The 72,089-nt window shown below is 39.9% G+C and overlaps 1 long non-coding RNA gene across 2 annotated transcripts; it reads right to left on the bottom strand.

Moving 5' to 3' along the window:
• Positions 1-42,446: 42,446 nt before the first annotated feature.
• Positions 42,447-60,479, bottom strand: LOC115505371. 2 transcript variants are annotated; one of them, XR_004343106.1, is made up of 4 exons: positions 60,432-60,479; positions 55,669-55,740; positions 43,300-43,384; positions 42,447-43,137 (listed from the first exon to the last, which is right to left on the bottom strand). It is a non-coding gene; the product is annotated as an uncharacterized LOC115505371 (long non-coding RNA). The 2 variants fall into 2 exon arrangements; XR_003966001.1 differs by having other exon boundaries at positions 42,447-43,384.
• Positions 60,480-72,089: the final 11,610 nt, after the last annotated feature.

Below are 72,089 nucleotides of genomic sequence, written 5' to 3'. Positions count from 1 at the left end.
GAATATAGGGGAGTAAAATAGTAGAAGATAATGGTTTTTATCAGTAACTTTTGTTTGCAGACCCATGTCAGTGCTGACTTTCCTTCTTCTTCATGGCCATAGAACTCCCCCAGAAAACTTCTCTTTATAGCAATCCTCATTTCCCTGAAGTTTCTGCCTTCCGTTAGATAGGGAAGGCTATGAGAAGGCTTCTTTCTATAACTATTGATTCTCATTTGCCTCCAGCTCTAAATCATTCTTATGCCAAATGGCATATTTTGGGATGGCATATTCTAATCCTTTACAGGAGCATTTACTCATATCACTGGTAGTACCCTCTCCCACCCCCCCCACCCCCGCCCCAAGATCTAATGTGGTTTAGAAAAACCAAAATGGATGAGATGATAGAATTTTGGGGCTCAAAGAAATAAAACTTATGCACATGTCCCAAGGAATCCAGATATCTGGTGCTTTATTGTGTGTGACTATGTCTCTGAGTGCCATATAACTAAATAATTAAATATAAAACCTCATTTTATTTATTTATTTATTTATTTATTTATTTATTTTTTAATGTTTATTTTTGAAGGAGAGAGAGAGACAGTGTGAGTGGGGGAGGAGCAGAGAGAGAGAGAGAGAGAGAGAGAGAGAGAGAGAGGCACAGAATCTGAAGCAGGCTCCAGGCTCTGAGCTGTCAGCACAGAGCCCAATGCGGGGCTAGAACTCACAAACCATGAGATCATGACCTGAGCCGAAGTCGACGTCGGACGCTTAACTGACTGAGCCACCCAGGCGCCCCTAAAACGTCATTTTAAAAAAACGAAAAGGCACAAAATACCGAGCACATAAAAATACTGGACAATGAGAGAATCATAAAGAAATGTGCTTTCCAACAACTCAAGGTTTTTTTAGTTATCAGAAAAAAAATTGTGAAAGATTTTGAAATGGATCAAAAAATTGCTGGATGTCTTCAATGGAAATCTATGCATTGTATACAGTGCACCATTCTAAATTACCTGGTTCTATGGGGATTTTCACTTTCCATCATCTTTGAGCTATTTTACAATACTGTAAGTTGTTGATAACATAGCAATGCAAATAATTCTGTTTTATACACCTGCAAAATGAATCCTGTATACTCAGGAAAAAGACAACTGATTTCTTTCCCTTCACACTCTTCACCAAACAACAACAACTAATTTTGCAACTATTTGTAGATTGATTTTATGACTACATATATGTATTGTCTTTGAATTCTCTTTTGAACTGGTTGAAACATCTTACTTATTCCCTCATTAATGAGTCAAATATCTTCGATGTGTTCATTTTATATCTGTATGGGCATCATATCATGATCTTTTTTTTTTTTTTTAAATTACACGTTCACACGAATATTCCACAAAACTTCAGTGGAACACTTGCTGGGCATCAGCCTCTGATGCCATACATTCTTGCAAACATATGTTATAAGACAATATTTTGAATACATGATTTTTTCCTTGACTCATATCTTGTTTGACCCAAATATGTTCTGGGACAGTGGGACCACTGTCTTTTGTAGGATTGTGGATGGAAACCCAGGAGACAAGGCATGCTGGAGGAGGAGGAAGAGGCAGACGTGTAGAGGGCCCACAGCCTTGGTTCCTGGCTGCTGCCTGCTTCCTGACTCTTTCAGCAACTTTTGATTTCTAAAAATTATCCAGAATTCCTCCAATAAATTCCCTTTTTTGATTTACCTCATATGAGCAGACAACTTTAATCAAAAGAAAGTGACGTCAAGAAGGAGAGTGTAGGGGCACCTGGGTGGTTCAGTTGGTTAAGTGTTTATTTAAGTCTTGATCTTGGTTCAGGTCACGATCTCATGGTTCATGGATCAAGCCCCATGACAGGCTTGGGATTCTCTTTCTCTTTCTCTCTCTGCCCCTCCCTGATTCGTGCTGTCTCTTTCACTCTTTCAAAATAAAGAAATTAACTTCAAAACAAAAATAGAGGGGTGCCTGTGTGGCTCAATTGGTTGAGCGTCCGACTTTGGCTCAGGTCATGATCTTACGGTTCATGAGTTCGAGCCCCGTGTCAGGCTCTGTGCTGACAGCTCAGAGCCTGGAGCCTGCTTCATATTCTGGGTCTCCCCCCGCCCCCGCCCTCTCCTGCTCATGCTGTCTCTCAAAAATAAATAAACATTAAACATTTTTAAAAATATTCCTAGACATATTATTAAAAAAACAAAACCAAAAAAATAAAAAAAGAAGGAGAGCATAAAACCATTACCCTGGTTAAATCCAAGTCTCTGTCTATCCTGTCTAGAGAAAAACACCCAGCCTCACTGACCTGTTCTCACTTTAAGTTTGTGATGGTCATTCTCTGAGTTTTCATGCTGCCCAGCATTCATCCTTTATCTCCCTCCTCTGCTCCTTCTCCCGGTCTCTCTTCTGTCCTCATACCCCTGCCCATACCTCCTCCCACATCCTCACCCTGGCAATAAACCTGGCTTTCTCCTCACTGAGAAAACTGAAACTGTTATAAGAAAACTACAGATTCTCACGACTCCCACCCAAACAGCTTCCAGGGTGCCATGAAGTCTTTGTTTCCTTTCAACCTCACATATTCCTCCTTCCCCATCACCTTTGCCAGACACTCTCTTCTAGACCACTCCATCTGTGTTATCCAACACATCAGCAGCTAGCCTCAGGTGGCCATAGCATACTAGAAATGTGGCGAGCCTGAATTGAAATGTGTTCAACACATACAAGGTTTCAAAGACTTACGAGGAAAAAAGGAATATAAAATATTTCGTTAATAATTTTTATAGCGATTGCATGTTGAAATGATAACATTTTGGATATCTTAGGTTAAATAAAATGTTGTTTCAAATTAATTTCACCTATTTCTTTTTTGTCTCTTTTTTTTAATGTGGCTATAACTTAAAATTAATGTGGCTCACATGATATTCCCTTTTTGTTTAAGTTTATTTTTGAGAGAGAGAGAGAGAGAGAGAGAATGGGCAGGGGAGGGGCAATGAGAAAGGGGGACAGAGGATCTGAAGCGGGCTCTGTGCTGACAGCAGAGAGCCTGATGTGGGGCTCGAACTCACAAACGTGAGATCATGACCTGAGTGGAAGTCTGGCTTAACTGACTGAGCCACTTAGGTGCCCCAAGACACATGATATTTTTTTTTTAATTTTTTTTTAATGTTTATTTATTTTTGAGACAGAGAGAGACAGAGCATGAACGGGGGAGGGTCAGAGAGAGAGGGAGACACAGAATCTGAAACAGGCTCCAGGCTCTGAGCTGTCAGCACAGAGCCCGACACGGGGCTTGAACTCACGGACTGTGAGATCATGACCTGAGCCGAAGTCGGACGCTTAACCGACTGAGCCACCCAGGCACCCCTCACATGATATTTCTATTGTCAGCACTACTCTAAATGTTGGAGTGCCCTAGAGCTCAGCCTTTGATGGTCTTTTTTTTTTTTTTTTAATTTTTTTTTTTTCAACGTTTATTTATTTTTGGGACAGAGAGAGACAGAGCATGAACGGGGGAGGGGCAGAGAGAGAGGGAGACACAGAATCGGAAACAGGCTCCAGGCTCTGAGCCGTCAGCCCAGAGCCTGACGCGGGGCTCGAACTCACGGACCGCGAGATCGTGACCTGGCTGAAGTCGGACGCTTAACCGACTGCGCCACCCAGGCGCCCCAATGGTCTTTTTTTTTTAAGATTTTATTTTTTTTAAGTTTATTTATTTATCTTTGGCTGTCAGCACAGAGCCTGATGCATGGATCAAACTCACAAACTATGAGATCATAACCTGAGCCGAAGTCATGTGTTTAACTGACTAACCCATCCAGGCACCCCTAAAGATTTTATTTTTTAGCAGTCTCTACACCCAACATGGGGTTCGAACTTACAACCCTGAGGTTGAATCGCAGGGTCCACCAACTGAGCCAGCCAGGCATTCCATCGTTTATTCTTTCTCTACTCTCACTCTCTCATTCAGTTTTACAACTTTAAATACTTTATACAAGCCAGCAACTCACAGACCTGTGTATCCAACTGTCTGCTCACATTCCCCACTTAGAAGTCTGATACACATCTCAAGCTCCCTCCACCCCTGGCCTTCCCCATCTCAGTGGATGGCAACTCTATTGTTCAGGAGAAAATCTTGGAGTCATCTTTACTCTTTTCTTTCAAATGACATAGCCATTTCTTCCTGTGGGCTTATATTCAAAGTATATCAGGAATCTATTTTTCACTATAATGGGGTTCAGGACATGCTATCCTAAAATATGCTCCTTGGCATACTGAATATTTCAAGCTGAAGGAGTCTAAGGAAACGGCAGAAGGAGGAAGATTATTGACCTTCCCCCTGCCCTCTTGCTTTTAGCAGGTCATAAGACCCTCATGTGAGAGGTGCCCTCCCTATAACCAGAGGAAAAGAATAACCTCATCTCCAACCAAATTAACAAGCCTTGCTGTTTCCCCCACTTTACTATTTTTAGTTCATACTCTTTCTCCTATTGTATCTTTCCATGACTTTCCACCGCATCAAACCTAGCACTAAAAACACTCGGGTTTAACCATTTTGGGGGTGTCTTCATTTCCTTATGAAGGGTCTTGTGTCACGTAAAATAAATATGTATGCTTTTCTCCTGTTAATCTTTATCAGTTTAATTTTCAGACTCAACCAGGGACCTCGAGAAAGTCAAGGAAAACGTTTCCTCCCCTCTAACTATATTCCCTTCTACCACTATTACCTCTGGCCTGGATTACTGGCACAGGAAGGAACAGGTCTCCCTATTGGATGCTAATAGGTCTCTTAGCTTCTACCTCTGTGTTGGTAGAGTCTGTTCTCAACAGTGTCTGAGGAATCCTTTCAAACCTTAAATCAGTGCTCCTCTGTTAAAAGTCCTGCCATGTTATGCAGAGCAAAAACCAAAGTCTTCACAATGGCTAAAGGCCCTACTTGTTCTCACCCCCCATCACATCTCTGGCTTTATCTCCTACTACTCCCATTCACCCTCCTCCAGCCACAAGGCTATTCTTAAGATGCCAGGCAGGTTCCTGCCTTAAGACCTTAGAATTAGTTGCTTCCTCTCCCCGGAATGCCCTGCTCTTAGATATTCACATGACTGAATATATAATTCCCTGCCTTCGACTGTTGTTCGGATGTCACATGCTAAAGGTTCCTTCTCTGTTTAAAACTGCAGTTTCTACCTCCCCTTCTCCTTACTCCCATTTACTTTTACTTTTCTCCAAAGTACTTACTTATCACGTTGCAATATCCTATACAATTTGCCTAGTTATTACGTTTAATGTGATCCCACCCACCATCCATATCACTAGGGTGGAAGCTCCTCTATGGCAAGGAACTTGTTCTCCTCTGTTTCCTAATGCATTCCGCTCACAACAGTGGCACATAGTAGACACTCAATACATATATGTTGAATGAATGTTAAGCTAATCAGAGTAGGCTGATACAATGAGACAAATTCCAGTTCAGGGTGGCCAAGCTGGAAGCTTGGAAAGAAAAGCAAAACCACAGATAAGATTCTGAAATTCAGATCGATACATCAATGACTCGCCAGGCCCCAAAGCAGCCAACCAAATGCACAGACTGGGAGAGGATGATACACTTGCTTGGGAAAGAGTGGAATCTTGAGAATCTCACTAGGAATATAGGGAAAACATTGAGAATTCCTGGAACCCTGACCCTGCCCTGCAAATAGCCTCTTTTCATGCATATCTTTGCTGAAAGAGGGCTGCCATTCCAAGACTGAAGATGGAATGTAGTCGGGGAGCATGGGCAACATTCTTCGGGAGATTAGAGAAGATAGGTTCTTTGCGACTCCTTTCTACCTCTTTGTTTTGGGTCTATGCCTGGAGGCTAAGGCCATTAAAGCACAAAACAATTGGGGATGCGAAGAAATGGAAGACCAGCAGTCCTGGCCCAGGCCTGATTTTTCAGTTCAATAGGGATGGAGGTTGACAAGGCAAGACTCAGCAATGTTATGGACATTCCTTCATCCATAAACAAATATTTATTGAGTTCCTTTCATGTATCAGACACATTCTTGGCCTTGAGGAAACAGTGGTGATTAATATAAGGTCTCTGTTTTCATGGAGCTTATGTTCTGGTTGGGGAAACAGAAAATAATCAAGTGAAAAACAACTAAGATAATTTCAGATCATGGTACTGGGTAGGCACTAAGAAGAAAATAAAAATGGAAATGTGGTGGGGACTGGGCTGCGTTAGACAGGGCGGTCAGTAAAGACCTCTCAGAGAAGGTAAGATTTAAGAAATTGTTTTTAATGTTTTATTTTATATTTGGGAGCGAGTGAGAGAGAGTAGAGGAGGAGCAGAGAGCCGGAGACAGAACCTGAAGCAGGCACCAGGCTCTGAGCTGTCAGTACAGAGCTCGACCCGGGGGCTTGAACTCACAGTGAGTTCATGACCTGAGCCCAAGTCGGACGCGAAACCAAAGGAGCCACCCAGGGGCCCCAAGAAGGTAAGATTTTATCTGAGAGCTGGATGATGAAAAGGAGTCAGTCATGCAAAGAACATTCAGGTAGACAGAAGAGCAAGCACCGACCGAGGCCCCGGGTTGGAAAGGATGAGCAGAGGAAGCCTGTGTGACTCAAGTGTAGTGAGAGTGAGTAGAAAAGGAATAGAAGATGAAGCTGAAAAGATACGGCGGCGCCTGGGTGACTCAGTCGGTTGAGCGACTGATTGGGCTCAGGTCATGATCTCGCGGTTTGTGAGTTCGAGCCCCTTGTCGGGCTGGCTCTGTGCTGACAGCTCAGAGCCTGGAGCCTGCTTCCGATTCTGTGTCTCCCCCATCTCTCTGTTCCTCCCCTGCTCGTTCTCTGTCTCTTTCTGTCTCCCAAAGATAAATAAACGTTAAAAAAAGTTAAAAAGAAAAGAAAAGAAAAGATATGGATGAGGTCAGACCGTGCAGTGAACAGACACCAACAGTTATAAAGCAGTGAATATTATATTCTGATTTTAATTTTATGAATAGTACTATAAATTGTAGAGATAATTTAAAAAACTAGCTCAATAGTTCAGGTGGAAGATTATCACAGCTTAACTGCAGTGATGACTGTGATAGAAATAAAAAGACATCAATGGATTCAAGAGATATTAGATAATCTGGAGTATAAAGAACAAAATGCACTGGACAATTAACCAAAGTAATTTCTATTTGACAGAGAAAAGTAGGAGGTGGATAATTACGTACTATCGGTCACACAGCAGCATTTATACACTTCTCGACCCAAAGATAAAGTCTTTCTGTAGCATATAAAAACAAGGAGCGTATGAACTTAAATTATACTTAGTAATCATTATTTCAGTGTTTTATCTTGGAAATGATCTGGATGTCTAATGAATATCCATTAAGTAACTCAATTTACTGTTCAAGGTTTTAATTTCCTGAAGATCTTGAAAACTAACTTCAAATTAATTATTGCTAAAATAAAGTTTGTTAGGATAATTATTCTATTTAGTTAAACACAAACTTACACTTTTGGTAATCTTAAACATTAAGTAGAAGTAATGCTAGCTTATTGGATCAGTAAACCAATTAAGTTTAAGAACATATCTAAGTAGAATAAAAATGCACACTAATATTTTACTTAATGTCTATAACTCAGAGAAAGAAAGGTATTTTTATTAAACCAAAATTATTAAACTAGTTTTGTTTGTCAGAGATTTATTTCAATTATGTTAGCTTGAATTCTTAAAATGGTTTAGTTTCTATAAAAATGCCCTTTTTTCTCACACTGAAAGTATTAGAGGCTCAGGATGCCTGGCTCAGTGAGTACAGCATTTCACTCTTGACCTCCTGGTTGTAAGTTTGAGTGAGTCCCATGCTGGGTGTAGAGACTACTTGAAAATAAAATCTTAAAAAAATTCAAAAAAGTATTACTTTCTGGGAATTTTTTTAATGCTTCACTTATGCAAGTGCGTATTGATCTCTAAGCCAATCAAAATGGCACTCCTCTAACAGATTTTATCATCTAATTTGGTAATACCATCTGAAGGTAGGGAAACGTTACACATTCACACAATGAGAGGTGAAGAGTTTCCTGAATTATGGTCATATAAACATATGTACACGCTGAAAGACAAAGTTTAAACTTTCAACTGTGGGTCAAGGGTAACTAAGAAGTGGGTCACACAGCTACAAAGTGGTTGAGCCAGGACTCCCAAAGGATTAAGCGGTCAAATTGAGCACTTGAAGTAGTTGTGCGTTACAGTAATGGAAGAAAACAGTGAAGGGACAATAAAGATTTCCCCTTAGGAAAGGACAATGAAGGAAACTTCCACAACAGCTTCAGACATGGGTCACCAGTCAAGCATATGCCAGGTCCTGCTGGACAGCGATACTGAGGTGAAAGGTATCATCTACAATCTCAGTGGTATTAGGTCAAGTATTTGTTTCCTTGATTCGAAATTGGGTTTGAGTTTCCTGGTCAAATAATTAAATTGCCACAAATTCTGTTCTCTGAGAGACTACACTTTCTCCCATTCTCTGTAGACCATGCTTGGTGACCTGCTACCTATACATATTAGTAGCTTTTGGATGGTAGTGTCCAGCCAATGGCTCCCAAACTGCAAAAACAATACCTCCTTCTTCCAAGAACCACTTTTGACCAACTATTCTCAAAGCTAGTCAAACTTCAGGCTGACTTCTTAGGCTAGGCTAAATCTCGACAAAATCTCCACGTTTCTTCCTCAAGACAGAACATCCTTTCGGAATGGTTCTCATGCTGCAGCACTGTGAAGGATGTCTTGTGCTTCATTCAGTGTTTTGATTAATCTTCTTCCAGTTTCTGGTGCTGGGACTGGGACCCTCTGCTACTCAGCCTGATCAATAAAGTAGAAACTTTTGCTATCTCCCCTCCCGGGAGTCTCAGTGACTGCACAGCTGAGTATGTCCTGCTCCTGATAAATGCATCACTCTCTTCTCTTGAGCATCACCTCTCTCTCTTTTTTTTTTTTTTAATTTTTTAAATGTTTATTTATTTTTAGAGAGAGACAGAGTGCGAGCAGGGGAGGGGCAGAGAGGGATGGAGACACAGAACCCGAAGCAGGCTCCAGGCTCCGAGCTGTCAGCACGGAGCCTGACGCGGGGCTCGAACCCACAAACTGTGAGATCATGACCTGAGCCGAAGTTGGACACTTAACCGACTGAGCCACCCAGCACCCCGAGCATCACCTCTTTATTGTCCTTGATATAAGCTTCTAGATTTGAATTGTTTTGCATCATTCAGGGCTCTTACAGACAAGGTATGACTGGGATTCTCTGGGCTGATTATTGTCTCTTGTTTGTTCTCATCATTTGAATATGGGCAATCAGTTATTCAGCGAACTTCCAGGTCATTGTCCTACTTCTTACGTGTACAGACATTATAGTGCCAATAGCACCAAATTAGTTCCCTTAAAGACTTTTAGAAAAAGGCTAATAAAAATCCAGAGTACCTAAAAGTCTAGTACCTAAGAATCCAGACTCTTCTGACCAACTCCAGACAGGCCTCTCTTTTGATCACCTTCCTGTACCTTTACCCCCTTCTCTTTGCTCTGCCTTTCGCTATCTTCCTTCTGTACCATCCCTGGGACCCCCTCTCTTTCCTTTACTGCTCTTTTCTAAACACATTCCTCTCACTGACAGTATCTCCTCATGCTGGCTCATAATAAAGTATGACTGAAAATCATTCCCCATATCAGTGGATTTACACACCTAAACCTTGGCCAAAGTCAAATTTACAACAAATCTAGTTAAAGACTGGACTGACTGGGGTGCCTGGGTGGCTCAGTTGGTTAAGCGTCCAACTTTGGCTCAGGTCATGGTCTCACGGTTCGTGAGTTTGAGTCCCACGTCGGGCTCTGTGCTGACAGCTGAGAGCCTACAGCCTGCTTCGAAATCTGTGTGTCCTTCTCTCTCACTCTCTGCCCTTCCCCTGCTCATGCTCTGTCTCTGTCTCTCTCTCTCAAAAATAAACATAAAAAAAAAAAAAAAAAAGACTGGACTAACTTTCACCAAAAAAAAAAAAAAAAAAAAAAAAAAAAAATTAAAATTCACCAAACATTTTAGGATTATTCAAAAAAATTTATAGTCTGGTTAAACCATATTGTTCTGGAACCTAGAGATGAAAAAGTTGGATAGAAAATGCAGGCTGGACTCACAACCGAATTATGTTAAATACTATACACATCAAAATTTAAGCATAGATGGATATTTAAACATATAAAAATAAGATAAAATATCTTAGTGACTTTCCATGAAGTCTTTCCTGTAAAAGGGTAAAGTAAAAAATTGGTCAAAAGTCAAGTGTGTAAACAGAAAAAGAATAAATCCATCCTAATTTCAGAAACCACTTAACCATCACCTTCCAGAAACATTGTAGTCCTGATAAGCCTAATGATATCACAGCTGCCTTATGTAATTTCTTTGTTGATGGCATAAGCTAAGGAGGCAAATTTAGTTTAAAAAACAGAAGATGGGGGCACCTGGCTGACTCATTTGGTAAGGCATATGACTATCTCAGGGTCATGAGTTCCAGCCCCACACGGGGGGTACAGTTTAGTTAAAGAAGAAGAAGAAGAAGAAGAAGAAGAAGAAGAAGAAGAAGAAGGAGGAGGAGGAGGAGGAGGAGGAGGAGGAGGAGGAGGAGGAGGAGGAGAAGAAGATAGCATCACCCTTCTCTAAATGACAAGATCTTTTAGACCCCTATGAAGATAGTTTGACTTGAGAAAAAAAAGTATATGTATACATATCAAATTAATAGCTCTTTAGATTAAGTAACTAGATAGAACTAGAACAAGGACACCTTTATGTTTGGTTCAGACAAAGACACCTGTCGATATTGCAAGGAAAGGGGTCAGTGGAAGGACAACTGCTCTGCTTTAGCTTGGAAGATAGGATGTAAAGGACAGAGGACAGAGTTTGGTTGACAAAATGGCATCTCTCTATTGAGTAGCTGCTCTGGTCTGCCCACAATTGCCCATTTTTAAAAATGTTTATTTATTTATTTATTTTGAGAGAGAGGGAGCATGCATGAGTGGGAGAAGGGCAGAGAGAAAGGGAGAGAGAGAAAGTCCCAAGCAGGCTCTTGATGTCAGCACAAAGCGCTACGAAGGGCTCGAACCCATGAACCATGAGATCATGACCTGAGCTGAAATCAAGAGTCGGTCCCTTAATGCACTGAGCCACCCAGGTGCCCCCCCCCCCCACTTTTTTTTAGAGAGAGAGCATGAATGGGGAAGAGACAGAGGGAGAGGGAGAAAGAGAATCCCTGCCCACAATTGTCCTTAACACAAAAGAGAGAGAGATTTCCACGTAGCTGCAAAACCAGAATGTTTTATTTCTACCATAAACCCTACAACTTTTCTATAATTCCCTTCCTTGGAGTAACAAAAAGTTTTGGGGCGCCTGGGTGGCGCAGTCGGTTAAGCGTCCGACTTCAGCCAGGTCACGATCTCGCGGTCCGTGAGTTTGAGCCCCGCGTCGGGCTCTGGGCTGATGGCTCAGAGCCTGGAGCCTGTTTCCGGTTCTGTGTCTCCCTCTCTCTCTGCCCCTCCCCCATTCATGCTCTGTCTCTCTCTGTCCCAAAAATAAATAAAAAAATAAAATAAAATAAAATAAACGTTGAACAAAAAGTTTTCAGTGGTAGGAAACTCAAATACACCTTAGACTGTGGCCAATAACTTTATGATGGCAAAGATTAATTATCACCTGCCTGATGCCTCCTCTACTAACATGTTAGACCTTGAACCAAGCCCTGATAGCCTCCAGGCCAAAGATAATTCAAGTGTGGAACACATAAAGAAGGCTGAATCCTTAAAGGTTTCAATTGATCCAGCTACGTTCTTCCAAAATTAACCCAAAACCTACTACAAAAATAAGGATATTAGCAGTCTTTAGAACATAATATTCTATATACCTCCAGAAAAGGCACATTATTCTTTGTACCAGTTCTTGTTTTATCTCCATTCTGCCCACCTAAAAGGCCAATAGGCTCATGGCCAATATGTACAAGATATAATAGCCACTAACAAAATTGTGCTTCCTCATTTCCCGATAATCCTCAACCGCAAGTCCATTTTATCCTCAATCCAAGACAGCTTCTTACTCCACAGTGGTAAATCTATATCTCACATTCTTTACAACACTTAACAACCAAACACTGTATTTATTTGTATTCATTTGGGAAAACCAACAAAACACATGAACAATTATACCCCAAGGACTTATGCCCTCTTATTTTTTCCAAATACTCGACCATAACCTGAGAGATAACCAATTTTCCTAGGAATCCGTTCTTACACAACATGATGAACTTCTCCCAAAGGAGAGCCTTGTAAAATTGATTCCCTCCATCTGCAGACAGTGTTGATGTACAGGGGACACAATGTCTCCAAGAATAAACTCCAATTTGATCAGATCCAAGTGCATTATTTAGGCCATAACATCACACAGAGTGAAAAGTCTCTTTCTCCTCATGTATTGGAAGTTATTTGGGACTTGCCCTCACCTAGTACCAAATGATAATGTCAAAGATTTCTCAGTCTCACAGGATACTATAGAAAATGGATTTCTGGGCGCCTGGGTGGCTCAGTCCGTTGAGCATCCAACTTCATTCAGGTCATGATCTCACAGTCCGTGAGTTCAAGCCCCGTGTCGGGCTCTGTGCTGACAGCTCAGAGCCTGGAGCCCGCTTCAGATTCTGTGTCTCCCTCTCTCTGCCCCTTCCCTGCTCACATTCTATCTCTCTCTCTCTCTCTCAAAAATAAACAAAACATTAAAAAAAAATTAAAAAAAAATGGATTTCTAATTTTTCAGAATTGGCTTTTCCTTTATATATTCTCTCTCTTTTTTAAATGTTTTCTAACGTTTATTCATTTTTGAGACAGAGAGAGACAGAGCATGAATGGGGGAGGGTCAGAGAGAGGGAGACACAGAATCTGAAACAGGCTCCAGGCTCTGAGCTGTCAGCACAGAGCCCGACGTGGGGCTCGAACTCACGGACCGTGAGATCATGACCTGAGCCGAGGTCGGCCACTTAACGGACTGAGCCACCCAGGCGCCCCTATATATTCTTATGATAAGAGCAGAAATACCTGAGCTCTTACCCTGAACAGTCTGTAGAGACTGCATTCTGTAACTTAAAAAGCTTCTCAAAATCTTTCTATCTTTGGGGGCACCTGGTTGGCTCAGTCAGTAGAGCATGTGACTCTTGATCACACAGTTGTGAGTTCAAGCCCCACATTAGGCATAAAGTTTAGTTTAAAAAATAAATAAACAAGGGTGGCTGGGTGGCTCAGTTGGCTGAGTGTCTGACTCTTAATTTTGGCTTGGGTCATGATCCTGGGGTTGTGGGATCGAACCCCATGTTGGGCTTTGCACTGAGCATGGAGCCTGCTTGGGATTCTCTTTCTTTCTTTCTCTCTTTCTCTCTCTCTCTCTTTCTCTCTCTCTCTCTCTCTCCCCCCTCCCCACCTCCCACCCCGGCCCTCTCCCCTGCTTGTGTGCACTCTCTCTCTCAAATATAAATAAATAAATAAATAAATAAATAAATAAATAAAGTGTACAATTCATTGTAGAGGTATCTCAGTGTGGTTTTAATTTATATTTCCTCAATGACTATAGTGATGTTAAGCATCTTTTCATGTGCTTATTAGCCACTTGTGTATCTTCTTTGGAAAAATGTCTATTCAGATCCTTTCAAAAAAAATTTAGGGAGAGAGAAAGAGCACATGAGCTGGAGAGAAGGGCAGAGGGAATGAGAGAGATTCTTAATCGGGCTCCATGTTGATGTGGGGCTCTATCCCATGACCCTGGGACCATGACCTGAACCAAAACCAGGAGTTAGATGCTCAGCTGAATGGGTCACCCAGGTGCCCCACCATTTTTTTTTTAAGTAAGCTCTATGCCCTATGTGAGGCTTTAACTCATGACCCCAAGATGAAGAGTCACATGCTCTACTGACTAAGCCAGCTAGGTGCCCCAATCCTTTGCCATTTTTGTAAAGATTTTTTTTTTAATGTTTATTTTTGAGAGAGAGTGCGAGCATGGGAGGGGCAGGGAGAGAGGGAGACACAGAATCAGAAGTAGGCTCCAGGCTCTGAGCTGTCAGACAGAACCTGACATGGGCTCGAACCCATGACCTGAACCGAAGTTGGACACCTAACTGACTGAGCCACCCAGGCGCCCCTGCCATTTTTTAAAAATGTTTATTTTTGAGAGAGACAGAGACAGAGACAGAACATGAGCGGGGGGAGGGGAAGAGAGAGAGGGAGACACGGAATCTGAAGCAAGCTCCAGGCTCTGAGCTGTCAGCACAGAGCCCGATGTGGATCTCAAATTCATGAATGGTGAGATCATGACATGAGCTGAAGTCAGACGCTTAACAGACTGAGCCACCCAGGCTCCCCAATCTTTGCCATTTTTATTTTTTTAATTTTGTTTATTTATTTTTCCCTTTACCATTTTTAATTGGGTTATTTGTCTTTTATTAGTGAGGTATAAAAGTTCTTTATATATTCTGGATACAGGTCCTTCATCAGATATATGAGTTGTAAATATTTTCTCACATTCCATGCTTTACCTTTTCATTTCCTTGATGATATTCTCTGAAGCACAAAAGGTTCTAATTTGATGAATTCCAATTATCTATTTTTTCCTTTGTCACTTATATTATTTCCTTTGTCACTAATAACCCATTGTCTAATCCAATGTCAAGATTTATCTATGTTTTCTTCCAAGAATTTTATAATTTTAGTTCTTAGATTTGGCTATGATCCCTCTATTTAGTTAATTTTTGTATATGGTGTGAGGTAAGGGTCCAAATTCATTCTTCTGCATGTAGCTATCTAGTCGTCCCAACACCATTATAATGGAAGTGCCTGACAATCTTTTGATTGCTGAGGCATCCACATCAAAAGACATCCATTTTGAATAAGCATATTGCCAGCTGTATGCCAAAGTTACTAACAAAACAACCAGACAAGGAATTAGACTGCCTCCACCCATCAAGTTCCCTCTTCCAGAAAGCTCTGGGTAACCAAGATAACTGACCATTTGAGTGAGCTTTCTTCCCCCTTCCCATGCTTAATTCCCGTTCTTTAAATTAACCAATAAAGATTGAACCTACAAAACCCTAGACACCCCACCCTTGGTACCTAATAATGACAGAAGCCCAGATCCTCTCTCTCTCTACCTGCAACCTGTGTGCCCCTTGAGCATGCTATGTACCCTGTAGGACCTGTGAATAATACTTCTTGTTCCCCAAAGTTCCCTGATAGTTTTTGCTAAAGTGGTACCTACAATCATAAGAACGCCAAGGGCCATTTAAGTCACACATTGGTCCAGTGGGAGCCACACATTGGTCCCCCCTTCTGTGGGGACTTGCTTTGAGTAATATGGGTTCAGACAAGTGTTTTAGGCATTCCTAGCCAATCACATCAATGTCAATAGGCTAAGACTGACAGAGAGCATTTGTTGAAGACATTATTCTTTTTCCACTGAATGATCTTGGTACGTTTATTACAAACCAATTGGTGGGGTGCATGGGTATCTCAGTTGGTTAAGCATTGACTCTTGATTTTTGGTCAGGTCATGATCTCATGGTTCATGAATTCAAGCCCTGTGTTGGGCTCCACACTCACAGTACGGAGCCTGCTTGTGATTCTCTCTCCCCCCTCTCTCTCTGCCCCCACCCTCAGAATAAAGAAATAACTTAGTTGGTTGTAGATGGACTTATTTCTGGATTCTCAATTCTATTCCACCGATCAATATGTGCACCACAGCCTTAATAACTTTAGCTTTGTAGCAAGTTTTGAAATTGTGAAGTGGTCTTCTAACTTCGTTCTTCTTTTTCAAGATTGATTTGGCTATTTTAGTCCTTTAGTCCTTTGTATTTCCTTTAGGACCACCTTGTGAATGTCTGCACAAAAGGTGGTTGGGGTTTTGATAGGAATTGCATTCAATCTATAGATCAATTTGGGTAGTATTGCCATCTAACAATATTAAATGTCCAGTCTATTGACAAGGAATATCTTTCCATTTACTTAAGTCTTCTCTAATTTCTTTCATTGATGTTTTGTAGTTTTCAGTGTACAAGTCAGACATTCTTTGTTATTCTTTGTATTTTATTCTTTTCGATGCTATTGTAAATGGAAGTGTTTCCTTAATTTTGTTTTTGGATTTTTCACTGCTGGAGTAAAAATACAACTGATTTTTCTATATTGACCTTGTATCAACACACAATTTTGTGGAACTTTTCTTTATTAGTTTGAATAGGTGTGTGTGTGTGTGTGTGTGTGTGTGTGTGTGTGTGTGTGTGTGAATTTCTTAGTATTTTCTTTTTAAAAATTTTTTCAAGCTTTTATTTAAATTCCAGTTTGTTAACATAAAGTGCAATGTTGGTTTCAGGTGTAGAATTTAGTGATTTATCACTTATATACAATACCCAGTGCTCATCACAAGTGCCCTTTCTTTTTAAAAAAATTTTTTTTTCAACGTTTATTTATTTTTGGGACAGAGAGAGACAGAGCATGAACGGGGGAGGGGCAGAGAGAGAGGGAGACACAGAATGGGAAACAGGCTCCAGGCTCTGAGCCATCAGCCCAGAGCCTGACGCGGGGCTCGAACTCACGGATCGCGAGATCGTGACCTGGCTGAAGTCGGACGCTTAACCGACTGCGCCACCCAGGCGCCCCACAAGTGCCCTTTCTAATACCCATCACCAATTTAACCCATCCCCCATCCACCTCCCTCTAGTAACCCTCAGTTTGTTTTTATAGTTAAGAAGTATTTTCTATATATAAAATAATATCATCTTTGAATAGAGATAGTTTTACTTTGTAATACAGATGCCATTTATTTATTTATTTATTTATTTATTTATTTATGCCTAATTGTCCTGGCTAGATCCTCTTATATGTCAAATAGTAGTAACTCTACTATTTGTAGAGTGGTGGTCAGAGAAGACATCATGTCTTGTTTATGATTCATTAGTTATTCATCAGTGTGTTATTTAATTTGTCCATATATAGGAGTTTCCTAAATTTCCTTCTATTATTAATTTTTAGTTTCATTCCATTGTGGTTGGATAGTATATTTTGTATGATTTCAATACTTTTCAGTTTAATGAGGCTGGGTTTATACTTTAACATATAGTCTATTCTAGAGAATGTTTCATGTGCTCTTGAGAAGAATGTGTATGCTATTGTTGTTGGGTAGAGTGTTTTATAGTGTGTTGTATCTAGTTGCTTTATAGTTTTGTTCAAGTCTTCAATTTCCTTGTTGATCTTTTGCCTAGCTGTTCTATCCATTATTGAAAGTGGGGTATTAAAATTTCTATTATTGCTGAATTGTGAATATCTCCATTCAATTTTGTAAATTAAAAAAAAATGTATTTATTTTTTGAGAGAGAGAGAGAACCAGGAAGGGGCAGAGAGAGAGGAGAGAGAGAGAATCCTAAGCAGGCTCCATGCTGTCAATGCAGAGCCCAATGCAGGGCTTGGATCTCATGAATAGTGAGATCATGACCTGAACTGGACATTAAGAGTTGGACACTTAACTGACTGAGTCACCCAGGCATCCTTCTTTTGCTTTATGTATTTTGAGTCTTGATTGTTATGTACCTATATTTATAGTTATTATGTATTCCCGATGGATTAACTATCTTACCATTATAAAATGTCCTTTTAAATCTCCAGTAACAGGTGGGTTTTTGTTTTTGTTTTTTTTCCCCTAAAATCTGTTTTGTCTGGTGTTAGCATAGTTCCTCTAGTTATCTTTCAGTTACCATGGTATATCTCTTCCATCCTTTTAAGTTTAACCTCTGTGTGTCTTGGAATCTTGAATATATCTCTCGTAGACAGGTTATAGTTGCATCATTTCTCTTTTTAACACCTCCTGCCAATATATCCTTTTCATGGGAGTATTAAGTCCATGTATATTTAGTGTAGTAATTGATGAGGGAGCATTTATGTCTGCCTTTTTGCCCAAAGGACTCCCTTTAGTATTTCTTTTTTCTTTAATTTTTTTTTCTTAAGTGTGTTTATTTATTTTGAGAGGGGGGAGGGGCACCAAGGGGGAGAGAGAATCTCAAGCAGGCTCCATGCTGTCAGCACAGTACCTGACACAGGGCTTGAGCTGAAATCAAGAGTTGGGACACTTAACCTACTTAAGTGTCCCCCTTTAGTATTTCTTATAAAGCAGGTATGCTAGTGACAAATTATATCACTTTTTGTTTATATGGGAATGTCTTAATTTCTGCAGGTTTTTTGAAGGATAGTTGTGCTGGATATAGAATTCTTGGTTGACAACAGCACTTTGAATATGTCATCCCACTTCTTTCTGGTGAGAAACCAGTTGTTACTTATTGAAGATCTCTTGTATATGAGGAGTCACATTTCTCTTGCTGCTTTCAAAATTCTCTCTCTTTGTCTTTGATAGGTTTTCTTTTTTATTTTATTTTATTTTATTTTTTTTTTAATTTTTTTTTCAACGTTTATTTATTTTTGGGACAGAGAGAGACAGAGCATGAACGGGGGGAGGGGCAGAGAGAGAGGGAGACACAGAGTCGGAAACAGGCTCCAGGCTCTGAGCCATCAGCCCAGAGCCCGACGCGGGGCTCGAACTCACGGACCGTGAGATCGTGACCTGGCTGAAGTCGGACGCTTAACCGACTGCGCCACCCAGGCGCCCCTTGGGTTTTCTATGACATACCAAAGTGTGAATGATATTTAGTTTATCTTGAGAATTCATTGAGCTTTTTGCGTGTGCCAACTAATGTTTTCCATCAATTTGTGGCTGTTATTTCTTCGAATATTCTTTCTGCCCATTTTCCCTCTTCTCTCTTTCTGAGACTTTAGTTGTGCTCATGTTGGTTCACTTGATGGCATTCCACAGGTCTCTGAGGCTCAGTTCATTTTCTTCATTCTTTTTTATTTCAATTTTTCAGAATGGAAAATCTCAATTGACCTTTCTCTATGTTCTCTGATTCTTTCTTTTGTCTGTTGAAATCTATGTTGAGTCCATCTAGTGAGACACAGTTTTCAGTTTCTTTACACATCTCATAATGTTTTGTTGAAACTGGATATTTTAAATCAAGCATTGTGGCAACTTTGTAAATCGGATACTCACTCCCTCCTCAGGATTTGGTTAGTGAGTTTCCTGGACTAACTCTTTCAAGTGTGTATTCTTTATTATATGAAATCTCTGTTCAGTTAGCTTAGTAGTCAGCTAATGATTGGACAGAGATTTCCTCAAATATCCTAAATTAATCAGTCTCCCAGGTTTTGTTAAATGACTCTTTATGTGTATTGGGATATGGTTTCAGTGATTTGTCAGGCAATTTACACCTCTTATTAGCCTTTGCTTGCTTGATCAAAGCCTTAAAGTCAGTCAGGAGTGAGACATTACAGTCTTCTCAGGCCTTTCTTGGGTGTGCACATTCCATGCATGTGGCCTTATAAATTCCCAGGACTGTGTCAGATCTTCACAAATCTCTCTGTGGACATCTTAATTCTCCAACTTCTCCTTTTAAGATTTTTCATCTGCCTATTTTTAGCCCAAACTGTTAACAACACCTCTGGCAGCAATGTTAAACAATTGCCACTGATTGTTTTTTACAAATGCCCTGTGGATAGGACTATTCTTAGATTGAGATCCTACTCTGGTCAAATAAAGACAAGCTCTGAAAATGGCACTTTTCAATGAGCTGCCAGACAATTCAAATAATGACAATTCTCTGGGGACTGGGACTTTTGGGGAACTCTAAATCCATGCTCCCCCTCCAATAGCTACTAGTTTGCTGTTTTTCACAGCTACTGTAGTTGTGAGGTTATTCACTTTAAATGGTACTTTGGGGGCATCTGGGTGGCTCAGTCAGTTGAGCATCCAACTTCACTCAGGTCATGATCTCGCGGTCCGTGAGTTCAAGCCCCATGTCGGGCTCTGTGCTGACAGCTCAGAGCCTGCAGCCTGCTTCTGCTTCTGTGTCTCCCTCTCTCTCTCTGCCCCTAACCCACTCACATTCTGTCTCTGTCTCTCTCAAAAATAAATAAACATTAAGAAAAAATTTTTTTAAAAAATTTATTTTTAAATAATCTCTACCCCTAAAGTGGGGCTCAAACTCACAACCCCAAGATCAAGAGTCCCATGCTCTACCAACTAAGCCAGACAGGCACCCCATCAATTTTCTTAAAAAAATTTTTTTTAATTTTTTTATTTAAAAAAAAAATTTTTTTTTCAACGTTTATTTATTTTTGGGACAGAGAGAGACAGAGCATGAACGGGGGAGGGGCAGAGACAGAGGGAGACACAGGATTGGAAACAGGCTCCAGGCTCCGAGCCATCAGCCCAGAGCCTGACGCGGGGCTCGAACTCACGGACCGCGAGATCGTGACCTGGCTGAAGTCGGACGCTTAACCGACTGCGCCACCCAGGCGCCCCAAAAAAATTTTTTTAATTAAATAATTTTAAAAGTGCTTTTATATTCACCCACATATTTATCATTTCCAGTGCTCTTCGTTTTTTTGGTGTAGATTCAGCTTTCCATTTGATCATATTCTCCTTCTTCCTGATGGCATCCTTTAACATTCTTGTAGTTCAGGTGTGCTTGTGTGAATTTCTTCAGATTTTGTAAGCTGAAAACATCTTTATTGGGCCATTGTTTTGTAAATTTTTCTCTGGGTACAGTATTCTAAGTTGATAATTTTTTCTTTCAGTAGTTTAAATATATTGTTTTACTCTCTTCTGACTTGCATTATTTCCAACAAGAAATTTGCTGCATTATCTTTATAGTCTGTAAATAAGGTGCCTTTTTAAAAACATTGCTGTTTTTAAGATTTAAGATTTTCTCCTTATCAGTAGTTTTAAGCAATTTGGCTGTGATGTACTTTTGTTTCTGTATCTTGGGATTGAGGCTGTTGACATTCTGGGATCTGTGGATTTATAGTGTTCATCAACTTGGAAAGTTTTTATCTCTTAGTCTTTCAAATATTTCTTTTGCTGAACACTTCCCTCCTTCAGGGACTGTGCATTTTAGGCCACTTGAAGTTGTCCCACATCTCACTATGTTCTGCTTATATTTTTCAGTATTCTTTTTCCCTTTGTGTGTGTCATTTTTGTACAGTTTCCATTGCTATACCTTCCAGTTCTCCAGTCATCTTTCTGTTGTGTCTAACCTGCCAAAAATTCTGTTATCAACTGAATTGTGTCCCCCTCAGACTTCATATGTTGAAGCCCCAACCCCCAATGTTATTTTATTTGGAGATAGGGACTTTAAGGAAGTAATTAAGGTTAAATGAAACCATAAGGGTGGGGCTCTAACCTAATAGGACTGATGTCCTTATCAGAGGAAGAGAAACCATAAGTGCATGCATACAGAGAAAAGGTCATGTGAGGACACAGCAAGAAGGTGGCCATCTATAAGCCAAAGGAAGAGCCCTTATCAGAAGCAAACTCTGCTGGAAACTTGATCTTGAACATTAGCTTCCAAAATATGAGAAAAGAAACATCTGTCATTTAAGCCATCCAGCCTGTGGTTCTGTTATGGAGGTCCTAACACACTAACACAAATTCCACCCAGTATATTTTTCATCTCTAAAAGTTCTATGTGGAGGCACCTGGCTAGCTCAGTTGGTAAAACATGCAACTCTTAATCTCGGGGTCATGAATTCAAGCCCCACTTTGGGTGTAGAGCTTACTTAAAATAATAGTAATTATAATAATAATAATAACAAAGTTCTATGTGAATTAAAGAAATATCTTCCATATCTTTCAACATGCTCATAATTTCCTGTAATTTTTTGAAATTATGGAATGTATGTCTATCATTTTTGTCATTTCTGAATCTATTTTTTTAATGTTTATTTTTGAGAGAGAGCGTGAGTGAGCGAGGGAGGGGCAGAGAGAGAGGGAGGGAGAGGATCTGATGCAGGCTCTGTGCTGATAGCAGAGAGCCCAATGCGGAGCTTGAACTCCCAAAATGTAAGATCATGACCTGAGCCGAAGCAGGTTGCTTAACCAAAGGAGCCACCCAGATGTCCCTCTGAATCTATTTCTTTTTATTTATTTATTTTTATTTATTTATTTATTTATTTATTTATTTATTTATTATTATTATTTTTTTAAATTTATTTTTGAGACAGAGAGAGACAGAGCATGAACGGGGGAGGGGCAGAGACAGAGGGAGACACAGAATCGGAAGCAGGCTCCAGGCTCTGAGCCGTCAGCCCAGAGCCCGACGCGGGGCTCGAACTCACGGACCGCGAGATCGTGACCTGAGCTGAAGTCGGACGCTTAACCGACTGAGCCACCCAGGCGCCCCCCTCTGAATCTATTTCTATCATTTGATTTTTTTCATTATTGGTTGTATTTTCCTGTATATTTGCTGCCTAATAATTTTTTTACAAGTTTTTATTTATTTATTTGGACAGAGAGAGAGAGAGAGAAAGCAGGAGAGGGGAAGGGGCAGAGAGAGGGGGGAGAGAGAGAGAGAGAGAGACAAAGACACAGAGAGAGAGAGAGAGAGAGAGAGAGAGAGAGAGAGAGAGAGAGAATCCCAAGCAGGCCCTTTGCTGACAGTGCAGGGCTCAAACTCATGAACCATGAGATCATGACCTGAGCCAAAATCAAGAGTTGAACACTTAAACAACTGAGCTACCCAGATGCCTCTGCCTAATAGTTTTAAAAAAAATTTTTTATAACGTTTATTTATTTTTGAGGAAGAGAGAGAGAGAAATAGAGTGTGAGCAGGGGAGGGGCAGAGAGAGAGGGAGACACAGTATTTGAAGCAGGCTCCAGGCTCTGAGCTGTCAGCACAGAGCCTGACGTGGGGCTCAAACTCCCGGACTGCCAGATCATGACCTGAGCCGAAGTTGGACGCTTAACTGACTGAGCCACCCAGGCGCCCTCTCTGCCTCATAATTTTTTATTGGATGACAGACATTGTGAATTTTACATTCTTGGGTGATTTTTTATGTTGGTAGTCTTTCAGAGTTTATTATGTTTATTCGGGGATGCTGTTAAATTACTTGCAAACAGTTTGGTCCTTTCAAGGGTTGCTTTTCAGCTTTGTTAGGTAAAATCAGAGCTGTCTTTATTCTAGGGTTATATTGGCCCCGCTACTGAGGCAATCCTCAGAATTTGACCCTAGCCCTAAGTATTACAAGGCTGCTCCATTCTGATTGTTGGAAATATGAACTATTTTCAAACCGGTATATTTTCTGGGAATTATTCTACATCTTCTACCTAGTGGTTCTTTCACTGGTCTATGGCAGTTTTCTCACACCCATGTGTTGATGAATATTCAACTGAAGACTAAAGGGAAATCCTCCCTATATCTCCGCAGCTTTCTCCTCTCCAATACTTTGCCTTGTAAATTATAGATGCCCAGAGCCTGGGCTCTGTTTCTGTTCAGTGTACTGAAATCCAGAAAATCCCAGCTATGTGGTTAGGTGATTCATTTTCTTTTCCTCTTCTCCCTGGGACCACTCTTCTGTGTTGTCTCATGTCCACTTTAGGAAAAAAAATTTTTTTTTCAGTTTACTTATTGATTTTGAGAGAGACAGCATGAGTGGAGAGGGGTGGAGAGAGGGAGAATCCCAAGTAGGTTCCACACTCTGTGCTGAGCTAGATGTGGAGCTCGATCTCACGACTGTGAGATCATGACCTGAGCCAAAATCAAGAGTCAGAGGCTTAACCGACTGAGCCACCCAGGTACCCAAAAACATTTTTAAACTGAAGTATCAGTTTAAAATCAGTTTAACCGACTAGGCGGCTCAGTCGGTTAAGCCTCTGACTCTTGGTTTCGGCTCAGGTCATGATCTCACGGTTTGTGAGTTCAAGCCCCACATCGGGCTCCGCTCTGACAGCATGGAGACTGCCTGGGATTCTCTCTCTCTCTCTCTCTCTCTCTCTCTCTCTCTCTCTCTCTCTCTCTTTCCCTCTCCCTCTCTCTCTCTGCCCCTCCTCTGTTCTGTCTCTCAAAATAAATAAACTTAAAAAAATTAAAAAAAAATTGAAGTATCATTGACACACAATATTAACTGGCTTCAGGTGTACAACATAGTGATTCAACAAGTCTATATGTTATGCTATGCTCACCACAAGTTTAGTTACCATCTGTCACCATACAACGCTATTACAATATCATTGACTACATTCCTATGTTTTACCTTTTGTCCCCACAACTTACGCATTCCATAACTGGAAACTTTTACCTCTCACTCTCCTTCACCTATTTTGCCCATCCCTTCTGGCAACCTCCAGTTTGTTCTCTATATTTATGGGTCTTTTTCTGCTTTTTTTTTTTTTTAATTTTATTTGTATCTATATTTTTTGTAGGCCCTATGCACAACGTTGGTCTTGAACTCACAACCCTGGCATCAAGAATTGGATGCCCTGGGGGCGCCTGGGTGGCTCAGTCAGTTAAGCATCTGACTTTGGCTCAGGTCACGATCTTGTGGTTTGTGGGCCCACAGTGGGCTCTCTGCTGACAGCTTGGAGCCTGGAGCCTGCTTTGGATTCTGTGTCTCTCTCTGCCCCTGTCCTGCTTGCACTCAGTCTCTGTCTCTCAAAAATGAATAAACATTAAAAAAAAAAAAAAAAAAAAAAAAAATTGGATGCCCTGAGGCACCTGGGTGGTTCAGTCCGTTAAGTGTCCAACTTCTGCTCAGGTCATCATAATCTCATGGTTTGTGAGTTCGAGCCCATCCAAACTGCTGCTGTCAGTACAGAGCCCACTTTGGATCCTCTATCCCCTTCTGTCTCTGCCCCTCCCCTGCTCACTCTTTCTCTCAAAAATAAACATTAAAAAAAGAAGAAAAAGAAGAATTGCATGCTCTACTGACTGAGCCAGACTGGTGTCCCTTTTTAAAAAAGATTTTATTTTTAAGTAATCTCTATGACCAATGTGGGACTTGAACTTACAACCCTGAGGTTGAGAGCTGTACACTCTATTGACTGAACCAGTCACATACCTCTTGTCTGTGTTTTTAGTAATGTGAGGTGGTGGGGTATACCTGATCCCCACTATTTCCATGTTCAGAAGTGTAAGTCTCCTTAAAAGTGTTTAAGTACTTGGTCCTTCCGGCTGAACAGATACAAACAGCAATACAGTATACATGGGTGACTAGCGTGATAATCTTGAGATGTCAGCACCATGAAAATTTCTTTGGATTATATTATATTTTAAAGAAAATAGGGGTGCCTGGGTGGCTCAGTCAGTTAGCATCTGACTCTTGGTTTCTGCTTAGGTCATGATCTCATGGCTTCATGGGTTCAAGCCCCACAGCACAGAGCCTGCTTGGGATTCTCTTTCCTCTCTCTCTCTACCCCTCTCTCACTGGTGCTGTCTCTGTCTCTCTCAAGATAAATAAATAAATACACTTTAAAAAAAATAAAAGAAACTTGAGCAAATCTGGGAAGGTGTATTGTAGGCTTCTAGGTCAAAGCAATTACCATCGGGTGATCCTTACAAACTGATATAGATTAAAAAAAAAATCTTTTGCAAGATCAGTATGTGCATAACAGCTATTTTGATTTGTTCCAGGCAATATACCATTTCTGGAACAATAGCTGTAAATGGAATCACTATCTGATAAATTCCATGACCCACAGTCATTCTCCAAGATCACAAGTTAAAAAGGTGAGTTGAATGATATTTTAGATATCAACACCCCTGCACATAGCAAGCTAGGAAGAAAGGATCAAAAAATACAAAAAAACCTTAATATTATGTTGGCCATTTTCTGATCATAATGAGATACAATTAGAAATCAATAATAAAGGGGCACCTGGGTGGCTCAGCCGGTTGGGCGGCGGACTGCGGCTGAGGTCATGATCTCGAGGTGAGTTCGAGCCCCGCGTCGGGCTCTGTGCTAACAGCTCAGAGCCTGGAGCCTGCTTCAGATTCTGTGCCTTCCTCTCTCTCTATGCCCCTTCCCTGCTTGGTCTCTGTCTCTCTCTCTCAAAAATAATAAACATTAAAAAAATATTTTTTTAATATTAACAAAAGAAATCAAAATAAAAACATAACTTTTAAATGCACACATTTGGAAAACTTAAAATACATCTCTATGGATTTCTATGGAAAGTACAAGATATATAGTTGAAGTAAATAATTCAAGACACTGACTATTGTATAATATCTGATTAATAATATGATTACTATATATGCAACCATACATTACATTTGTGCATATGTATTTGCAGATATATAAAAAAATCATTTGGAAATATATCCCCCAAATTTAACACTGGCCACTTGTATTGGGTATTTAAACCATGTGGATGAGGGGCACCTGGGTGGCTCAGTTGGTTAAGTGTCTGAATTCGGCTCAGGTCATTATCTCTCAGTCCGTGAGTTCGAGCCCTGCGTCGGGCTCTGTGCTGACAGCTTGGAGCCTGGAGCCTGCTTCGCATTCTGTGTCTCCCTCTCTCTCTGACCCTCCCCCGTTCATGCTGTCTCTCTCTGTCTCAGAAACAAAAAAATAAACATTAAAAAAAATTTAAACCATGTGGATGGGATCAGTAGTAGGATGTAAAGTTCACTGAATACCATTTCATATTTTTCATCTTTGATTTCTATGAAAATATTAACTAACCAAAAATTAAGTGCTTAAAATTATTTATAAAATACATTTTAACAAATCATGAGCCAAAGAAGAAAATATAATGAAGGCTTAGAATATATTTAGAATTCCCATGACAATAAAATACTTACATTTCAAAATCTATAAGTGGCTGAAACAGTACCAAGAGGAACATTAATAGTCTTTTTTTTTTTTAATGTTTATTTATTTCTGAGACAGAGACAGAGCATGAGTGGGGGAGGAGCAGACAGAGAGGGAGACACAGAATCTGGAGCAGCCTCTAGGCTCTAAGCTGTCAGCACAGAGCCTGATGCGGGGCTCAGACTCACAAACCATGAGATTGTGACCTGAGCCGAAGTCGGTCGTTCAACCGACTGAGCCACCCAGGCGCCCCAAATATTAATAGTCTTAAATGCATTGAGTAGAGCAGGAGATAGATGGAGGTTAAAGTGGCAAGAATTCCCTTTTTAAAATGAGAAATAAAATACAGTGAAAATTCAAGGAAATGTTGTTTTTTTTTTTTTCAACGTTTATTTATTTTTGCGACAGAGAGAGACAGAGCATGAACGGGGGAGGGGCAGAGAGAGAGGGAGACACAGAATCGGAAACAGGCTCCAGGCTCTGAGCCATCAGCCCAGAGCCCGACGCGGGGCTCGAACTCACGGACCGCGAGATCGTGACCTGGCTGAAGTCGGACGCTTAACCGACTGCGCCACCCAGGCGCCCCTCAAGGAAATGTTTTAATTGAATCCTATTTCTGACTACATAATGAAATTATATAGAGTTAATTTGGATAAATCTTCTGTTTCAATTAAAATTCTAAATAAAATATTATTTTGTAAAAAATCTTTTAGGGTGTTACTAGGCTAGCATAAAAGAAATCTCCAAATTCCCATTATGAATTACAGGAGGAGTTCTGGACAAAAATGAACTATTGGGACCTCACCAAAATAAAAAGCTTCTGCACAGTGAAGGAAACAATCAGCAAAACTAAAAGGCAACCAACGGAATGGGGGAAGATATTTGCAAATGACATATCAGATAAAGGTTAGTATCCAAAATCTATAAAGAACTTTTCAAAGTCAACACCCAAAAAAACAAATAATCCAGTGAAGAAATGGGCAAAACACATGAATAGACACTTCTCCAAAGAAGACCTCCAGATGGCCAACCAATGCATGAACAAATGCCCAATATCACTCATCATCAGGGAAATACAAATCAAAACCACAATGAGGGGCGCCTGGGTGGCTCAGTCGGTTGAGCGTCCGACTTCGGCTCAGGTCATGATCTCGTGGTGTGTGAGTTCGAGCCCTGCGTCGGGCTCTGTGCTGGCAGCTCAGAGCCTGGAGCCTGCTTCCGATTCTGTCTCCCTCTCTCTTTGCCCCTCCCCTGCTCATGCTCTGTCTCTCTCTGTCTCAAAAATTAATAAAAACATTTAAAAAAAAAAAAAAAACCACAATGAGATACCACCTCACACCTGTCAGAATGGCTAAGATTAACAACTCAGGCAACAACAGATGTTGGTGAGGATGCAGAGAAAGAGGATCTCTTTTGCACTGGTGGTGGGAATCCAAACTGGCGAGGCCACTCTGGAAAACAGTATAGAGTTTCCTCAAAAAATTAAAAATAGAACGACCCAGCAATTGCACTACTAGGTATTTACCCAAGGGATACAGGTGTGCTGTTTCGAAGGGACACATGCACCCCAATGTTCATAGCAGCGCTATCGACAATAGCCAAAGTATGGAAAGAGCCCAAATGCCCATCAACAGATGAATGGATAAAGAATATGTGGTATGTGAATGAAATCTTGCCATTTGCAACTCCGTGGATGGAACTGGAAGGTATTACGCTAAGCGAAATTAGTCAGTCAGAGAAAGACAAATATACTAAACAGATGAACACAAGGGAAGGGAAGCAAAAATTATACAAAAATAGGGAGGGGGACAAAACATAAGAGACTCTTAGAGAACAAACAGAGGGTTGATGGAGGGGTTGTGGGATGGGGGATTGGCTAAATGGTTAAGGGGCATTAAGGAATCTACTCCTGAAATCATTGTTGAACTATATGCTAACTAACTTGGATGTAAATTAAATAATAAATAAATTAATTAGTTAAAACAACAACAACAACAACAACAACAGCAACAAACAAGAAGGATTCTGGCAGTTCAATGATCTAGTATCCACTCTGAGGTTTTTTGACCAACGCTGAAGCCTTGTCCTCTATTTTAATGGCTACAAGGATCACAGAATCTACTAAGTGCAGAATTTAACTGGAGGTGGCTATTAATAGTTAGGACCCAAAGAAGAGTACCCTCAGTGTAAGAATAAACAAAAAATCAAATTCTGTCGTAAAAACAAAATCATGTGACAAGGAAACATACCTGGCTTGACTTTAGTATTGGACAGAATGAAAAGAAAGTCTCCCTGGATAATTTACAATAAACCATGTAAGGTAGCCAGTATCTAAGATGGCCCCAGTGATTTCTGCCTTCCTGTATTCGCATTCTTATATGTAGTCACTTCCTACATTGAATAGGGCTTATTTATATAGCTAATAGGATACTGCAGAAATGTCTTTGTGTGATTTCCATGGCTAGATCACAGAAGATATTGAGGCTTCTAGTTTTCTCTCTCTTGGAACACTCATTCTAGGAGAAATCAGCTGCTATGTCACAAAGACTCTTAAACGGTCCTATGAAGAGGCAAGGAACAGAGACTTCCTCCTAGCAACCAGCACTAACTTGTCAGGCCTTTGAGTGAGCCATCTTCGAAGTATATCCTCCAGTTCCAGGGAAGCTAAGGCTTTAGATGTCTGCAGTCTTTGCTGACATCTTAAAAGCAGCCTCAAGTGAGACCCTGACCTAGAACCACCCATGTAAGGTACTCCCAGAGTCTACAAAGACCACATAAAGATAATAAATGCTTATTGCTTTCAGCTACTAAGTTATGTAATTTGTTATGCAATAGATAACTAATACACCAGTCCTCACGAGGTTTTTGGTCAGAATTTCTGTTGCCTGTGTGGTTAGAAAAATTTTAAGTAGAAATTTGACAACCAGCAGAAACAAACTTTCTTAGGAAGAGCTTACTTTCAATCCAGGCCTCAAAGAATTACTGAGAGTAAATTTCAAGGAAAATAGTAGTTCACACTGACAAATACAAAATACCTACAAGGAAAAGATACCTTGAGTAAGAGCCAGAAAAACAATAAACAGCAGAAGCAGAAATGCAAAAACTCCATAATAAATTTTTATCAATGAAAGAATCTAAAATGATTATGTTTAATATGCTTCAAGAAATAAAAGCAGGAAGGGATGCCTGGGTGGCACAGTTGGTTAAGTGTCTGACTCTTGATCTTGGCTCAGGGTCGTGATCTCATAGTTTGTGAAGTTCGAGCCCTGCATTGGGCTCTGTGCTGATGGCATGGGCCTGCATGGGATTCTGTCTCTCCTCTCTCTCCCAGCTTGTGCTCTCTCTCTCTTTCTCAAAATAAATAAATAAACTTAAAAAAAATTTAAAAAGAAATAAAAGCAGGAAATAAATAAACTATGAGCAGGAAATGAGAAACCATAATGAATGAAAATGAATGCACTGAAAAATGAACCCAAAGACTTTTGCCAGTATGCTGTCCATGGATTCAGACAGGAAATATGAATGAAAGGTTGAGAGAAATGGAAGACAGAATGAAAAAGTCTAACAGATAGCTTAGTGGAGTTCCAGAAGGAGAGAATAGAGAGAGTAGGGGTGAAACAATATTTGAAGATAAAATGATTGGAATTTTTCAGGGTTGTTGAGACAGACCAATCCTCAGATCCAGAAGCTTCCCCCCCCCCCAAATTCAGGGAGAATAAATAAAATGAAATTCAACAGAAACCTATCACAATGTAACTGCAAATCAGAAAAGAATAAACGATCTTAAAAAGCAGAGTAAGGTTAAAGAAAGCATAACAAAAGAAATGACACAAGTAAAAAAAATTAATGGAACAGAGATAAAATGACAATGTAGATGCTCTATAAAGACAAAGCAGGTATTAAAACAGACAAACTTACAACAAGATTGATAGATAACTAACATATGGGTAATATCAGGAATGTTAAGGGGGACCTCATTCTCTTACAATTAAGTCTTTAAATATTATAGGAAACTATTATGAACTTTATGTCAATGAATTAGTAAACTTAAATGAAATAGACAGTGTACTAGGATATATTTGACTTCATGTAAGAGAATACCTGATTAACAGTTGTTTGAGCAGTAAGACATTTAATTAAAATATAGATGGGTCTGGGGTAGACAGCCTAATGCTTTTTACATAGGCTTGAACTATTTCCATATCCTTTTTTTAAAAGAAAAATGTTCATATGCAGAAAAGTACACAAATCAAGTATATATCTGAATAGAATTTTTTCACAAAGTAAACACTCCAAGTAACCAGCACCAAGATCAAAACATGAAGCATTACCATAAAACAGAAGCCTCCTTGTGGCAGGCAGTAATAATTTAAAACTTAACCCTCACAAATTCTTTTAGTCCATATAGATTGAGCTGGCTTGTATTTTAAAAGCACAAACATTCTTCTGCCCACCAAGTATTAAAAGAGCTACAAATTGAAATGTTTGTTTGCCCCTAGAGTTCACCTTCTTGACTCAGCTATGCCTGCTAACTATGTTCTCTAAATCCACCGGTGTGTGCTGAGGTTTCTGAGAGGTCCACATGTGGAGGCCAATGCCATAGTTAAAGTTCTGGGATGCACCAGTGGTGTATACCCTGAGACCACCTGAGGCCCATGCAGCAGCTTTGCCAAGGGGTGTGTTGTCTTGCCAGGGACCACATCTTTGCTTAAGGTCTAATGTGTGTAGCTTTGCTCTGTAAAAGTATAAGCTGCAATATCCTGACATAAGCTGTAGTCACCTGCCAAGGTCAAAATATGAGGTGGCTTAAGACTTAAAGCCTCTTGCAGAAGTTAAAAGCTAGAGCTACGCAACTGTAAAAACCCACCTGGCTTAAAATAACCTCTTAAATTGCCCAAGTCTAAACCTACTAAGTATACTCCAAAGTCTGAAGCTCAAAGCTACATATCCTACTTCATCGAAAACCTTTTTCTGTATATATGTTGTCATCCAGAATTTAACTCCCTATTTATTTACCAGTGTTCACACCCAACACTTCAGATGTTGGGGTGTTTGAGGTTACACATCTAAAATGCCGGTGGGTTTACTCCAGGGGTAAGGCCTGCCCGTACATCTCTTAAGGCATGGAAGACAATAATCAGAAGATTCTACTCTTTTTTTTTTTTTTTTTTATTTATTTCTGAGAGAGAAAGACAGGGCATAAGTCGGGGAGGGGCAGAGAGACAGAGACACAGAATCCGAAGCAGGCTCCAGGCTCCAAGCTGTCAGCACAGAGCCTGACACGGGGCTCGAATCCATGAACCGCAAGATCCTGACCTGAGACAAAGTCGGTTGCTTAACCAACAGAGCCACCCAGGTGCCCTAGAAGATTCTACTCTTTATAGGCAAAGCAGCTTCCTAGATGAAGGCATTAAGCTACCTATGCCCATTTCCTCAAACTTATCTCTTAGGTAACCCCCACTCCTCCACGGGAAGCTAAGAATGAAGGAAAAGAGAGAGGCCAGGAAAATTATCCTAGTGAACCTCTCCTCACTGTGAAGGAAATACCAAGTGATGGAGAAATGTACTCTCCCCAAACCAATCGGTTCAAAGCATCAGAAAACCATGCACAGGAAAGAAGAAGATCTCATCTTAGCATGCCAAAATTTCTCTAGGAGAATGTGTACCAGACCCAGGGAAGGGAGTCAGGATTTATGCATACAACTTGTCAAAAAGCTACAGCTTTGACAAGGTGCTCAGAAAATCTAAAAGCAAGCAGTAATGGAGCCAAGGAAAATCCACACTTCCTACTCTGAAAATAAGTAGGTCTTTATTAGGATATAAGAAATCATGTTCTCGGGGCACCTGGGTGGCTCAGTTGGTTAAGCATCTGATTTCAGCTCAGGTCATATCTTATGGTTCATGGGTTTGAGCCCCACATGGGGCTCTGTGCTGACAGCTCAGAATCTGGAGCTTGCCTTGGTTCTGTGACTCCATCTCGCTGCCCCTCCCCCTGCTCATGCTCTGTCTCTCTCTCAAAAATGAATAAACATTAAAAAAAAAAAAAGCCATGTTCTCTACAAAAAAGGAACAAAAAGTCATAAAGAGGAAACAAAGGAGATGAAAGGACAGTGCATGAAACACAAAAGCCACAAGAGAGATGAAAAGAGAGTTGGGTAAGATATGGGAGAACTACAGGAAATCTACACTTTAATATACAACAAAAAAGATGCAAAGAACTTAGTATTATAGACAATGGAATAAATGATGTAGAGAACAAATATGAGAAAGTTCCCTAAAATGTGGAGGAAAAGGAGAAAGGGTCAAATAATAAAAGAAAAGATGATAGCAATAGAGGACAAAGAATAGATATATTGACTGATTTTTAGTAAGCACTGTACCCAACATGGGGCTTTAACTGATGACCTTGGTGGGACAGCTGGGTGGCTCAGTCAGTTAAGCATCTGACTTTGGCTCAGGTCACAATCTCACGGTTCCTGAGTTTGAGCCTCACATCAGGCCCTGCACTGATGGCAGGGACCTTGCTTTGGATCTTCTCTCTCCCTCTCTCTCTGCCCCTCCTCCACTTACACTCCCTCTTTCTTAAAAATAAACATTTGTAAAAAACAAAAACAAAACAATAACGAAGTCATGACCCCAGGATCAAGAGTCATATGGTCTACAGACTGAGCTAGCCAGTCACCCTGACAAAGGACAGATTTGAAGCAAGAATTACTGTTGTTCCTGGGGTGCCTGGCTGGCTCAGTTGGTGGGGTGGGCAACTTTTGATCTTGGGGTTGTGAGTTTGAGCTCCATGATGGGTGTAGAGATTACTTAAAATAAAATCTTTAAAAAAAAAAGAAGAAAAAAAAAAAAAAAGAATTACTGCTGCTCCTAAGGGAGGAAAAATGAAAAAGAAGTCAAAATTGAAAGGTTTTGGAGCTAGGAAAAAACCTAAGTATTAAGATTAAAGAGGATCATGTTGAATGAAAATGAACAAATAGATGTATATAGACATGCTCTGGGAAAAATTTTTTTAATTACAAAAAAAAAAAAAATTGCTACAACCTAAAGAGAATAAATAGGTTAGCTATAAAGAAAAATAATTATGTTTGATTTTGATTTTTTCTGGAATACTAAATATAATGGAACAATAGCTACAGAATTTTTAGGGGGAAATTATCTGACATAGCCATAGGTCAGCAAAAAGCATGTACTAAACAGATATTTTCAAAGTGTAGTCCTTGGACTCCTTGGGGTCTTAGAAATCTTTTCAGGGTATCTATAAGATCAAAGCTATTTTTGTAATAATACTAAGACATTATTTGCCCTTTTCACTTTGTTAATATTTGCACTGTTGATGCAAAAGCAAAAGTGGGTAAGACTGCTGCCAGCTTAGGACAAATTAGGGCCTTGGTACCAACTGTAGTAGTAATTATGTTCTTCACCACCACATACTCCCAAGTGTCCTTGTTGAAACAATAAAAAATACTAATTTTACTAAATCTGGAATCTTAAGTGTACATTTTTTTAATATTCTGTGCAGCAAACAGGAAGTATACATATTGTACTTCTGCTGTTCTGTGAAGTATGATGGTTGTCTTGAGGAAATGCATTTGTGGAATTGGGTCACAGGCTGAACTAGCTACTTTTTTCATGCACCACCATTTTTACTTGAAAGAAGGACTGATAGATAATCCATTGTTATCGAGACTTAGGTACTGGCAGAAATTTTCTTGAAAATGAACAAAATGACCCTATTTCTTCAAAGAAAACAATTGACAATATCTGTTGCCATTAAGAACATTTGAAGGGTGTCTGGGTGGCTCAGCTGGTTGAGCGTCTGTCTGACTCTTGATTTCTGCAAATGTCATGATGTCCAGCTTGGGAGATCCAGCTCCAGATTGGGCTCCCCACTGGGCATGGAGCCTGCTTAAGATTCTCTCCCTCTCTCTCTTTCTCACTCTCTCTCTCACCGGCCGTCTGGGTGACTCAGTGGGTTAAGTGTCCAACTTCAGCTCAGGTCATGATCTCATGGTTCATGAGATTGAACCCTACATCGGGCTCTCTGCTGTCAGCACAGAGCCCGGTTTGGATCCTCTGTCCCCCTCTCTCTGTGCCTCTCTCTTTCTCTCTCAGAAATAAATATAAGGGGCACCTGGGTGGCTTGGTTGAGGGTTCAACTTAGGCTCAGGTCATGCTCTTGTGATCCTTGCGTCAGAGCCTAGAGCCTGCTTCAGATTCTGTGTCTCCCTCTCTCTCTCTGCCCCTCCCCCACTCACACTGTGTCTCTTTCTCTCTCTCTCAAAAGTAAATATTTAAAAAATTAAAAAAAAAAAAGATTTTCTCTCTCTCTCTCGGCCCCTTCCCCCTGAGCTCTTTCTCTCTCTCAAAAAAAAAAAAAAAAAAAATTTTTTTTGAGATTTCAAATGAAAATTAAAATATTACAAAAGTTGTATTTGCTACTCAGATACCTAATACTTAAAGATTTTTCTGATAAGATCAGTGGTAATGTGAATGAAAGTGATTTTTAAAAATATTGATTAACAATATATGTTAACATTTGGAAGACGGGCATAACTCAGTGAATCAATAATTTTCAAATGATCAAATGCATGATGATACAAAATTATGCCTGGGTAAAAAATCCATTGAAAGTAAAAGATCAATAGATTCTAATTTAACAGAGTATGAATATTCACTGATACGTTTTGAGTTCCACATTGCAATTAATCTTTAGGAAACTACTATTTGCTGAATTGTGGTATCAAAGAAGAATATCCAGAATTATCTGAAAAGATTATTAAAATACCCCCCGCCCCCAAATACTTCTCCCTTTTACAATTATATATCGGTATGAAGCCAGATTTCCTTCATGTATTCCAACTAAAACAACAGATTAAGACAGACTGAATGAAGAAATGTATGAGCTTCTATTAAGCCAGACATTAAACATATTTGCAAAACAGTATTTTATAACCAACCAAATGAATGTTTCTGAGGGAAGACAAAAGTATTCTTAGATATGTAAGGGCTCAGTAAATAGACCTACCTGCCCTTTTTAAAAGAAATTGAGGATTTACTTCTGCCATTCAATATGTGAATAATTATAACCACAAGAATGGAGAAATTGGGTGATAAAAGGATTGTTTTGTGAATTATAAATTGTCTCCAAATTATATGTACTATTTATTGTTAAAAGGGAGCAGTCCTTCAAAAGGGGGAAGGGATGTTAGACAATCCAAAAACTAGGAATCAGTGCATCACCTTATGGAAGTCCTTCTGTTTAGAATTCCCACCTTCTAATGTGCTCATCTAAATCCCATTTATATTTCAAGATAAAGCTCAGATCCTGCATAGAATCAGAGAAGCTCAGTACTGGAAAGGAGCAAGAGAGAGGAAAATAATTTATATTGAGATCTGTTATTATGTACCTGTCTGGATGTTCAAAATTCATTCACATTTAATCCTTACAGAAAATAGAGACTACGTTTTGCTACCCCATTTTATAGACTTTAGAAATCAAAGTTCAGAGAGATTAAACCACTTGGCCATCATCATCCAACTAGCTAGAGGTAGAATTTGGCCACACACCCAGATCTTTTTTGCTTTGAAGTTCATCCATTTGCATTTCACTACACTATCTTAAAGTTCATCTAATCTAAAAAAAGGCCTGTCCAATCTGGTGTTTAAATCCTCATTAAGACATCCCCAAGAATGGTTAACAGCCCAATCCCCTCCAGGGGCAAAGAATTCCACGTATTTTAATGCTGTTCATTATATCCATTGACTCCATTAAAAAGTTTCTTCTGAATATTAAGCTGACATAATTCTTCTCAAGCCCTTACCCTTAAATCCTAATAATACCCTTTGGAGTTATGCATAATGAGCTAGTGGGAGAGACTGTTAGTGGGATATCAATTATTTTCTCGATTTAAATGTTTTATTTATTTATTTATTTATTTATTTATTTATTTATTTATTTATTTAAAGTACCTTCCATGCGCAATGTGGGCTTGAACTCATGACCCTGAGATCAAGAGTCACATGCTCTACTGACTGAGTCAGCCAGGTGCCCCTCTTCTTCATTTACATAGGTATAGAATTTTTTGCCTCAGCACAGAGGCAGATGTATCATGAAACTAATAAAACTGACGCTTCAGGGCGCCTCACCTGACAGTTGTTGGGAGTTGTGGAGTGTTCTAGATGGAGAGGGGAACAGATTGAAATGAGGAAGCATTTCTGATGAATTGGCTAAAGAGATCTCAGAAGAAAGGGATCTGAAACTCCAAAGCTCCAATAATTTATTGTAATTTATTTTCTCACACTTAACAAATGTTTTTATACCTAATTTTTATACTGGAAACTTGGTATTATTTTCCTTAAAGAGGATTCCAAAATTTGTATTCAGCCTCACAAAATCTAGACCAACCCTTGGTTTGAACCATAGCAGTCTTGTTACATATATTTTCAATACTGTATTTATATCCGGGTAATTACATGAGAGAAATTAATTCCTATCTTGTTTAACCTATTGTTATTTTGGATCTCAATCACAATGGCCAGACCAATTTCATGGTAAAAACGGTTTAGGTTTTATTCTGCCATGGGCATACAAGACCACCACCACTCTACTACCAGCACCAGAGTCAACTGTCCCAGGCCAGGTCAGGCCAAGAATTCCTTGCCTGTGATTTCTGAACTGGGACTGTAAAAAGTCAATCTCCTGGTTACCTGCACTTCAAGCTGTAGAGTATAGCATCACCCAGCAATTGTGTGTGTCTCTTTACAATTGAGTTTCATTGCTTCCTCTTCCATAGGGAAGAGGTCAGTATGCACTAAGAGAACACAGGGGAAAGGGAAGAAAGGATAAGTGTTATTGACATGAAGTCCTTTCAGTTATTCCTTCAGCCCAACTGCATTTTTGCCCTTCTTACAGTTTGGTTCATCAATTCTTCCTTGACCAGGAGAATTATACCAATATCCTTCCAATAAATTCTTGGTTTTTATCCAAGCCAGTTAAGTTGGGTTTCTGTCTCTTGTAACCAAGAGGCCCGTCTATTGAAACTCATTGTGGGGGCACTTTGGCTGGCTCAGTCCATACAGCATATGACTCTTGATCTCAGGGTCACGAGTTCAAGCCCCATGTTGGGCATGGAGCCTATTTGAAAATAAATAAATAAAATAAAACTCATTATGCACTCCCATAAGGTATATACGAAGCGAGCCACGAAAAGGGCCCAGGAACTCCCAGCCTCTACCTTTTTATGTGTACAATTTGCCTGTGGCTCTATATCTCCTGAGCACCTAAATTCATAAATCCAACTGCCTAACTGACAGGATATCTCAAAGGCACCTCAAACTCATCATCATCTTTCCTCTCAAACCTCCGCCTTCAGGGCACTGCCTTCAGGGTTTTGCACTTTCGCACGAAGAGATAATCCTTACATAGCTAGGAGCTTCAAACAAATGGGGGTAGAAATAGAGGTCATAGTTTTGTAGTGGTATGTGTCAAGGACCATATTGACTTAATTTTACAGGGGATGACTTCAGTAGGGCCCAAACTTACTTAACAAATCAATGGTTGGGTCTCTGCCGCCACTCTGGTAAGAAAGTGTGATCCTGCCTGTCCCTTGCTTCTTCATCTTGTTCTTTCCTCATCAAAAATCTCACACAGGAATATCTGGTTGGTGAGCCTACTTTCAGGCCTGTGCCTTAGCTACAAGACTCACGGAGACAGACTGAAGCCAGCTCCTACACTTCAGTGAGGTGGGACTCATAGTGCCAGCAGAAAAAACAAAAACAAAAACAAAAAACCCCCAAAAAACAACCCACAAGGGAAGAGTGATCAAAAGATGCTAGAAACCTCAAAGCATGGTGTCCCCTCATCATGGCTTAACCCAGTCAGCTTGTGGCATTCCCCTGGCCATTGAGGTTGCTTTGCAATAGGCATCTGGCCCATTTCACACCAACGGGGAGATTTCCAACAGTTGTTGTAAGAGAAGATCTGTCATTTTAAAGGTGTATTGGAAGCCAGCTGTTTTTCTGGACAATATAGTTTATGGGCGAGGCTTGGAATTAACTGCGGCAATGCTGACATTATGAGAAAAGCTATGTCCTCGATACAGCTAGCACAGAAGGATGCAGAGTGGAGATATGGGAAGACAGTGAGAAAATGAATTTCACCAACCCCAAAGACCGCACATTATACCTCTGGATCTTGTAATTATGTGAGCCAATAAATCACCTTTGTCATTTCAGCCTGTCTGGGGTTTTTCTTGTGTCTAAAAAGATGTATATCTGACAAAGGGCTAATATCCATAATATATGAACAACTCTCAAAACTCAACAATAAAATAGCTAATAACCCAATTGAGAAAATGGGCAAAAGAGGGGCACCTGGGTGGCTCAGTCGGTTGAGTGTCTGACTCTTGGTTTCGGCTCAGGTCATGATCTCATGGTTCGTGAGTTCTAGCCCCACGCTGGGCTCTGTGCTGACAGTGCAGAGCCTGCTGGGATTCTTTCTCTCTCTCCCTCTCTCTCTGCCCCTCCCCCACCTCTCTCTCTCTCTCTCAAAATAAATAAACTTAAACAAAAAAGAAAATGGGCAAAAGATTTGAAGAGATACCTCACAAGGGAAAATATACAGGTGACAAATAAGCATGAGAAAAGACCATCAACACCATCAGCTATCAGGAGCAAATTCAAACCACAATGAGAAATCACTACACATCCATTAGAATGGCTAAAATAGCAATCCCTATCAAAACAACACCAGCAGTCTTCACAGAGCTAGAACAAACAATCCTAAACTTTGTATGGAACCAGAAAAGACCCTGGATAGTCAAAGCAGTCTTGAAAAAGAAAACCAAAGCAGGAGGCATCACCGTCCCGGACTTCAAGCTGTATTACAAAGCTGTAATCATCAAGACAGTATGGTACTGCCACAAAAACAGACACATAGATCAATGGTACAGAAGAGAGAACCCAGAAATGGACCCACAGACGTATGACCAACGAATCTTTGACAAAGCAGGAAAGAATATCCAATGGAATGAAGACAGTCTCTTCAGCAAATGGTGCTGGGAAAACTGGACAGCGACATGCAGAAAAATGAACTTGTACCACTTTCTTACACCATACACAAACATAAACTCACAATGGATGAAACACCTAAACGTAAGACAAGAAGCCATCAAAATCCTAGATAAAGCAAGCAAAAACCTCTTTGACCTCGGCTGCAGCAACTTCTTACTCAACACATCTCCGGAGGCAAGGGAAACAAAAGCAAAAATGAACTACTGGGGCCTCATCAAAATAAAAAGCTTCTGCACAGCAAAGGAAACAAACAGCAAAACTAAAAGGCAACCAATGGAATGGAAGAAGACATTTGCAAATGACATCAGATAAAGGGTTAGTATCCAAAATCTATAAAGAATTTATCAAAGTCAACACCCAGAAAACAAATAATCCAGTGAAGAAATGGGAAAAAGACATGAATATACACTTCTCCAAAGACATCCAGATGGCCAACCAACACATGAACAAATGCCCAACATCACTCATCATCAAAGAAATACAAATCAAAACCACAATGAGATACCACCTCACACCTGTCAGAATGGCTAACATTATCAACTCAGACAACCACAGATGTTGGCAAGGATGTGGAGAAAGAGGATCTCTTTTGCATTGTTGGTGGGAATGCAAACTGGTGAAGCCACTCTGGAAAACAGTATGGAGGTTCCTCAAAAAATTAAAAATCGAACTACCCTATGACCCAGCAATTGCACTACTAGGATTTATCCAAGGGATATAGGTGTGCTGCTTCAAAGGAGCACATGCACCTCAATGTTTATAGCAGCTCTACTGACAATAGCCAAAGTATGGAAAGAGCTCAAATGTCCATCGACAGATGAATGGATAAAGAAGATGTGGTATATATCTATAATGGAGTATTACTCGGCAATCAAAAAGAATGAAATCTTGCCATGTGCAACTCTGTGGATGGAACTGGAGGGTATTATGCTACGCAAAATCAGTCAGTCAGAGAAAGACAAATATCATATGACTACACTCTTATGAGGAATTTAAGGTACTAAACAGATGAACACAAGGGAAGTGAAGCAAAAATTACACAAGAACAGGGAGGGGGATGAAACATAAGAGACTCTTAAATACAGAGAACAAACAGAGAGTTGCTGGAGGGGTTGTGGGAGGGGGGATGGGCTAAATGGGTAAGAGCCATTAAGGAATATACTCCTGAAATCATTGTTGAACTATATGCTAACTAACTTGGACATAAATTAAAAAATAAATAAATTATATAAATAAGTAAATAAACATTAAAAAAAAGAATGGCTATAATAAAAAATCTGACAATATTAAGTGTTGGCACAGATGCATAGCAAATGGAATTCTCACACAATGCCAGTGGGAATGCAAAATGGAGCAACCACTTTGGAAAACAATTTGACAGTTTTGTTTTGTTTTGTTTTCTTATTAAAGACTATATTTTTAGAGCAGGTTTAGGTTCACAGACAGCTTCTTTTAAAGTCGAACATACAGTTACCATATGATCCGGCAACCTCCCTCGTAGGTATTTATCTAAGAGAGATGGAAATCTATATTCACACAAAAACTTGTACATAAATGTTTTTGGTGGCTTTATTCATAAGAACTAAAAACTGGAAACAGCCCGAATATCCTTCAGTGGGTGGAAGGATAAACAAACTATGGTACCTCTGTGGAATGGAATACCACTCAGCAATAAACACTACAACACATGCAACAACATGGACGGATCTCAAGTGCATTGTGGTAAGTGAAAGAAGTCACATGTGAAAGGCTACATATGTATGATTCCACTTATATGACATTCTGGAAAAGACAAAGTTATAGAGATATAAGACAGATCAGTGGTTGTCAGGGCCTGGGAGAGGGTGGGGGTAGAGGGCAGATGGACCACAAAAGGGCGGCAGGAAGGAATTTGTGGGAAGGGGCAGATGAAACTTCTATAATCTTAATGGTGGCGGTGTTTACATAACTATGCATGTGTCAAAACTCACAGACATATATGCACTCACAAAAGTGAATTTTATTATATGTAAATTTTTTTAAAGTGAATAAAAACAAAGTTCTGTCTCTATAATCTTTTGGATGAAACAGAGTTTGAACCCTCCGGGAAATTTTAGAGCAATTGGTAAAATGAAAGTGACTGCTCTGAGAAACAGTCTAATATAAGGGGTACACCTCTAGATATATATCAAAAATAGACAAGTACAGGGATGTCTGGGTGGCTCAGTTGGCTGGGCATCCAACTTCAGCTCAGGTCATGATCTCACAGATGATGAGTTTGAACCCCCCATCAGGCTCTCTGCTGTCAGAGAAAAGCCCGCTTGGGAATCCTGTCTCCCTCTCTCTCTGCTCCTCCCCTGCTTGTGCTCTCTCTCAAAAATAAATAAACATTAGGGGCGCCTGCGTGGCTCAGTCAGTCAAGCATCCGACTTCAGCTTAGGTCATGATCTCACCGCTAGTGAGTTTGAGCCCCGCATCGGCCTCTGTGCTGACAGCTCAGAGCTTGGAGCCTGCTTCGGATTCTGTGATTCCCTCTCTTTCTGCAACCTCCCCTGCTCATGCTGTCTCTCTCTGTCTCTCAAAAAATAAAAAAAAAAAAACGTTAAAAAGATTTTTTTCTTAAATAAACATTTTTAAAAAAGACAAGTACAAATGCATGCAACTTCAAAAACTGATACATATAGGTATTCGAATAAAAATAGCAAAGTAAAGTTAATGGGAGAAACCTTCCTGGAAAGGCTAAGCAGAGTAATGTTATAAGGGTGAAATCATGCAAGGATCTGAAAGCATTTTGGAAAGCATTAAGACTTACGAAAGTGTACATTTCATAATTTTCTTTGCATCCCCTACAAGGCCTAGCATAACATTGTACATATTGCTGGTGTTTCATAAATAATTTTTGTTTATTCTTGTTATTACATACGATCCATAAATAAAATAAATTGTTCAAAGGAGTGGAAAGGCATTCAAGTCAAAAGGGAGTGTCCAGAAGAAGTTTCTGGTAGTTCCAAAGCGGGTCAGATCCCAAGGACTTTCCCCTTGTTATGGGCAAAGTTCAGGGGGGTTCACCTCGTAAAGTCTTAATCCACGACAACTGAGGTCCTGCTTTTGTCTCCAGCATGGTTTGCAGTTTGAGTAACTGGTATCAATCTTATGCTCCCTGTTCTACACAAAGATGTAGGTTCGCCAGCTATAAAAACACAATCTCCCAGCTGCTCACGGTGGGCAAACTTCCTGCAGCAGCCCCCTCTACTTGCCTTCCTCTCCTGCTTGACGTGCTGTGCTCAGGGCTCTGCAGAAACCGGTGTTGATGGTATCTCTTTTCCCAGATCTGCAAGGGCCCTCTTTCAGCTGCAGATCAGTGACATGACAATTAACCTTCAAAGTAGCCTGATCCCAGGTACGGGGCGCATGGCAACAACCACCTCCGGAAAGTTAGCATCTTACAAGCCCACTAGTACCCCACAAATCCGGAACTGCTCTGATTTGCCAAAGTGGAAGAAAACTGCTTACCTAACTGTTGTTACTCATCCTGCCAGGGCTGTGAAAGCCGTTGACCTCTCCCCGTCGAGAGGGTCCCTTTCGCACAAGCCATAGTCTAGAGAGTGTTAAGAATTAATTTTATTCAAACACCCTATTCCCTCTCTTTAGCACACCTCCTACGGAACATTGCTCCCGGACACCAAACTCTGAACTGTTTTTTGTCAAGTTCTCCTTCATTCTCAACTCTACCATCTGCTAGTTTTTCATGAAAACATCTTAGTCCTATGTCACTATTGTTTTGGTTTTAGTTTTCTGGTACTGCAGGTTGGATCTTCTCAAGTACACCTATCTCAAGTTTTAATGTCACAAAAGACAGACACTGGCTCTCATCTCATACCGTGGAACCTAGGAACACGCGGGTTTTTTTGTTAAGTTTATTATTATTATTTTTTAGCAATCTCTACACCCAGCGTGGGGTTGGAACTCATGACCCCGAGATCAAGAGCTGGATGCTCTCCCGACTGAGCCAGCCAGGGGCTCCAGCACGTGATTTTTATTTTTATTTATTTATTGTTTTAACGTTCTTTTTTTCAGTTTGTTTGCTTGTTTGTTTTGAGAGAGAGTGAGCAGGGGAGGGGCAGAGAGAAAGGGAGAGAGAGAGAGAATCCCAAGTAGGCTCTGCACTGCCAGCACACAGCCTGAAGTGGGGCTCGAACCCACAAAGTGGGAGATCAGGACCTGAGCCGAAACCCTCAGTCGGACGCTTCACTGACTGAGCCACCCAGGGGCTCCCTAACACATTATTTTAAAAATAAAAAACAGATTGCACAGATGACCTAATGCAAAGATCTAATTAAGATCTAATGCAAAACGTTCACACCTCCGGGCTCTTCCTCTAGCTCCTCTAAAAAGGGATTCCGTGAGTCACCAAGTTTAGGGATCGAAAGGCATCCATTCCCTTCCAAAAGGTTTTCTGGGTATGTTTTTAAAATGCAACAAGTGTGGGGTGCCTGGGTGGCTCAGCTGGTTGGGTGTCCGGCTTCGGCTCGGGTCATGATCTCACGGTTCGTGAGTTCGAACTCCGAGTCGAGCTCGGTGCTGACAGCTCGGAGCCTGGAGCCTGCTTCGGATGCTGTGTCTCTCCCCTCTCTGCCACTCCCCTGCTCGTCCTCTGCCTCTCAATAATAAATAAACGTTAAAAAAAAAAAAAAACAACTTAAAAAAAATGCAACAAGGGAAAAGACCTGCCTTCATCTCTTTTCCCTATTTCACATGCTCAGAAGCACAAGGGTTCCAAACCAATGATTTACAAATAAGAAGTCATTTCACAAATATTTATAATATACGTACATATATTATGTATATATAATACATATTTTTAAAGTTTATTTATTTATTTTGAGAGAGAAACTGTGAGCTTGAGCAGGAGAGGAGTGGAAAGAGGGAGAGAGAAAGAATCCCAAGTCGACTCCACATTGTCACTGTGCAGCCCTATGTGAGGCTCAAACTCATGAACCATGAGATCGTGACCTGAGCTGAAATCAAGACTGAGCCACCCAGGCACCCCTATTATATATTTTAACTTAAAAATGTTTTTCATGTTCAATACCAAAATGCAGACCCTGCACCCTGCAACCATATCCACTGCCCCCCCATACACTCAGCATGTTCTCATCTTCCCCTACTCTTCTCGTGGTGAACACACAAAGCCTAAATCCCCTTAACTCGTCCTTTGCCCCCAGCTCTAACACAGCTCAGATGCCCTGTTAGTTTCATCTTTCTAGTTGTGGCCAGATCTGGGAGACTATTTCTCAAAGGTAGGAAGTACCCTGGAAGTTTGGAAAATTTTCCCTACCCGACCCACAGAAGAGAAGTTTGGAAAAGCCTTCAAAGCCACTCGTGGGCTGTTAAGTTCACGCATCTTCAACAAAAGCAGCCACCCAGAGGACTGTCTCCCAGTGGAACTCAATCACAAACCACAGAATGGCTCCTATGCCAGGAGGGACCAAGGCTGGTGAAGTGGAATCGTCCAGCCAAACAGCTTGTCCCCAGGGTCGTGGGAGAAAGTCTCTGAGGAGGCGGCTCTGGAACCAAATAGGGGAAGATGGAAAGCAGCACCTGGGTTAGCCAGATGCAGAGAGAACAAGTAAGCCATCCCTGAGTGGAGCCTGGAGACACTCCTCACAACTGCGGGATGCATAAATTAACACCTGAACTTTGGTGGCCATCAGTTCACACTAACAAGACAAGTCAAGGCAGTAAGGTAAGCCAGAGCTCAGGTGATGTGTTTAAAGTGATAGGGACAGGAACGGCCGGGAACCTGGTTCTATCACTATTGTTTTAACATTCTTGGGGCAAGGCGCGGTGAACGTCTCTGGCCCTTTAAATCTTCCAGATGGCAGAAATTTCTCAGGCATATAGATGCAGGACCTAAGTGTTCTAGGTTTAAAATTCTTGGTCCCATGTGCCTGTGAGAAGTAAGTTATTCTAACATCATAGGACGCTTTGCCAGTCAGCTAGGTTTTATATATATTCTCTTATTTAATCCTCATAATAACACTGTGAGATGGCTGTTTTTTTTCCATTTTAGAGGAGACTACGGCTTACAGAAAGTAAAGCTTATAGAGAAGTAGTTAACCCCATGCAGGTCTTTAAACACTCCATCTGTTATTCTCTGCATTGCCCAGTGGTTTTCAAACTTTGTTTTTCAAGGCCTTTAACAATTCCATGGATTGTTTGCGGGTTTTTTTTTTTAAGTTTATTTATTTTGAGAGGGAGAGTGCGTGTGTGTGTGTGTGTGTGCACATGTGCATGCGGGAGGCAGGGGGCCAGAGGCAGAGAGAGAGGGAGAGAGAGAATCCCAAGCAGGCATCGCACTGTCAGCACAGGGCCTGCTGTGGGGCTCAATCCTACAAACCACAAGATCGTGTGACCTGAGCTGAAATCAAGAGTTGGATGCTTAACCAACTGAGCCACTTAGGCACCCCTATTTGTGGGGTTTTATGGACATTCTTATAGCAAGTCAAAAAACTTTAGACCACTGCTCAGTAATGCCTGACTTTGGTATCACCCTTTGACTTGAAATACATTTGGTTCCCTCGGTAACCCTCAGAAGGTTAGGCCTTACTTTCCCCTGATGCTGCAATGATTAAAACAGATAAGTAGTTCACAGATAGGGTCTGAGTGCCTTGAAAGAAAGCCTCACTTCTGTAAGAATCCCAGCCTTGCAGGGCTGGGGTGAGAGAAGTGGGCAGAGCCAAAGGAAGTCTGTTACTGATGCTCTGTGCCATTGAGTGATAATGCAACGTTCATCTTCCTGTTGAATACTTTGAAGTGCTTTCCCAGTTATGAATGAAATTCTCTCAGATTGTTTGTTTAAAATTCCCTTAAACAATGAGCTTTTAAACGAGTTACAGTGGCTTTCTGTATCAGCAGTCCAACACATTTCCACAGTGACCGCTCTGACAGACTGTCATGTATATTCCTTGATTTTGTGGTTCCCCCCATCTGAACTGTCTTCTTGTCTTTGAGGAATCCCCTACCGTTCGAACTTGAGTAAAAAGCAGGGCTAGTATCCCACTTTAAAAGTAGAAGGAGGGGGAAAAAAGTAGAAGGAGCATATACTTCCTTTCCCAGCACCTCTTGTAGTTAGGGAGCAGGCATGTGATCTGAACTTGGTCAATTGGTTGTGCCCACCTGGAATGTTGGCTCAGGCAATAGTAATGAAGAGAATGAAGCAAGGAAGCAGAATTTATTCTAGCAACAGCAATATCTAGGCCAGGGGTAGCATGCAGTGTCCAGTGCTGGCAGTGACAAAGGCTTCATCAGACTGGCTCTGGGGTAGGATTTCGACAGTGGTTATGGCTCTCTTCCTCCTGTTCATTTATGCCCATTTTTAGAGCTTGAGTTACCAGGAGGGCCCATGAATATCCAACTCCTTCTGGTTGTTCAGGCCCAAACTCTGGAGACTCCCTGAGTCTTTTTTGTAACCCTATGTCTAATCCATGAGGAAATTCTGAAAGTGGCCTTCTCCTCCACTGGTACTCACTGGTGGTACTCACCATGACCCCTCACTAGATTACTGCAATAGTCTCTTTTTTGTTTTAAGTTTATTTCTTTTGAGAGAGAGAGACAGAGAGAGAGAGAGAGAGAGAGAGAGAGAGAGAGAGAGAGAGAAAGCATGCGTGAGGGAGGGGCAGAAAGGGAGAGAGACAGAGAGTCCTGCTCAGCTTGAACCCATGAACCACGAGATCATGACCTGCCCCAAAACCAAGAGTCAGACCCCCAACTGACTGAGCCACCCAGGGGCCCCATTGCAAGAGTCTCTTAACTTATCTCCCTAGTTTCACCTTTGTTCCCATGCAGTCCTTCATGTCTTTACACAGTAGTCAGTGGTTTTTTGTTTTTGTTTTTTTAAATAATTTTTGTCGTATATTTCATTATCAATGATTGTGGAGATAATTCTTTTTTAAAAATGTGTATTTATTTTAGACAGAGAGAGTGTGAGGAAGGGAGTAGAGAGACAGGGGGCCAGAGGATCCTAAGCAGGCTCTGTGCTGACAGCAGTGAGCCCAATGTGGGGCTCGAACTCACAAACCATGAGATCATGACCTTGGGCAAAGTCAGATGCTCAACCAACTGAGCCACCCAGGTGCCCCGATAATTTTATTTATTTATTTATTTTGAGACACATAGAGAGAGAACCAGCGGGGGAGGGGCAGAGAGAGAGTGGGACAGAGAATCCCAAGCAGTCTCTGTGCTGACAGCAGAGAGCCCGATGTGGGGCTTGAACTCACAAACCAAGAGATTATGCCCTGAGCCAAAGTCAGATGCTTAACTGACTGAATCACCCAGGTGCCAGTGCTCTTTAAAAACTGTAAGTCAGATCCTGTCTCTTCTGCTCAGAACCATCCCAGAGATTCTCATCTTACTCAGAATCCAAAATACTTATGAAGGTCTATAGGATTGGCCCCTTGCTTGCTGCCTTTCTAATCTCATTTCCTATCACTTCCTCACTTGTTCTCCTCTGGCCACACTAGCCTCCCTGCTATTCTTCTAGATGCTGAGCACACTCTTGGAACGCTCTTCCCCAAGACTCCCATCTGACTTGCTTCGTCACTCCAGTCAGGCCTCCACAAATGTTACTTTATTAAACGGGCTGCCTTAACCCCATCCTGTCTAAGCACTCCTTTCCTCTTCATTTCTCTTCTCTAACATCTGACTCAGTCCTCTTTGTTTTTCTTCTTTAGCATCCAAAATACAATATATTTGTGAGTTTGTTTATTGTCTCTCTCCCCTACTACAGGGAATTTATTTGCTGCTGTATCCCCAAGGCCTAGAAGACTGTCCAGCACAGAGTAAGCACTCAATAAATATATATTAAGTAGATTTGTTGATCAAATAAATCAGGCATAATTGACTTCTATTTCTTACAATGTAAACTCCTAAGAGCCTATTCTGATAGACACAGTGTAGGCCCCAGTACACTGGGATCAAATTGGTCTCTCCTTTAGTGACTTTGAGCAAAGTCACTTAATACCCGGGGACTTAATTTCTATGTTGCCCCTCTTTGCTCTAAGATAATTTTACAATTTTTTGAAAAAGTCAAACTTCAGGGGCGCCTGGGTGGCTCAGTTGGTTGAGCATCTGACTCTTGTTCGGGTCAGGTCATGATATCGAGGTTTGTGAGATCGAGCCCCACGTCCAGCTCTGGACTGACAGTGCGGAGCCTGCTTGGGATTCTCTCTCTCCCTCTCTCTCTGCCCCTCCTCGGTTCATGCTCTCTCTCTCTTTCTCAAAATAAATAAATAAACCAAAAAATAAAAATAATCCTAAAAACTAGTAAACTGAAAAAAAAGTGCCAAATTTCAAAGCAAAAATAGAATAGGTATTTTTCCAAACTACATCATTCTTTAGCTTTTACAATTAGCATTTATACCGTCTTCAAAATGAGCCATCTCTCCCCAAAGTTTTATTATACTCAGATAATTCTTATGTGGCCAATGCTATTTATCACCACTGCCACCAATATTGTTCCCATAATCATCATGAAATAAAAGCAGCAGGCTAAAAGAGAATTTCAGAGGAGGGGAAAGCTCACCATGAATTATGTTGAGAAGTGAACCGGGCTGGAGCTAGATTTGAATGAAGGATGGATTTAGGTGAGCGGGGGGGGGGGAAGGCGGTCTGCAGTCACTTTATACATGTAAGAGCAGAGTGCTACAGGCACATGATGAGGAGGTGGAATAATCAAGAGTAAGAAAGTCCAGTCTAGCAGGGATACCCACAAGCTATGCACTGGCTTCTCTTGATTTCTAAGAAGAGATTTAGACACCACAGCTTAAAGTTTTGTCTTAGGACTTGCTCCAAATTGTCCTCATGGCTTCATCTGTGACCCATCCTGCTTCCTCCATTTGCTTGTATCCAAAGACTGCAATAAAGATTTTTTTAAAAAAGCTCCTTTGCTTATTCACTAACTCCTACAAAATTTCAGGCCTTTTTCTCATGAATTTGTACCAAACGAAATTTTTCCCTTCCTGTACTAACTATATATTTTAATGTATATACTGGACTTTCTGATTATTCCTGTAAATTTTTGTCTTTTAGCCTATTAATCAGAATTTGAAATCCTAACTCTCCAAACCAATATAGTAGGTTATAGGTACTACAGTTTATGTCACCTGAAAATTTCAAAATTATTTCTCATGGGTCTTTATCCAAGTTGTTGAATAAAATGTTGAATGAGATAAGGCCTGGGACTTCAGTGATCTCTCTCCAAGTTGAAATTGATCTTACCAGTACTTGGATTTAACTTTTGAAATCCACAATAAAGAAATTCACTCGACTGTTTTGCGGGGAAGAGGTTGTAGTTTAGTAAATAGAGCAATGGACTGAGATTCCTATGAACATGATTCTGAAACAGACTTTGCCACTGACAAGTCAACGAACTTCTCTTGAACTTATTTGGAAAATGAGAGGGCTCCATTTCCAAAATTCAAGGATTCTGTCATCCAGTTCATATCTCTCCATGAAAAGAGACAATATTGTACCACCTCTTTAGGTGCCCATTTTCTTCTCAAAGACAGGGCAATAATATTTCTCTTTGGCCTAATTAATAGTATTTCAGCAAAGGTGAGTCTTATAAGATGCTCAAGTCTAATTTCAATTAGTCTAATGTCAAGTAGTCTAATTTCAATTCATTCCACAAACGTTTGCTGAATGCATACTGTGTCAGGATTATACTAAGGGGCTTCTAAAATAAATCACCAACAACAGAAAACAAAGTTAATTAGAAATAGATCCTGCATTCCCAGATTTTGGATTTGTGCAGCACTATGGAAGTATGTCTCAGACTCCTTTCCACTGACACCAACCATTGCAGTCTCCATAGCATCAATGTTTATGCATTTCATTGAAGACTAGTGTCTTGTCCCTGAATTCTCTGATATTCTCTCATTCCCTCAGAGGCCATATACGACTCCCATTTTCTTCATTCTATTTTTCCAGTGTTTGCTCTAGGACCTTTAGGAAAATGTGAATTGTATCAATTAGGATTTGATCAAGGAAGCAGACCACTATGAGTAAAATAGAGTAAAGGATTTATTATGGGGATTGCGTCTTTTGCAATCATGGGAGCTAGTTAAGCAGTCTGTGTAAGTCTGTTGCTTCTACACCTGACATTGGCCCTGAAGTCAGCAAGGCCAGCAGCTGCAAAAGGAAGATACATACAATGTGGGAGAGACAGAGGACAAAGTGGAACCCATGAGGACAAATGAGCTGTGTGTGTCTCTTTCTCACTTCTTCTACTCTAAATGCTATAGGGGATCCATATGGTAGGTTGGTGTTCCTCAGCATAGAGGACATGAACATGGCCCAGAATTTGGAGAAGATGAAGGAGGAGATCCAGTGGATATGGCTCCTGCCCCAAACCAACAAAATGAACCAGCAGACAACTGACAACATGTAACCTACGTAACTGCACCTGCCCTACGCTGACCTTTAGAGCACAAAATTGGCTACTGCTTTACTCTTACCTTCAAAACCTCATGCAAATCTCTCTTGTGACAATTCTTTTTTTTTTTTTTTAATTTTTTTTTTCCAACGTTTATTTATTTTTGGGACAGAGAGAGACAGAGCATGAACGGGGGAGGGGCAGAGAGAGAGGGAGACACAGAATCGGAAACAGGCTCCAGGCTCCGAGCCATCAGCCCAGAGCCCGACGCGGGGCTCGAACTCCCGGACCGTGAGATCGTGACCCGGCTGAAGTCGGACGCTTAACCGACTGCGCCACCCAGGCGCCCCTCTCTTGTGACAATTCTAACTAGGAAGCATACAGGGAAGGATATGAGGAGGAATATAGTTCTACCTTAGCTACCATCGACAGAGTACAAAGCTGTCATCAGAATCAATACACAACTGGACAGTCCTTCCAAACATTTCCTCCCTTACTCTTCAGAGCCTTTTAAAGATTCATTCCTGTGTTCTCTGCTACTGTACTTGTTTCTATTATCAGGCTAGGAAAACAAAAACAAAAAACTACAGGAAAAATTATTATTTAAAACCCTAACATAAAATTCTAAAACTTTATATTAAGACATAAAATAAAACTAACTAAATAAAAATATACTATGTTCAACATTAAAAAGTTAGTAAGAGAGGTGCCTGGGTAGCTGAGTTGGTTAAGCATCCTACTTCAGCTCAGGTCATGATCTCACAGTTCGTGGATTCAAGTCTCACGCTGGCCTCTGTGCTGACAACTCAGAGTCTAGAGCCTGCTTCAGATTCTGTGTCTCTCTCTCTGTCTCTCCCCGCTCATGCTCTGTCTCTCCTAAAAAATAAATAAACATTAAAAATAATTTTTTTAAAAAGTTAATAAGATAGGAAGTTAGGCCCCAATTAATCTCAAAATTCAATCAAATTCCATGCACAATCCCAGTAGACTTATTTTGTAGAACCTATACTTCGCATGAAAGATGAAAGGGCCAGGCACCTGGCTAGCTCAGTCCCTGGAATGTGCAACTCTTGATCTCAGGGTTGTGAATTAGAGCCCCATATTAAGCGTAGAGATTACTTAAAAATAAAATATTAAAAAAAAAAAAAAAGATTAAAGGGCCAACAATAGCCAGGATAGTTGTAAAAAAAACAAGGTAAGACTTACTCTACCAGGACCAAAGGTGGTTGCCAGAGGAGGGGGTGGAGGAATGGGCAAAATGAGTGAAGGGGTCAAATGGTAAAAGTGTCCACCTATAAAATAAATGTCAGGGGTATGTAAAAAAAAAAAAAAAAGACCTATAATAAAGACATAATATTGAACACCAGGGTAATAGTATAGGGATTGTCAAGGCTGCCCGTGAACCAGAATACAGAGCTAAGTGCAGATAAATACAAATATGATCAAGGTGACATTGCAAATTTTGTAGGAAAAAAAAGGATTATTGAAAAAATAATATTAGAATAATTAGTAATTCATAATTTAAAAAATTATGAGATCCCTATTTTATATCATCTACAAAAAAGAAAACTCTAGGGGCACCTGGGTGGCTCAGGTGGTTAACTGTTCAACTTTGGCTCAGGTCATGATGTCATGGTTTGTGGATTCGAGCCCTGCATCAGGCTCCCTGCTGTCAGCACAGAGCCTGCTTCAGGTTCTCTGTCCTTTTCTCTCTCTGCTTCTCCCCAGCTTGTGCTCTCTCTCTCTCAAAAATATATAAACATTAACAACAACAAAAAAGTAAAAATCTAGACAAAGACCTAAATGCAAAAAACAAAACTGAAACATTTTTAGGAGAATATTGGAGAATTTTTTTTATGACATTGTATATAAACGTTAAGGAAAAAACTGGTAGATCATGCAACTCTTGATCTTGGGGTCATGAGTTCAAGTCCCATGGTGGGCCTAGAGCTTACTTAAAAAAAAAAAAAAAGGTTAGTATTATAACTTAAAACTTTTGTAAAACAAGAGACCACAGAAAAGTGAAAAACAAGCCACAGGCTAAGAGAATATGACTGCAATAAATATTACCTACAAGGAGTTAATATTTAGAATATATAAAAAAAAATGCTACACCACAATAAGAAAGTAAAAAACAACTTAATAGAAAAATGGGCAAAAGATATGAATAAGCAATTTGCAGAAGAGAAAACTCAAGTAGCCAATAAACATAAGAAACTCAATTTCTCTACTAATAAGAGAAATGCAAATTAAAATAGATTTTTTACTCATATTCTATTTTTTTTTTTTTAATTTTTTTTTTCAACGTTTTTATTTATTTTTGGGACAGAGACAGAGCATGAACGGGGGAGGGGCAGAGAGAGAGGGAGACACAGAATCGGAAACAGGCTCCAGGCTCCAAGCCATCAGCCCAGAGCCTGACGCGGGGCTCGGGGCTCGAACTCACAGACCGTGAGATCGTGACCTGGCTGAAGTCGGACGCTTAACCGACTGCGCCACCCAGGCGCCCCAGATTTTTTACTCATATTCATCAGACCAAAAAACATTTTGAAGTCTACAAAAACCAGTATTGGTGAGAATGTGAAGAACCAGGAACTTACACACTGCTAGTGAAAGGTAAATTGGTACAACTATTTTGGAAAATGATTTGGCAATAACTAGTAAAGTTTAAGATGCACATAACACATGACCCAACAACTCTAGTTGAGTAGAAATATTCTAGTCTAGGGGTGCATGGGTGGCTCAGTCAGTTGAGCCTCTGACTCTTAATTTTGGCTCAGGTTATGATCTTACAGTTCATGAGATTGAGCCGTGTGTCAGGCTCAATGTTGACAGGGCAGAGCCTTCTTGGGATTCTCTCTCTCCTTCTCCCTCTGCCCCTGCCACTTACTCTGTTTCTCTCTCTCTCTCTCAAAATAAATAAACAAACATTATTCTCTCAAATAAATAAACATTAAAAAGACACTCTAGTCTAGAGAACTCTTACATGTGTGTACAAGGAGAACTATACAAGAATATTCATTACAGCACTAATGTAACACTGAAAATTGGCAACAATCTAAATGTCCATCAAAAGGTAGCTAGAAAATATAAACTGAGGCATATTTGATACTTGATCCTATAAAAATATTTGATGGTTAAAATGACTCTACTAGAATTACATATACTACCATGGATAAATATAAAAAATAATCTTGAAAGGGAAAGGCAATTTGCAGAATAATATAATATTCTATAATATATAATAATAATAATAATAATATAAAGTTTAAAAACAGGCAAAACACTAGCATATATTATATTATACAGTAAATATAAAAAACACACAAAAATGATATACATTAACATAATGAACACCACTGGGAAGAAAGAGAAAGAGATTTTATCATAAAGGGTACAAAGTGGATTCAACTATATATGTAATGTTCAACTTCTCAAATAAAAATTCTGAGGAGTGCCTGGGTGGCTCAGTTGGTTGGGCATCCGGCCCTTGATTTTGGCTCAGGTTATGATCCCAGGTTTGTGGGATAGAGCCCTGTGTTGGGCTCTGCACGCTGAGTGTGGAGCCTGCATGAGGTTCTCTCTCTTTCTCTCTCTCTCCGTCTCCCTCGGGCCCTCTCCCCAGCTTGTGCTCGCTCCCTCTCTAAAAGAAAAAAAAAAAAAAATCTGAAGCAACAAATGTTAAGAAGTGACAAGCTGGGTTATGGATATATTGTGTGTGTGTGTTTTTTTTAAAGATTTTATTTTTAAGTATTCTCTACATCCAATGTGGGGTTCAAACTTACTACCCTGAGATCAAGAGTCTCATGCTCTCCTGACTGAGCTAGCCAGGTGCCCCTGTTTCCTTCACTTCTAAGTTCCTGTCCTTCCATTCCCACTGCCAATGCCTGATCCTCAGACTATTTTTGGCTAAAAGCCCTGAATTTTCTTGACTTTCTCATAAACTTTTAGATTTTTCTTGGCATTCCTAAAAGGTAAGGACAGTTTTCTTTCCCACACTTTGTAGATGGAGAGATTAAAGCCCATAAAAATGAAGGGACTTTAGCCAAAGTTACACAGGGTATTTAGGAAAATAGCTAGGATTGAAATAGAATTTTTCTGATTCTTCTTCTTTTTTTTTTTTTTTTTTTTTAGTTTATTTGTTTCTGAGACACACACACACACACACACACAGAAAGAGAGAGAGAGAGAGAGAGAGAGAGAGAGAGAGAGAGAGAGAGAGAGAGAATCCCAAGCAGGCTCAACGCACATGGGGCTCAAACTCACAAACCATGAAATCATGACCTGAGCTGAAATCAAGAGTCAGATGCTTAACCGACTGAGCCACCCGGGTGCCCCTAGAATTCTCCTGATTCTTGACCTTCTATTACAAACACTCTGTCATAATATTAAAAACAAAAACAAAAACAAAACCAAGTAAACTAACAAGATCAATTAAAAGTACATACCTCAGGACTTTCTGAAAGATGGCAAAGAGTAACTGTGCCCCAGACTCCAAGCTTTCCCTGCTCTCCAAATTTCTAAAAAACGAATCATTGAAATAAGGAGAAACATCAGTATCAACAGTAAGATTTAAGGAATTAAACTCAAGGCAGCGGAAATACTTAGAAAAGTAATACAGGGCCTGTATAAATAACAATACTATATTAGCCCACAGTTAACCCAATCAATGAAATGGATAAACCATAAGAAACCACAAAAATACATTCGGGAGGAGGTGAAAGCTAATCCCTAAAGAAGATAAATGCAAGGGAATGTCTAGTCTAGAGGATCCTTGTATGTATTTGCTATGCAACACCTTGTCAGGATTATCACACTACCAAGTGAGATCATTCTGTAAAACACTAAAAAACAAAATGGACTCAGCAGGGTAAAGTAGCAACAGTGAAATGCAAAGTAATTTAGAGAAATGTATTAGGAAAGAAAAAATATAAATATATTTTAAAAGAACATGAAAGAGGAAAGGCAGAACCAACCTTTGAAAGATAGAAATCTCAAAGAATGCAGAAAAACGGGCACATATGTAATCAATAAAAGTATAAAAGAATATTTTTTCACCCAAATAAAGAACTGAGACTGGACACAAAGAGAGCTCAGAGAGGAAATGAAAATTAACTAGCAGAGTCCAAGATCATGGCTTATGGGAAAAGAAACTAATACTATAAAAAAATAATTCTAAGCCTTCCAACCTGAAAAAAAGCAGGCTCTATTCAAATTAGAGCAGCTTTATATTTTGCCATTAAAACGAAACCAAAGGAATCACTGAAAAAACACACTTAATTCAAACATAAGTTTCATTAGTAAACAAATGGGCCAGGAAACCAACATTAGTTTGGCAAAATAGGAGACATATGGAGGCATATATCTTTTCATATTTGATATCTTCAAGAATACCAAGGCCTCTGGAAGCTACTGTTTGAAGAAAAGTGATTTTGAAGAAAAGTGGTATGTTACATGCCAACTTGGCTAAGATAACCCCCAGTTATTCACTCAAATACTACATTAGGTATTACTGTGAAGGTATTTTGTAGATGTGTCTACAGTTCATAATCAGTTAACTTTAAGTAAAAGAGATTACTTAGATTATCTGGCTGGGCCTGATTCCATCAGTTGAAATCTCTTCAGAGCAAAGCTTGGAAGAAATTCCACCTGTGAATTAAAGCCTTGGCTTGCTGGAGAGTTCCAGCGTGGCCTCTCTGATGACCTACCTTATGGATTTCAGACTTTTCTAGCCAGCCCTCACAACTGCAAAAGCCAATTCCTTGTAATAAATCTATTAATATATATCTCCTACTGGCCCTCTTTCTCTGGCGGCAATTTGACACAGAGACCTTAACTACAGTTGTTGGTAAGTCTTCTTCACTGATATAATATTAGAAAAAGGGTATGGAAGAGAGATTGATTTCCTAAATTATAAAGACTCACAGCAAATTAATTAAGAATGAGAAGAAAAAAAAAGAATGAGAAAGTATGAGAAAGTCTAAAGATAAAGAAGCCAAATGGTTGGGGTGCCTGGGTTGAGCGTTTGACTCTTGATTTTGGCTCAGGTCACAGTCCCAGGGGCTGGGGATCAAGCCCTGCACGAGGTACTGCACTGGGTGTGGAGTCTGCTTGGGGTTCTCTCTCTCTGATTAAAAAAAAAAAAAAGGGAATGCAAACTGCTGCAGCCACTCTGGAAAACAGTAGGGAGGTTCCTCAAAAAACTAAAAATAGAACTACCCTATGATGTAGCAATTGCACTACTAGGTATTTATCCAAGGGATACAGGTGTGCTGTTTTGAAGGGACACATGCACCTCCATGTTTATAGCAGCGCTACCAACAACAGCCAAAGTATGGAAAGAGCCCAAATGTCCATCGATGGATGAACGGATAAAGAAGATGTGGTGTATATATGCAGTGGAGTATTACGCGGCAATCAAAAAGAATGAAATCTTGCCATTTGCAACTATGTGGATGGAAGTGGAAGGTATTATGCTAAGTGAAAGTGGTCAGTCAGAGAAAGACAAAAATCATATGACTTCACTCATAGGAGGACTTTAAGAGACAAAACAGATGAACATAAGGGAAGGGAAGCAAAAAATAATATAAAACAGGGAGGGGGACGAAACATAAGAGACTCTTACAAATGGAGAACAAAAGGTTTACTGGAGGGGGCGTGGGAGGGGGGGATGGGCTAAACGGGTAAGGGGCATTAAGGAATCTACTCCTGAAATCATTGTTTCACTATATGCTAACTAATTTGGATGTAAATTTAAAAAATTAAAAATTAAAGAAGAAGGAGGAGGAGGACGAGGAGGAGAAGGAGAAGAAGGTGGCAAATGCTTATTTACAATATGATAGCCAGAGTTATATTTTATTAGATACCTATAAACAGGCAAATAGAGAGTTAAGAATGTTTTTGGACTCCAGATATTTACTGGTGGACGTTAAAAATTGGGTGTTTGTGGTAGCCAGCTTCCAAGATAGCTCCCGATCTCCCTGCCTCCTGTATTGACATCCTTGTGCTGTCCCTTCCCACAGTACCAGGATTGGTCTGTGTGACCAATAGGATACAACAAAAGTGACAGTTATCATTTGGAAGGTTAGGTGATAAAAGATATTAGAGCTTCCACCTTGATCCTTCTCGCTCTCTTGGACCATTTGCTCTGGGGGAAGCCATCTGCTAGATCCCGAATAATCCTGTGGAGAGGCCATGTGGGAAGGAGCAAGGCCTCCAGCTAATAGCCACCAATGAACTACGGTCTTTGAGCACAGCTATCTGAGTGAGCTTAGAAGCAAACTTCCCAGCATCCAATCAAGTCTTCAGAGGACTGAAGCATCAGGTGACTTGTAGACTGTAATCTCAAGCACACCCTATTCAGACCTGCCCAGCTAAACCCCTCCTAGATTCCTGACTTTCCGAAACTGGGTGAGATAATAAATGTTTGTTGTTTCAGCTACTAAGTTTCCCTGTCAGATTGACTTTAAAAAAAGGAAACAAAGTAAAACATAGAAGAGGCAGAATTGAAGAAGCAAGAATAAAAGTTAGGAAGCATAAATAGAAAGTAAAATAAACCAAGAATAACAATTAAAATTATCCTAAATAGTAGAAATCTTGCTATTAGAAGGGAAAAAAGCATAAATTATTTAAAAATCAATGAAAGAATATATTACTAACATAGATACGTAGAAGCCAAGAGGCCTGGGAAAGCTAAACATCAAAGAATGGGCAAAAATAAACTACACTGACAAAAAAGGAAAGCAGCAATAGCAATATTAATATCAGATGAAACAGAATTTAGGGCAAAAAAGCACTTAAGGCAGGTGGTACTGCATATGATAAAAGGTAGTCAATAACGAATAAATAATAAAGAATTTATATGGACCAACATGACAGCTAATTATATCATGTAGATTAATACCCATGTCATGTGAAAATTATAAAAATACAATTACAATGGAAATTTTAATTCTTCAATATCAATGACAGATTAAGGCTATAATATATGTAAAGCTATAAAGATCGGGGGGCGTGGGTGACTCAGTCGGTTAAGTGTTTGACTTCAGCTCAAGTCAGGATCCTGTGCTCTGCACTGGACCCTGCTTCAAATTCTGTATCTCCCTCTTTCTCTAACCCCTCCCCATTTGCACTCTGTTTCTCTCTCTCTCAAAAATAAATAAATATTAAAAAAAAAAAAAAAAGCTGGAAAGGATCTAAACACTATAATTCATAATGAAGAACATTATTGCAGATTTTATATTCTACAAATAATGGCTATATATGTTCACATATAGAAATTGAACATATTAGATTATTGAGAAAAATCTCATTAAAGACAACAAAATATTTAATAGGCTATATTTTTTTATCTGTAGTTAAACATTAACTGCATTCATGTTTTCCTATAAAGAATCTACAGTCATCTGTAAAATAAAGTTTCCACAAATAAGAACTTGGACAAAAAGAAAGAGAAATGTAAACAGACTGCTTTTGCAGGCCACAAAAGTATACGGCAAATGTCAGCAATTGTGATTAGTTACTTCTTTTAAAAATAATAATAAAAATATCAACCTATCTAAATCTTTGTGGGAAAGTCAAAGCAGTATTTGGAGGAAAATGTATAGTTTCAAATATCATATTTTTTTAAGACAGCAAAGAGATTGAATATAAAAGCAACAAATCCCCCAAAGTAAAGAATGGGGCTGGTTAAAACCAAAATAAAGTTAATTGGAAGTAAAAGCAATTTGATTTTGTAAACACTATGAAATAGACAAGGCTCCAGCAAATGTAATCAAGAAGAGAGAAAAATAGGGGTGCCTGGGTGGCTCAGCTCAGGTCATGATCTCACGGTTCATGAGTTCAAGCCCTGCATCAGGCACTGTGCTGACAGCTTAGAGCCTGGAGCCTGCTTCAGATTCTGTTATCTCCCCTGTCTCTCTGTTCCTCCTCCATTCATGCTCTACTCTCTCTCTGTCTCAAAATAAATAAGCATTTGAAAAGTTTTTTTTCAAAAGGCAATGTAACTTAAAAAAAGAGAGAAAAATAGACAGAAATTGTTAGAAATAAGGAGGTAAGTAATATATGAACATGGTAAAATTTTCCCTATCCTAACGAAAAACCCTGTCTTTTACTATAGTTCTCTCCCTCTCCTTTTGAAAGACCCTCTCAAAACAAATGATGTCTTTGGAAATATGTATGTTTTCTGATGATAAGAGTAAAACAGACTTACATTTCTGTTAGTATAGTAGACTACACACAAGAAGACGGTCCCACCTGCTAAAAGCAACAGAAAATCAGTGGGTTTTTTAGAAAACTGAAGTACAGTCAACACACACACAATGTTACACTGGTTTCAGGAGTACGGACATAGTGATTTAATGAGTCTATACCTTGTGCTACGCCACCACAAGTACAGTACCATCTGAAATCACTGGATTTTTAAAAGTCTCCAATGTACTCAGAAGCTGACAAGAATGAAGATTACTTAACTTTATTTACTTTATTCTAAGGCATTATTGGTTGAAAGAGATACCACTGCTTTATTCACTACTAAAAAGGGATACAAGCCGTCAAACTATAACATAATGCTTCTTATAATTAATACAGTTTTATAATCAGTAAGTTTTGTACTTACTGAAAGAGATATTTAATTTTTTAAAGTTTAGTTATTTATTGAGAGGGAGAGAGTGTGTGCGAGCGAAGAGGGGCGCAGCGAGCGAGGGAGAGAGAAAGAGACTAAGCTGACAAGAGCAGAGCCCAATGCAGGGCTCGAACTCACGAACAGAAAGAAATATTTTAGCTTAGTCATCTATTTTAAGTATAAATTACTTTAGGTATTTATAAACAGTACACTATAAGAGGAAAAACAAATATTTGCCTAAACTCCTCATTTAATCTTCCTCTTCCACACAACGCCCTGTGCCATCAGAACCCAAGCGATTTATTCTTTTCATAAAATATATCCTTAAAAAAATGAAAACAGGTGGCACTGGGACTCTCCCAGCCTGACTTTGCAGTTATGTAGCACCAACCAACTTCTGACTCATGTTCAGGAATGCTGCTGAATGTGTCTGATTCACTCTAAGAACCAGTTCCCCTACATAGACATTTGATTCCTAGGAGTAAAAGAATGCTCCATCATCCGCTCAAGATTTTCTTCCAAGCCACTGGTGGTTATTTGCAAGATTTGATGCTTCGCTTTTGATATTCATACACACATAAACAATACATCTATGTTATGCCTGACCTTGGCTGCCAGTCAATCCAGGATGCCATCAGTTTAAGAGCTATATAGATTTCAGAGATGTTAAATGTGTGTGTGTGTGTGGGGGGGGGGATGGTGGTGGTATATTTGGCTAATAAAATAAGATAAATTATAGTAGGGATGAAGACATGAAAGAAATCTACCCAAACTGGAAAAGCTTATAGTTCACTTTTGATTAGAACTTTGTCCCATGTGAGTTAAAAACAAAAGCCCAGGACTGCCCTAAAATAGGGACTCTAAAAGGAGATTCTCCTCCCACCTCCCAATAAGGCTGAATCCTCAAAGTGTTACACTCTCAGATTGAAGCCAATTAGAATCATCTATTCCCTGCCAACTATCACCACCAGAGGTCTACAACAAAAACTGCTCAAAACTTGGTGCTGGGTCAGGAAGAGGAGGAGATTATCTCCCCCAAGAATCTGTAACCGCGAGCTACTCTAGTGCAGGTTTGTAGCCCAACACATACAACCTAGCTACCTGAAAAGAGTCTTAAGCCAAAAATTAGGTTTAATAGTAGTCTTAGTACAATGATGCCCTCACGTGCCCAAAAGAAGCAAAAGCAAATCTCCTGGAAGGAACTCATCTCATCCCAGGCCTTAAAGATTTCCCAAGGAGAAAGAAATTTTTTTTAAATCAGTTCACAGTCAAACAACAATATGATGAAACAAACACAAGTCACAAAACAACAGGAAAAAAGCACCATGAGCAAGAGCCAGCAGGAAAGACAGGAAAATCAGAACTGCAAAGACATCAGATATTAGAATTATCAGGCACCAAACAGGGAAAAACCAACATATCTAAAAAGAAACCAAGAACTAAAAAAGTAATAATTAAAACTAAAAATGTTCTGGGGCACCTAGCTGGCTTAGTGGTAAAGAGTGTGACTCTTAATCTCGGGTTTGGGGGTTCGAGCCCCATGTTGGTATAGAGATCACTTAAAATAAAATCTGTAACAAATTACAAAAATTGTTTTCTGAATAGGTCTAATAGCTTTTCAGACACAGACAAAACTAATGAACTAGAAGATAAACCTGAAAAAATCGTACGGAACAAAGAAAAAACGATGGTAAATATGCAAAAGGTAATGAAGGATATAGTGTAAGGGTCTAACAAATGACTATTTAAAATAGTCAAGGAGGATATTAAGGAATGGGGTAGAGGAAATAATTGAAGAATAATGGCTAACAATGTTTTAGAACTAAAGAAGAATTCAATTCACAGATGCAAGAAATCAATGAATTCCAAGCAGAATAAGTAAAAAAGTTTATACCCAGACCTATGACAGGGAAATGACAGAACAACAGTAAAAAACAAAAAGAAATAAACAAAACTACATTTGAGGCAGCCGCTAAAAAAGAGAGATTAGCTTCGAATATGTCACAATTAGAATGACAGATGGCTTATCAATAGTAACAATGGAAGCTAGAAGTTAATGAAGTAATATTTCTAAAGTGTTTTAATGCACTGAACAAAGCAACTGTTACTTTTCGGGGGGTGCCTGGCTGGTTCAGTTGGTTAAGCATCTGACTCTTGATTTCGGCTCAGGTCATGATCTCACTGTTCATGAGCTCGAGCCCTGCATCAGGCTCTGCACTAACTGCTTGGGATTCTTTCTCTCCCCCTCTCTCTGCCCCTCCCCAGCATGCATGCACACAGTCTCTCTCTCAAATAAATCAACTTAAAAAAAAGTAACTTACTAAAATTCTGTGGCCTGTAGAAATATCTTTAAAAACAAAGGCTAGGGGTGCCTGGGTGGCTCAGTCAGTCGAGCATCTGACTTTAGCTCAGGTCATGATCTCACAGTTCATGAGTTTGAGCCCGTGTTGGGCTCTCTGCAGTCAGTGCAGAATCCACTTTAGACCCTCTGTTCCCCCGTCTCTCTCTGTACCGTCCTGCTTGCGCTCGCTCTCTTTCAAAAATAAGCATTTTTTAAAAAGCCCACAAGGTTAAATGAAACATTTTTCAGACAAAGACAGAGTTTGCCACCACAGATCTCATTACAGGAAATTCTAGAGTGTGCACTTTTAGACAGAAAGAAAGTGATCACAGATGGTCTAAATGAAAGACAATAATGGAAGAACAAAGTGGCAAATACATAGGTTAATCCAAACAAACACTGCCACAGGGAAATACAGTGACAATGCCTTCCAAAATGACGAAAAACGAGGGTAGAGCCTTTAAGGAGATAGTGAGGATGGGATCATAAGGTGAGGGCTCTAATCCAATAGAACTAGTATCCTTATAAAAAGAGGATAAGGGACACCAGACAGCTCTCTCTTCCTTGCACACAAGAAGAAAGGGCATGTGAGGACATAAGAAGGCAGCCTCCTGAAAGCCAGGAAGAGAGCTATTGCCAGAAATAGAATCTGTTAGCATCTTGATCTGGGATATCTGACTCTGCAACTGTGAGAAAATAAATTTGTTGTTTAAGCCTCCAGGTTTGTGATATTTTGTTATGGCAGCCCAAACAGCTGATACTCTTACTTTCTCAGACGGCCTTATATCTAGGAGTGAAATGACACTTGGTTATGGCTAATAAAACATATAAAGAAATCTTTGGGTATAAACTTTGAGCATGCTTTTCATCTTTCATTTTTTTAATATTGTTTTAAATGTATGCTAGGACCTTTTTTTTTTTTTTTCCTTCCAGTGTTTATTTATTTTGAGAGAGAGAGCACATGCATGCGTAAGCGGGGGAAGGGCAGAGAGAGAGAGGGAGAGAGAATCCCAAGCAGGCTCCACTGCTGCAGCACAGAGCCCCAGGCAGGGCTCAACACATAAACCAAACTGTGAGATCATGACTGAGCTGAATCAAGAGTCAGACGCTCAACTGGCTGAGCCAGCCAGGCGCCCCTGAGAATGCTTTTTTAAAAAGGACAGGACCCAGAAAGGTATGCTCCTTCAGACTCCCTCCATTTTCCTAGCAGACCAGCATTCCTTTCTTGTGATCACAAGGGGATAGGCACAAGGATAATGCCCCTGCGTGACAAGGGAAGCAGAAGGAAAGATGAAGGTAGCCTGGGTATCTGAATGGCATCATCATGTCTCTCTCATCAGTCTCTATTCAATACTGGTAAGTGCTATATACCAATGAATGGCCGATAACTGGACTACCTATCTCAGATTTCTTGTTGTGGGATAAATAAATTTTATTTGTTTAAGCTACTGCGACTTGGTTTTTGTGTTCCTTGCACATTTCCAGAAAATATCGTATTCTCAAATGATAAACCCAAGGAGGAAAAGACAGGAAAAGAAATTATGAGGATGCGAAGCAATGACAAAACTGAAACACTGGCTTTACTGTTCCTCCCCCCCCCCCCCATTCAAAGAGTGGGCACTGAAGGGGAGTCAAGTTTTTAAAAACATTCTTGCATGTTAAATGGTGATGAACATAAATGGAATAATATATAAGCAAAATTCACATGAATTTTTAAAGTAAAACATTTAAAGGGGTGTCTGGCTGGCTCAGTTGATAGAGCACATGACATTTGAACACAGGGCTGTGAGTTCAAGCCTTACGTTGGATGTAGAGACTTACTTTTAAAATTTTTTTTATTATTTTATTTATTTATTTTCTTAACATTCATTTTTTTTTTTTTTTTCAACGTTTATATTTTTGGGACAGGGAGAGACAGAGCATGAACGGGGGAGGGGCAGAGAGAGAGGGAGACACAGCATCGGAAACAGGATCCAGGCTCCGAGCCATCAGCCCAGAGCCTGACGCGGGGCTCGAACTCACGGACCGCGAGATCGTGACCTGGCTGAAGTCGGACGCTCAACCGACTGCGCCACCCAGGCCCCCATTAACATCATTTTTGAGAGTGAGAGACACAGCGTGAGTGGGGGCGGGCAGAGAGAAAGGGGGACACAGAATCTGAAGCAGGCTCCAGGCTCTAAGCTGTCAGCACAGAGCCCGACACGGGGCTCCAACTCACAGACTGTAGATCATGACCTGAACTGAAGTTGGATGCTTAAAACGACTGAGCCACCCAGGCGCCCCTTAAAAATTTTTTTTAAAAACCATGAAGGGGTGCCTCCATTAGTGAAGATCAATGAGTGTCCAGCTCTTGATTTCAGCTCAGGTCATGATCCAGGGTCATGGAATCGAGCCCCGCCTCAGGCTCCATGCTAAGCATTGAGCCTGCTTGGGATTCTCTCTCTCTCTCTCTCTTCTCTCTCTCTCTCTCTCTCTCTCTTCTTGGGATTCCTCTCTTCTCTCTGCCCCTCTCCCCCCACTCACATGCTCTCTCTCTGAAATAAAAAATTAAATTAAATTAAAATACAAAAAAAAAAACCACGAAGATAAAGCTTAAGCTTCAGGCCTTCTCACATATACAGGCCCTTCCAAGGTCCTAGGAGGGACCCAAGCAATCTCTACATGATCAAATATATTTTTAATTTGCAAAATCAAGGTTAAGATTATTGTCTCTTTTCCACTTAGATTTTCCCTTTATCACATATACCCTTGTATCAGGTCACAGATATTTTTGGATGTGGCTAAGAAGTTGAGCTGGGGATATACTTTAGTTAGGTGAGATACTGTATGCCGTTGAGCTGCTTTAGCGCACAGTTAAATTATTGCTAACCCTCCCAGTGAAGGAACGCATCCAGGAACACTCCTAAACCTACCATGCCAATATACCTGGCATAGACACAGGAAGGTACATGTTAAAGGTCACATAAAATTGTCAATAAGGATTCCAGTCTCATGAAGACCTAATTGAAAGCAAAGATACTCCTGTCAGGAAACATACTGACAATGCAACATATGCAATATCAAATGTACCATAGATTTTTTTTCCTCTTTTTTGATGGGAATGACTTGTGGTATAAGCTTAATACACCATTTCCATTGCAATTGAAGAGATATTTGAAATATTTTAATAAAGTGAAAAATGTTAGCTTCCTAATTTGGATTTATACAAAGATGAATTTGTCATCTTTAAATTTATATATCAAAAAATCAAAGGAAAATTCAGATTAGGAAATAAAAGCAATAAAGAAGCAGCTATGGTATCAGCAAATTTGTATTTTTTTTAATTAAGAAGTGAATTATAACAGGAACATTTTTATATCATATCAAAATTATTAATTTTTTTTAAATGTTTATTTTGAGAGAGACACAGAGTGGCAAGTGGGGGAGGGGCAGAGAGAGAGGGAGACACGAATCTGAAGCAGGCTCCGGGCTCTGAGCTGTCAGTACAGAGCCTGACATGGGGCTCAACCCACGATCCGTGAGATCATGACCTGAGCTGAAGTCAGACACCTAACTGACTGAGCCACCCCAGGTGCCGCTATAATCATTAATTTTTTTTTTTAATTTCTTTTTTCAACGTTTATTTATTTTTGGAACAGAGAGAGACAGAGCATGAATGGGGGAGGGGCAGAGAGAGAGAGAGACACAGAATCGGAAACAGGCTCCAGGTTCCGAGCCATCAGCCCAGAGCCTGACGCGGGGCTCGAACTCACGGACCGCAAGATCGTGACCTGGCTGAAGTCGGACGCTTAACCGACTGCGCCACCCAGGCGCCCCATATAATCATTAATTTTTTAAGAGTATGAGCTAAATTTCAAATAGAGGCAAACAGTTTCTTGGATTATTATTAATCCAATCAATGAAGGGAAATGAAATATATAAACATATTAGAACTAGCTTTCAATTGTTGCTGAATTGACTACAAAGAGGACATAACTCATAATACTCACTAGAGGAAGATATCTATGGCATTAGTGTCATTAATACAAAGAGTACTTTAGGATTAGTTATTGCACAAGAAAATTTGAAACACCCTGAAATCTGGAGATTAGTACGAAAGAAACTTGCTAGAGATTTTAGCAAACTTGACATTTTAAGAGACTATATGGTATTATTAATGACAAATTGCAAAGCTGAAGAAACTTTTTTAAACACTCAAAATAAATTTCAAACAACCATGAAAGAGAAAAGAATGATTTGTCTATTTACTTAATAGAAAATATTACAAAAGCTTATATTAAGAAGCAATCAAAGATTTGCAGGAAAAAAGCATTATAGAAGTGATCAATCATTAGTTAATAAAAATATTATGTTGTTTATAGATTTTATGATTTTATGTGGTCAAGGTTAAAATATTTAATTTACTTTTTTCATTCTAAATAACTGCTCATTTCTATGTATGATTCCATATTTATAATTTTATAACTTTTTAAAAAGATTCACCCAAATTATAGAAGTTTCAGGTTCCACAAAGCCGCGTCCATCCTTATGACAGATTAATATTAAAAAAGCTCTAGGGGTACCTGACTGGCTCAGTTGGTAGAGCATGCGACTCAATCTAGGTAATGAATTTGAGCCCTAGGATGGGCATAGAGTTTATTATTTAAAAATCCATCAGATAAGATAAGTTTACTAATTATTTCAATAGAAGTTTTAAAAGAAGGCATAATAAAATTCACTAATGTTCTTATCAACAGTATAAATATATCCTATCCAGAGTTAATCCAACTGTAGTTTGAAGGAACGGTACCCACAAGATAGCCTACTAATTCACACCCATTGTAAATTGGGGTTTCTGAAACTATCTTCTGCTTTGGTAATTCCCTAGAAGGACTTACAGAACTCCTGAAAGCTTCTATACTTATAGTTTGTTACAGAGTAAAGACTTATTTTATTTTTTTAAGTTTATTTATTTGAGAGGAGAGAGAGAGAGACTGCACACATGCACACATACACACAAAAGGGGGGAAAGGCAGAGAGAGGAGAGACAGAATCCCAAGCAGGCTCTGTGCCATCAGTGCAGAGCCTGACGCAGGGCTCGAACTCACAAACCGTGAGATCATGACCTGAACGGAGTTCACGAGTTGGACGCTTAACCAACTGAGCCACCCAGGCACCCCTAGAGTAAAGATTTAAATCAAAATCGGCCAAGGGAAGAGATGCACAGGGCAGACTCAAGGAGGAGGTTACATGCAGAGCTTCTACTCATCTGTCCCCATGGAATCATACATGGTGTTACTTCCTTCTTGTCACAATGTGTGACCATATACACACAATACTGCCAACCAGAGAAGCTTAGCTTATTAACCTTTGGTGTCCAGAATTTTTATTAAGGCTTGATTTTATTAAGGCTTAGCTCACCTGGCTAATTCTTAATTTTCATTCCCTCCCAAGGTTGAGATAATACCTTTAGTCATCAATTCTTCTGGAAGTTGGAACTAATATGGTATGGCCCACAGCCATAAACCACATAACCACATAAACCACAGTGTTAAACTTTTTTTTTGTTCTAAGCCCCCAGCTAACAAAGACATTCCCATCAGGCAGGACATTCCTGTCGATCAGATCCCAGAAATCACCTTCTGGTATCAAAGAGCAGAAGCTAGACATCTCTTTGGGTAATTCTTCATTACACAATCCGTAGTATAAAAAACTGTATTTCAACTCAAGAGCCAGTATTCTATTTAATGGATAAAAGCTAGAGCTATTCCCTTCAAAACTAAAATAACAAACAAGAATAATCTTTTAAAAAATTAATTATTTAAATGTCTTTGAAATTCCTAGCCAAAGATTAAGAATTTGAAAAAAGAGGGGCGCCTGGGTGGCGCAGTCGGTTGAGCGTCCGACTTCAGCCAGGTCACGATCTCACTGTCCGTGAGTTCGAGCCCCGCGTCGGGCTCTGGGCTGGTGGCTCGGAGCCTGGAGCCTGTTTCCGATTCTGTGTCTCCCTCTCTCTCTGCCCCTCCCCCGTTCATGCTCTGTCTCTCTCTGTCCCAAAAATAAATAAAAAAAAAACGTTGAAAAAAAAAATTAAAAAAAAAAAAAAAAAAAAAAATTTGAAAAAAGAAATGATGTTTGTTTCTAGTGATGGTAGTCTAGATTATTTGAATTGATCCCCATTGCCCTCGGGGTTGCCAGATGTAGCAAAGAAACAAGATGCCCAGTTAAATGTGAATTTCAGACATATTTATACTGAAAACATATTGTTTATCTGAAATCCAAATTAAACTGCTGCCCTCTAATTTTATTTGGCAACCCCAGCTCCTCCCACTAAAAACAACCCAAAATGTTGTACACATACAAAACATATCCATACGCAGCTGCATACACATCTACACATACAACCTTCACACAGGCATCCAAGAGGTGACAGGATAAAAAGGAATTACATGTTGGGAATGCAAGCTGGTGCAGCCACTCTGGAAAACAGTACGGAGGTTCCTCAAAAAACTAAAAATAGAACTACCCTACGACCCAGCAATTGCGCTACTAGGTATTTATCCAAGGGATACAGGGATGCTGTTTCGAAGGGACACATGCACCCCCATGTTTATAGCAGCACTATCAACAACAGCCAAAGTATGGAAAGAGCCCAAATGTCCATCGATGGATGAATGGATAAAGAAGATGTGGTATAGATATGCAGTGGAGTATTATGCGGCAATCAAAAAGAATGAAATCTTGCCAGTTGCAACTACATGGATGGAACTGGAGGCTATTATACTAAGTGAAATTAGTCAGTCAGAGAAAGACAAAAATCATATGACTTCACTCATGTGAGGGCTTTAAGAGACAAAACAGATGAACATAAGGGAAGGGAAGCAAAAATAATATAAAACGGGAGGGGGACAAAACAGAAGAGACTCATAAATATGGAGAAAAAACTGAGGGTTAATGGAGGGGTTTGGGAGGGGGGATGGGCTAAACGGTAAGGGGCATTAAGGAATCTACTTCTGAAATCATTGTTTCACTATATGCTAACTAATTTGGATGTTAATTTTAAAAAATTAAAATTTAAATTAAAAAAGGAATTACATGTGGGCTTTGTATTGTGTAAATGAAGAGTATAACTTATTAATATACTCAGAGATAAGAAAATGTTACAAATTTATATGAGAGGCAAAGCATTTTCTCATAAAGGCACACAGAATCACAGAAAGCGTTAGTTCTACAATTACAGCTATGGGTCAAAGTAAACACAGAACACAAAATATCATCAGTCCTGACCTCAAAGAGATATTTTCCAGTGTTCACAAATTATCTTCTTAATTGATATGACCTCACTAATAGGAACGCATTCAAAAGAAAAATGAGTAACAAGCCATAGTCTCCCATCCATTAGCTAATGAAATACCATGATATTGATGACCAAAATTTCAGGCCATAATATCAGATCCCCACTTGTTGCTATCACCAATTGAAAATAGTTTATCAACTATGTTGCAAGTCAGAACTAGAACAAACTTTGGTCAAGAACCAGAAACAAAAAGAAAAACACAGGGCCAGGAATAAAAAGAGAGATCAAAAATAAATAGTTCTATTTCCTTTGGGATTTATTCTCAGGGTACATGTGTGCATATACACAGACACACACAGACACACTTGAAAAAAGAAAAGAAGAAAAAGGTATGTAAGGGCTTAAATATTCCATGAGATGCACTTCTAGCAGCACTCCTTAACTGACTCTGGTATAAGTGTCCACTTGGGCATCTCAGTGGAACCCTATCAAAGTAAAATATTCAAAAAGTTGAAAATATGGCTTTCATACAAATAATAAAATAAAGCCATGTCAAAAACTTATTAACTAGTTAATGATGCGCCCAAGATAGTAAAACTGGTTCCGAGAGTATTGGAGGAGTTGTGTATTTATATAGATATTTTATTTTTAAAAAGACTGCTAGATTAAGATTGCTAGGTTACGTACTAAAACTGGTAAATGAATTTCAGGACAATAAAACCACAGCCTTTTTCTACTGGATAGAAACCTACAAGTTAACATGGAGCTCCACAGTTTGGGCTCTACAGATGGTAAACAGTAACATCAGATACAGGTACAGTAATCCTAAAGAAGTCCATAAACCTTGAGGGGTGCCTGGGTGGCTCAGCTGGTTAAGCGTCTAACTCTTGATTTCAGCTCAGGTCATGATCTCACGATTCTGTTCATGAGATAGAGCCCCTCCCTGGGCTCTGTGCTGATAGTACAGAGCCTGCTTGGGATTCTCATTCCCTCTCTCTCTGCCCTTTCCCAGCACATGTGCACTCTCTCTCTCAAATTAAATAAACATAAAAAAGAAAAAATGAAGTCCATAAACTTTGGATGGGTCTGTTAAACAATGCTCCGGGAACACACTGAGGAGGCAAGGCCCTCCTTTCTTTGACTTATTTCCAAGTCTTGGGTTTTTTGTTTAGATGCATGTTCTCAGCTGAGGAAAACTGCCAAATCCAGAGTACTCTTTATGTGTCTCTGTCCTGTTGGATATTTTACCCTGAGAATCCCAACCACCTTGGCCTGCCAGTAACCGAATTTCCTCTCTTTGATGCAGGGCGATGTCCAGATTATACCTGGGGTCCCCTCCCTGCAACCTGGCAACTATATTCAGGCAGTAAGCTGGGCCAACTAGTAGGGCCGTATTTGTTTCCCAATAACCGAACATTGCTGTATAGTTGTCTGATGCCTAATGTCTTGAAAACCACTCTTTCATATATTAGTCTTGTTTTTCAGTTGTTGCAGGTAAGAGGGAAAATCCATTTCCTATTACTCTATCTTGGCTCATTATTTCTTTCTCTTGCCTCACTGCACTGGTAGAACATTCAGTACTATATTGAACAGAAGAGGTGCCAGCAGAGGCCAGAGGTGAGAGCATTGC

The sequence above is a fragment of the Lynx canadensis genome, chromosome F1, assembly GCF_007474595.2.
Source record: "Lynx canadensis isolate LIC74 chromosome F1, mLynCan4.pri.v2, whole genome shotgun sequence".
NCBI classification, from domain to species: Eukaryota; Metazoa; Chordata; class Mammalia; order Carnivora; family Felidae; genus Lynx; species Lynx canadensis.
The sequence above is the reverse complement of the archived record's forward strand: the minus strand, read 5'-3'. Positions and strand labels throughout refer to the sequence as shown.